This window comes from Crotalus tigris, unplaced genomic scaffold (genome assembly GCF_016545835.1).
Source record: "Crotalus tigris isolate CLP2741 ecotype Arizona unplaced genomic scaffold, ASM1654583v1 scf7180000024340.7048381, whole genome shotgun sequence".
NCBI lineage: Eukaryota > Metazoa > Chordata > Lepidosauria > Squamata > Viperidae > Crotalus > Crotalus tigris.
This window is the reverse complement of record NW_024100510.1, coordinates 6,343,681-6,415,769: the sequence shown is the minus strand read 5'-3', so window position 1 is coordinate 6,415,769 and position 72,089 is coordinate 6,343,681. Positions and strand designations below refer to the sequence as shown.

The 72,089-nt window shown below is 38.8% G+C and overlaps 2 protein-coding genes and 1 long non-coding RNA gene across 5 annotated transcripts; 2 read left to right on the top strand and 1 right to left on the bottom strand.

The window, feature by feature from the left end:
• Positions 1-19,270: 19,270 nt before the first annotated feature.
• LOC120300378 lies at positions 19,271-39,536 on the bottom strand. Of its 2 annotated transcripts, none has more exons than XR_005554648.1 (4): positions 39,468-39,536; positions 38,414-38,463; positions 31,428-31,584; positions 19,271-20,094 (listed from the first exon to the last, which is right to left on the bottom strand). It is a non-coding gene; the product is annotated as an uncharacterized LOC120300378 (long non-coding RNA). The 2 variants fall into 2 exon arrangements; XR_005554649.1 differs by having other exon boundaries at positions 31,483-31,584.
• RHAG (Rh associated glycoprotein) lies at positions 39,526-61,553 on the top strand. 2 transcript variants are annotated; one of them, XM_039326316.1, is made up of 11 exons: positions 39,616-39,753; positions 40,106-40,245; positions 45,592-45,775; positions 49,936-50,086; positions 54,180-54,327; positions 55,717-55,883; positions 57,155-57,292; positions 58,140-58,258; positions 59,173-59,246; positions 59,604-59,677; positions 61,346-61,553. In XM_039326316.1, the coding sequence occupies exons 3-11, from the start codon at positions 45,612-45,614 to the stop codon at positions 61,424-61,426; spliced, it is 1,116 nt and encodes a 371-aa protein (XP_039182250.1). In that variant the 5' UTR covers positions 39,616-39,753; positions 40,106-40,245; positions 45,592-45,611; the 3' UTR covers positions 61,427-61,553. The 2 variants fall into 2 exon arrangements, with proteins under 2 accessions (XP_039182249.1, XP_039182250.1); XM_039326315.1 differs by lacking the exon at positions 40,106-40,245 and having other exon boundaries at positions 39,526-39,753.
• Positions 61,554-66,554: 5,001 nt separating this feature from the next.
• Positions 66,555-70,438, top strand: LOC120300395 (cytochrome P450 2K6-like). The gene is made up of 3 exons (XM_039326344.1): positions 66,555-67,039; positions 67,920-68,061; positions 70,092-70,438. The coding sequence occupies exons 1-3, from the start codon at positions 66,815-66,817 to the stop codon at positions 70,277-70,279; spliced, it is 555 nt and encodes a 184-aa protein (XP_039182278.1). The 5' UTR covers positions 66,555-66,814; the 3' UTR covers positions 70,280-70,438.
• Positions 70,439-72,089: the final 1,651 nt, after the last annotated feature.

Here is a 72,089-nt window from a genome sequence, read left to right as displayed (position 1 = left end):
TAACTATACCATGTGATTGAATCTTCCTGTGAATCTTTAAAAATGAGAAATACAGTGCAGAACATGCCACCTATATGATGTTCTCAGCAAATCATCTTAACTTTCTGAGCAGAAGACTCTTTTTCCCCATGACATGGATACAATTTTGTGTCTGTGCACATGCAAGTTTTTTACCTGTTCCAATTATGTGGAAATAATCTGTTTACAGGTTTATGACAGGTATTGTTTACAGCAAATGGCAAATGGTGCTGCGTTAAAAAAATGTCCTGCATTCACTGCTCTGTTCTTTGATTCTATGAATTAGATGAAGAGCTCATTGGTGCTCAGGTGGACTTTAAAGTTGTTTCTATATTAGTCCTCTATGGTTGTTTACAATTCCCATCATAAGGTATTGAGAAATTACATGCATGTATTTCACAGACGTAATAGACATTTCCTTTCTTGACTTGTAAGTCTTCTGCTTTTTGTGTATTATGAGAAACTGGGTAGTTCTGTTTGATTAAGCATAGTGAAATATAGTATATTCTGATTTTTCTTTCTTTCTTCCCATATAACATTTCCATACTACTGACTTCCATAATTTATTCAATCTCAGCTGTTTGTTTGACTTATATCACATCTTTAGTTCAGGAGTGTGACAATAACCACTGAAATAGGGTGAGCTGAGAAAAAAGTGACTGGTCCAAAGGTGATCAATGAGCTTTTATCACCAACCAAAGTGGAGTAGAATTGGTTATTAATCACCTATATTGTTGAATCTATCTGTTTGTGTCTTGGGCAAACAACTGCATCCTGGAAGATGGGGCAGGATGGGGGAGAGGAACAGAAAAAAAAAATCTTTAGATGTTGGCCTGCATAGTTAAAGAACCATGCCCCTATTTATAAATTTAAATGTTGGCAGCTTAAAATCATTAAAACAATTACTGCAAATTCTTTTACTCCTTTCCCCATCTTTTTATTTTATAACAAGATTAACAGAATAACAGAGTTGGAAGGGACTTGAAGGTCTTCTACTCTAACTTCCTGCTCAAGCAGGAGACCCTATGCCATTCCAGACAACTGACTGTCCAGTCTCTTCTTAAAAACCTCCAGTGATGGAGCACTCATAACTTTTGGAGGCAAGCAGTTCAACTGATTAATTTTTCTCACTGTCAGGAAATTTCTCCTTAGTTCTTGGTTGGCTCTCTCTTTGATTAGTTTCCATCCATTACCTCTTGTCCTGCCTTTGGGAGTTTTACTGAATAGTTTGTCCCCTCTTCTTTGTGGCAGCCCCTTAGATATTGGAAGACTGCTATCGTGTCATCGCTAGTCCTTCTCTTTGTTAGACTAGACATTCCCAATTCCTGCAACTGTTCTTCATATATTTTAGCTTCCAGCCCACTAATCATCTTTGTTGCTCTTCTCTGCACTCTTTCTAGGGTCTCAACATCTATTTGTATCATGGTAATTAAAACTGGATGCAGTATTCCAAGTGTGGTCTCACCAGTGCAGTGTAAAGCGGCACTGACATCTCACATAAACTTGATTACAAAAGATAAAGATTACAAAAAGTAAACAAATACTGAAATAAGAAAAACAATACATTAAAAAAAACTCTGAATGACTAAACAATACTTTGTACTTTTTCAATTTCTCAAAATAATTCAGGATTGCAATACTTCCATTTTGTTTCCTTCTTCATCAAAAGGGGAACATCGCAGCTGGGCTGTCCTTTTTCACAACAGTAGACATAATTACAGTTAATCCTGGAGCATTTGATACTGGGTCCATGATTGTTAAATAGACTCAGTAGAGATTTGTATTATATTAGAAAGAACATTAAAAATTTTGGTTACCATTAGATTTACCATTAGATGGCAGTAGCACTTCTCACTTCAATGATCAAAACAGTCAAACTCAAATACAATGCATTGGCAACATGTCTGATTGTACACGCTGATTGTTTCTCAAACTTGGCAACTTTAAGATATGTAGACTTCACATCCCCAAATTCTCCAACCAGCTATCTGGAGAAGGTCGAGAAACACTGCCTTAAACAGAGAAGCTCAACTGATGGAACTGAGCCAGGTCAGTTCCTGATCAAACTTACCTATCTAAAACTTGCCTAATTTAAAAATGAGATAAAGTATTTGAGAGAGTGAAGACATGGGAGAAAGCAAAACTGCACCTTCAGAGTTTGGTTTGTCCCTATGTGTTATGCTTGCATGAGTAAAGAGCTGGTGTGAGACTATAGTATCTCTCTCTCTCCATCCTTCCCTCCCCCCCCCCTCAGAAGTTTTTCAGACTTAACAGATTCAGATAAGCATGGTCTAAAACCAAAAGAATTCTTATTGAGTATGAGCACTACAGATTAGTAAGACTATTCATTGGCTTGAGTTTTTAAAGTGTACGTTTTTTCAAATCCACAAAATATCTTCGATAACCAGGAAATTCCAAAGTTGTAGCTAAGTTGGGAAGTCAAAGCAATATTGCAGAAGACAATCACAAACTATTCTCTACATCAGGGGTGTCAAACTGCCGGCCTGCAGGCCGCTGCATCATGCGGAAGCCACGCGCACCCCAGCTCTGGTAATGCAAAAAAAGTCGTGATAAATCACGACATGTCATGTGACGCAGTGAGTTTGACACCTGTGCTCTTCATGATCAAGAAGACTACATGGATTTGCCTATAAAGTCACCCAGAATTTTAAAGAACCCTTTTCCACTGTGATATCATCAACAAAACTATGTTGGCTTCCATAATACCAGAATTATGATTTGGCCAAGTAAAAACAAGGAAAATATGGAGGAAGGAAAAAAAATGTCAGAAGAATGGCATCAAGCAGTTTCCTACTAGAATGAGTAGGAAAAGGATTATTTGTCCCATAACGAAGAATCTCATTTGCTCATTTCAACTTGGCTTTGAGAATTAGTTGTGGAACAAATATGGTGAAGCCCACACCAGTCAACCGAAATAAATTTAAATCAGATTTTCTATATATGGACATAAAAGATAGGTTTAGATGATAGGTTAATTATTAACTCACAACTGGGATTTTGCATTCTGGAATAGCCAGTGCTTTTTTTGTAAAAAAAAAAAAAAAAAGATGCCAGAACTCACACACGTTATACAACAGCGGTTCTCAACCTATGGGTCGTGACCCCATTTGGGGTCGATCGACCATTTCACGGGGGTCGCCAAGCAAGGCTGTCTGCCATTTTTTTCCCCTTTTCCGGCAGGTGCCTTACCTCCCTTGGGCTGAGCCAGCTGGTGGCCCAGCCAGTGGTCGGCCTGCTCCATCTCTGCCGCTTGCCAGCTACGCCTCGGCCGGCGCAGGGGGCGGCACCATGCATGCGAGGCGCTTCCAGGCAGGGAAAGTCCTCGACTTACGACCGGTTGGGTAGTCCTCTACTTACGACCGGTTTAGTCCTCTACTTACGACCGGTTTAGTCCTCAACTTATGACCAGTTGGGGGTTGCGGCATTAAAAAGGTTGAGAATCACTGTTATACAACCTGCTTTGCCTATTCTATTAGGTTCCATCCAAAAAGGTGCCGGAACTCCGTTCTTTTGTTCTATGACAAAAAAAAAAATAGCTAAAAACTGGGAATAGCCAAACATAACAGTTACAGTTATAGTTAATCAGGATTATCAGCTTTATTATCACTGGGAGAAAGTGGATAAATTTCAAATCAAAATAATTTGTGGCTAACTTTCTTTTATTTCTAAACTACACAGGCATAGCAAGTGATCTCCCAGAAAAGCTACAAAAAGAAATTATTTTATTGACAGATTTACTAACTTTAGGAGGAAGGTAGAACCAACAACCAACAATGTGCTGAAAATGGTAAGATAATATAAAAGTTGTTAGTAGATATTGCTAAAGGTGTCTCCTTGAAACCTGTTTTTTTCCCATAATTCTCAAGGTCATAATGTTTGGGATATTTGGACAATGTACGCTCCAGTCTTATAGCATCTAGGGCATTATCCCCAACTCCAGAATAGAGTCAAGTTACTGTTCTTGCTTTTCCTCTTGGCCTCCAAGGGTACTACTTTGATCAGAAAATTAGGACTTTCTAAAGCTTTGAAACAGATGTGCAAAAAAATACTGGACTACAATAAGAAAATGGATCAAAGAAATAATAGACCAACCCGTAGACTGGAAACCAGAGATTTTTTTGTTGGGTATTTTAAACAGAAAATATAGTAAAGAAATATGATACTTAATTTTACATAAAATAATGGCGGCAAGAATAGCATATGCACAGTGCTGGAAAAATGAGAATATACCATCAGAGGAAGAAGTGATAAGAAAAATCCTGGACTATGCTGAGATGGACAAATTAACAAAAGAGATAAAAGAAAAGGAAGACACAGAGTACTATATAACATGGAACAAGTGGTATTACTGGTTGGGGACTAGAAATAATAGAGGAGAATAAATATGGAAAGGTCAAAAGTGAAAATATGTGTATAATAATGTATACTAATAATAATATGAATTATTCTTAGTAAGAAGTAGAATATGAAGGAAGAAAAATGTAAATAAGAAACAACGGGGCAATAAGGACAAATATTCTAAAAAAGAATAAGGGGGGAAATGTAAATAATAGAAGATTACCGTTATGTAATTGCTGTTAAAAAAAAAGGTAGAGGAGTATATACTGTGTGTGTATGTGTGTTATGTTTTGCTTTGTTTTGTTTTTTTGGTTAAAAAAAAAGAAAAGAAACAGATGTGCAGCAGGGTTGGAGGCTAGAAAGTGCCAAGGACTTGAAGAATAACCAATTGGAAGAAATGTTGTACCAGTTCTTCAGCACAAAGAAATGTTTTGAAAAGCAGGAAGTGGTACAGAGCTATAAACCACTCTCAAATTACATTCTGGCAGGATTTTGAATTATTTGGAATGTTATGATGTCAATGCTAGAACTGAAGATTTGTTTTTAGCTTGGCATTCTTCTTTTAAAAATCTGATTTATATCCATTATACTCTAGGGGCTCATTGCAGCTTCTAGTTTTTTTGTGAACTTTTCTAAGCTGTTGAATTGAAGTGTTCTCCACCCATCTTTGAATCTGCAAAAAATTATAGAGCTATAAAATTTGCTACTCCTTCATTGCCTCTGTTTCGAGTCTTTACCAAAATAGTGCTATCTTAATTATGTATGTGCAATTTATAATAAGCAAACCAACTAATTGATTCCTGATGCCCTTCCTCTTTAATATGTGACCAATTGATCATAGCATCTCAGTAGGAATGAGGTGGATCTGTCAGTAGGACTCTACTCACCATCTTCCTGGCCCTCTTCTTTTATGCCTCATTTGGTTATAACCCAACTTGATTAAGTAATATTTTTAAGAAACATATTGGTCACACTGACAAGCAGTACTTTTATCTAGAATGTACTTTCTTTTCTTCATGTATGTAATAAATGCTGACATACAGGTGCTTGAGTGTTCTGATAGATAGATAGATAGATAGATAGATAGATAGATAGATAGATAGATAGAGAATTAGTCATATCATGTCATGCTATTTCACTATTATGCCATTTAAATGTTGCACTATTAAATATCCTTGCAAATAGATTCACATGCCAGTGTACAGCTCTTTAGCTGGAGATCATAATAGAATGGGAGCAGAGAAGGCTGTCTAATGGTCAGAGCAGGTTTGAGGGTCCACACCCTGTGGCTGTTGTGGATGCTGTTGGACAAATGAAGAATATAGAATTTTAACACTTTTTTAGTTAAAGACAACTTAAGCTATCTAACTCGTGGGCTGGGAATAAGATAGAGGCAACATTATGGAGATGTGGCAGAAAAAGAAGATCCAAAACATATTTGTACTGTGGTTAGGTAAACATGGGAAAAGACCCATTTGATCATCCTCCAGATGCATGGATTTCAACTCTGGAATTCCCCAGCCAACATGGCCATTTCTAAGAATTCTAAATATTTAAATTCACAAATCTGGAGAGAAATCTGATGCAAACTGGTTCAGAAGATAAAATGAGATTAAACAAGTAGAATGTTTATTAAAAATAAACCATTTGTTTAAAAATGCATTTAGAGCCAGTTTGGTCTAATAGTTAAGGCATCAGTCTGGAAACCAAGAGACTGGGAGTTCTAGTGCTGTTTTACCATGAAAGCTGGCTAGGTGACCTAGGGCCAATCACTTTTTCTCAAGCCACAATGACAGGCTCAGGTAACAAGCCAGTTGGTCAATTTATGTCACAACCAATACAACTCTCTTGATTTGAAAAAAAAAATGGATTATGCAGGTATGGAAAAATGCTAGAAAGAAATAAAATTCATCTAAAAATGTATCATAAGTAACTTGTCCAAAAAGCCACCTAAAGGTCAGTGCTTATTTCAAGTTTCATACAGGAATCTCTTCCACTGAAAAAAATTGGGAACTTATTAAATGTATTGTGTCTATTGGAACAGATGAAGCAATATACAATATATCTGAAATACAGACAGTGTGTGTGTGTAATTGATGGAAATGTGCATGTGGTTATCATACCTGAAACCATAATTTAATATGCAACCCTATATGTAAATTAAGTGCTATCAATATAGTATCCTTCAATAACAGTTGATACTTGAGCTTTTTCTTTAAAAATAAGCTTGTGACTTAGAATCTTGGAAAGGGAAAATGAGGACATAAATTTAGTCCTCCTGCCAAATTTCTGATTGATGGCATATTATTTATTTAACTTTAGGATTAGAGTTTTAATTAAAGTTTTGAATTTCACTGTAAGTTCTATCATGACTTAGCTAGTGTTAATCCTGCATTTTTTTCTTAATTTAAAAAAATGTGGTGGGAAATCTTCCAATCATGCTAAAAAAGAAGCTATAAAAATGTGACTAGACCAAAATCTAGTCACAGAGAAAAGTAAGTAGTGGACAGTAAGTAAATATAAAGACTGTATTTTTTTTTCCAATCCAGAGTATATTCCACATATTTTATCCCATTACAGGCCACTGTTGGAATGTTCTCTAGGGAGATATTGTATATTACTAAATTGTAATTCTCCTTGCATCAAAAACACTCTTTGGTGTTTTTATTCTTTACACAATACATAGATTATTAGAAATATCTTAGTTAAAAAGCCTCTCTGAGGGAGCTCTTTGATTGTCCAGTCACAATTACTATTCTGACATGTTGATCTTTCTGTGTAGAAATTGCTAGCAGGGGCATTACCAAATACCTGCATTAGTATTAACCTACATTTTCACTGACCAGCCTTTCAGGCAGAGTTGAAATCTCTAAGATATCTGGGTTTGATCTCTTAGCATGGCAGGAAGGGTTTCTTATTACCCTAGCCTTGCTTGCTCATTTTATTGGTAGCTGTAAAAAGCTGTAAAAAGGGATAAGTAGTAATATTGTTCTGTACTTTTGATTATATGCATTTTGGTTTCCTGCAGGAAATCCTGTATGACTTAATTTCTGAGACAATGACACCTTTGTATAAAATGAAATATTATATGTACAGAATACAATACTATTGTCATTTAGGACTTTTGTATCACTGTGTGGTTCTTATTACAGGCAACAATACTTTTATGTAGCATTTGTTTTAGAAGTAATTCCTAGTTCTTTACTGTTAGGAATAAAATTTTAGAATAAAAAGTAAAGTGACACGTACTCTGTAAAATTTCTAAACCGCAGACAGAAGGATTTCTACACAAAATTTCTACACATAGACTGCAAGATTACTACACAATTTCTACATGTACACGTATCTTGAAAGAGTTCTGCACGTAGGCTATAGGATTTCCACATTGAACTATAGGATTTCATGATAAAGTACATATAAGGGAATAGGTAAAACAAAATAGTAAGGGGCAGGGATAATGTATTTTGTTTAGGCGATCCTGATAAGATTGTAACCTCAGAGGAGGGGCCAAGGCGTCGGGATAGAATGTATATAATGTGTGTTTTTGCTGTGACCAGGTGTGGCTCAAATATTCATTTGGAGTCCACCACGCTTTGCAAACCGTTGTAACCAATAAATCTCTGTTTAATTTCAACTTGCTGTTTGGTGTTATTCAGAGGGCCAGAGTTTCTACCAACAGTTTTGGTGCCCAACATGGGGCTCGAGACCGGGATCGTTTGTCTGCACCAGATCCAGAAGGTGATGTGGAAGGCATGCCCTGTTGATTTCGACAGTCTATCTCATCTTGCTGGTAACGGAGCAGCAGCGCTTTCCTCGGCGAACCCACAAAGTTGATGTTGGACAGAGATAAGAATTGAACCGGTGTGTGTGTGTTGCTGGCTTCCGGGAACTGGGCAACTCCGTGCACGGACCTAGGTAAGTGTTCTGGGGTGGCCAGTATACACTGCCTAGGCAGTCGGTGGGAAGACTGGGTAGGCTTGTGTGAATTTGAGACAGTGTGTGTGTGTGACGTCCCAAGTATCCACTTAGCGAAAGTGGACCTCTGATATGCGAGTGCATATCTAGGGGGATCAGGGGGAAGTGAATTAAGGAATTTATGTGAAGTCTCAATTAGAATACACAGGACGTAAACCAGTATGGGCAACACAGGGAGTACTCCAGGAAAGAAGTGTTTGAAAAAAAATAAGAAGGAACCCCAAATTAAATATAGATAAAGAAAGTCCATTAGGGATTTTATTGAGTAATTGGGGAAAACCTCCATATAATGAAATAATTAGTAAATTAGACATAACCAAGGAAGATATGGTTAATTTGTGTTGTTTTGTCTGGTGGGAAGATGAAAAAGTAGAGTGGCCTAGATTAGGAACAAATGACTATTTTGCTTGTCAGAATTTATATGAGTATGTGTCAAGGAAAACATGTAAATCATTAGTCAATGAGTTAGACTATGCTTTAATTTGGAACCCAGGTAAATGGGTCACCTTGACTATGAGTGGCCCTAGCCCTCATAAAGTAACCTCAATATATTTACAAGAAGAAGAGAAGAATGAAATAGAGGAAGAAAATGATGAAAAATCCATGAAATATTTACCCTCACTTTATAATCCTAATCTACCACAACCAACAAATGTACAAATACCTATTCCACCACCCCTACCAGCTCCTGTAACACGAGCCCAGGGAGCTGTGAGAGGTGGACCCTATAAGGTATTAGTAAAAGAATTGGAACAATTGAAGAAAGATATAAAGAATTTTCCCTTTAAGGATAAACCACTACAGGCTTTTCCTTTAAGAGAAGTACCCAATGGAGTAGATGGCCAAAGACAGGGTCGTATCAGTTTTGTACATGAGCCTTTAAAGGCATCTGAATTACGTGCCTTCAAGAAAGAAATGAAAAGCATGATAGAAGATCCAATAGGGGTAGCAGAGCAACTGGATCTGTTATTAGGAGCAAACATATACACATGGGATGAATTAGGAGTGATACAAAGCACGTTATTTACAGCAGAAGAGAGACAGTTAATTCAAAGAGCAGCAAGAGACATTTGGACAAGGGAAAATAATCCCCAAGCACAGGGGGCAATTTTGGCAGATGTAAAGTTTCCTGTAGTAAGACCAAATTGGGATAATAATAATGCTGCAGATAGACAAAACATGAAAGATACGAGAGTATTATTAATAAGAGGAATAAAAGAAGCTGTCCCAAAAGCACAGAACATGAGTAAAGCTTTAATGATAGAACAAGAAAAAGAAGAATCTCCAGCTACATTCCTTCAAAGACTGAAAGACGGAATGAGGAAATATTCTGGAACTGATCCAGATGACCCAGCAAATACTCTTCTGGTAAAAATACAATTTGTGGTAAAATCTTGGCCAGATATAAGTAAAAAGCTACAAAAGTTGGAGGGATGGACAGGGAAAAGTATAGATGACTTGTTGAAGGCAGCACAAAAGGTATATGTGCAAAGGTATATGTAGAGAAATTTAGGCAACAGAATAAAATGATGGTTGCCAGAATAAACCAAGTAATAAAACAAAAGGAAAAGAATATAGAAGGAAAATGGATATTACCTGATGGATAGCAGGTGTTGAATAAAGCCATAACACGTGAAGTAATCCAAACACTCCATGAGGGTTTTAGAAGACGTGTTTCTGAAAGGTATGGCTACAGGAGAGTTTTCACTGTTGTGAAACCAATAACAGCCGGATGTCTCATTTTGCAAGAAAGTTAATAGGCAAGCTCTAAGAGCAAAGGAAATTGGGAGAGGAAAGGAGCTCATTGGCTTTTGAACAGTTCCTTAAAATTATAATAATAGTTATTTGTTTGCCAGGAGAAAGTATGAAATGAAATATCTGTATGTGAAAGTGTTTATACAAGCAGTTTGAATGGAAGTGAATGTGTGGATATGCTGATCCTGTGTGTGTGTGTGTGTGTGTGTGTGTGTGTGTGTGTGTGTTTCTCCCCCATCCCAGACTGTGAAAGAAACAGTAAACTGAAGATTTTTTGTTGTTGTTACTGTAAAGGTGAAATGGAAAATGCATGTGAAGAGAAAACTATTTTGTTAGTGATGAAATTGTTGCATAATTTCTTCTTCTTTTCCTGTCTCTTTCCCCCCACCCCCAGCCGGCTGTGTTGCTTTAAGAGCGAGAAAGACAGAAAAGAAAAGGGGGGGCCCTGATCTTTTTAACTTTTTTTTCTGCTTAGAATTCTAGTTTGAGGAAGGTGAGCTGGATGTGAAATTTAATACCCATTCTTGCAGTAAGAAATAAGGTTATTTTTTTTAAATAAATGAAATATGAGAAGAACTGGAATACACCTATATAACCATTAACTAATAGAAATGACTTTGAATTGATTTGTTTAGATTTATAAATGATTTAACCTATTTAATGGAAATTTGTTTTCATCTGAATGGAATCTGATTAAATTGGAATTTGACTAACTTTATATTAAAATCAAAGAGTTGATACTAGAGTTTGATACAAAACTATTTCAGTAACTCAGAATATTTTACTAAGCTTGTTTATTTATTTATTTTGTGGAGTTGCTTTTTGTTGTTGTTTTATTTATTTTTTTTAGTTTTTATCTCTGTGCAGGACACACTGATAAAATAATAATAATACCTAAGAGAATTGAAGGAATTATAATTCAACCCTTGTTTAAAATGAAGGAGTTGAGAAAAAAAAATTTTTGGATTATAAATGAGCTGTGTTGTTTTGAATAAAGATTTGTATGCAAACAAACTCAAGCAGAGTTTGGTGAGCGCTCCTTTGTTGGCTCTTTACTAAGTAATCTGTTTGTAAATACATACGGACAAAGGAATGCTAGGGGAGGGATAATTGATACTTTTCTATGGTTAATATATGGTTGGTTATACAATAAGTATGATATGTAGACAAATATATATAATGTTCTATAACATCTAATGGTGAGGTTATTTCAATGCATTCAAGTTGATTTTAAATTACCTCAAGTGGGAAATTCCACAATATGAAACTCAAATGACTTGGATAAAATGTTTACCTTTAGTATTGTTGCGAATAAGAACGCAACCACGGAAAGATTTAGGATTGTCTCCGTATGAATTATTGTATGGTGTATCATTTATGCCTGGAAACATTTGCATGGATTCTTTAGTAACAAGAGATAAAGTAATAAGGCATTATGTACATAAACTGTCGCAGTATCTTGATCATTGCAGGAAACAAGGCTTGCTGATCCAAACACCCCCTTTGAAATTTCCTGTCCATAAGTTTGAAGTAGGACAGTGGATCTTGATCCGAACGTGGAAGGAGGAGAAACTGCAACCTAAGTGGGAAGAACCATTCCATGTGTTGCTGACCTCTGAAACTGCAGTTCGGACGAAAGAAAAAGGGTGGACATTATACACGAGTGAAGGGACCAGTAGCTGAATCAAAAGGACAGTGGACCTGTGTTCCGGGTGATGACTCGTTTAAATTGATACTTTGTAAAATTCCTGTTTAAATGTGTTGGTACTGTGACTGTAAATGCCATGTTGATTGTTGTTGTTTCCATTGTATTGACTGTGTAAGATGTACTGGATGTGAAGAACATTTTGGACCATACGATATAGTACTCATTGAAAAGAAATTGAAACCTTTTGAGGAATATACTGAGACATTGACTGGAGTGGTAAGATATACTCTAAAAGATACTCCTTCAATCCAATTAGTCCAGGAAGAACAACGAGAAGCCTTCATAAAATATCACAGTTTAGAAAAAGATTAATATAAAATATAATTAATATAAAATGTGAATATTTGTCCCTGGCTGTATACCTCTCCCTCTCTAGAGAGCGATATAGAAGAGCATCAGAAACAGAAGGATGTGAAGCCTGCATCACTAATGCCACCCAAGGGAACGTAGTAATTAAAACCTTGGTATACCATACTCAAGCACCTAAGGGGTGTATATTTAAAACTACATGCCAATTAAATAGAACACAATATTCAGTGTGTGAGGGAAAAGATAAAAAGATACAGTGCTATGATCCATCAATACCAACATATTTGAATTTTAGTATATATGTGGGTTTAGCTAAAGTAGGAGCAAGACAGAGCCCTGAAGGTGAAGGAAGATTAATATACGTCAATTCTACAAAAATATTAGAAAAGGGGACAGAAAAAGCTTTGATACAATTTGATGCATGCACAGTAATAAGTTTATCTTATCTCGCCACAAAGTGTGGAGACTCTAGTTGGATCTCAGCCTATAAACAAAATCATAAATATATGTTCCACTAATTTGAACTTTGCAAATGGAAACCCCAATCAATGGTTACTTTGTGGGGGATCTATTAAATGTTCAGGGTGGAGTTGTGTGTGTGATTACACTGGAGGAGGTTATCCAGGATGTAATGGTATTACCAAATTTAAAAGAATATATGGTACTAATATGATGGAGTTGGAAATCACTAAAAACCATCCTGATATAGTAAGTTATGGATTTGGGATAGATGGAACAGGAACAGATCCATCAACTTATATTACTATAAAGAAAGAAAAGATATATGCAGGAGAAGAAAAAACCATTGGATCAGTTTATAATACTTTAAGACAATTGGAAAAGAAAATAGATATCAGTGAAAAAGCAAGTAACTTGTTTATGGATATGGCCGAAGAGATAGCCAAAACCTTGACCATTAAAAATTGCTTTGTATGTGGAGGAACTAATATGGGACAACAATGGCCTTGGGAAGCATTAGAAGCAGACCCAGTGATATTCAACAACATGACTAAACAAGGAAATATCACAGGGCGATCTGGAAATGACCAACAGATTATATGGACCCTAAGTACTAATTTAGTAGGGAAAAACTGTTTCAAACGAAGTGGAATAAAAAAGGTTGGAGATTTGATATGTTTAGGATACTGGAATGATAAATATGAGCAATGGACAAGTGTAGGGAATCAAAGTAAACCAGAAAAGTTTAACTTCACTGGATGGGGGACATATTTAAATAAAACAGATGACAGTACATGGATAGCCCCAAATAATATGTATTGGATTTGTAGTAACCAAGCCTATGAAAGTTTACCTAGTAATTGGGGTGGATCATGTGTTTTAGGATGGATCAAACCATCTTTCTTTTTATTACCCCTAAGAACTAAACAGACTTTGGGGATTCCTGTTTATGATCATTTAAATCGCTATAAAAGATCTATTGACTCAGATATACCATGTAATGTTGAAACAATGAGAGGAAATGAATGGACACCAGAAAAGATTGTATGTGTTTATGGGCCTGCTACATGGGCCGAAGATGGATCATGGGGATATAGAACCCCCATTTATATGTTAAACAGAATAATAATATTGCAAGCTGTATTAGAACTAGCTGGAAGAAAAATAGATACTGCTTTAAATATTTTAGCAAAAACTACTGATAAGCTTAGAGTGGCTGTGTATCAAAATAGATTAGCATTAGATTATATATTAGCTAAAGAAGGAGGTGTATGTGGAAAGTTCAACTTAACAAATTGTTGCCTACAAATAGATGAAACAGGTGCAGTGGTGAAGCAATTAACCACTGAAATGAGACAACTTGTACATGTTCCAGTCCAAACTTGGAATGGTCTTTTAGATGAAGGGGGATTTTTGGGAAGAATCTTTCGCAATTGGAAACAAGCATTATTCATGGTGGGCATAATACTATTAGGAATAATGTGTTTGCCCTGCCTAATTCCTATGATTAAAAATTTAGTCCATACAACTGTAACAAGTATAATGAATGGCATTAAACAGGAGGAAAAGATACAGGCACTGTTAGCCTTTAAGGAAATCACAGACATAATAGAGAATAAACACAAAGAAGAAATTGAAATGAATTTAAGAAGATTCTAAATTTTATTAAGTATGAAAAGAAAAAGGGTGGATCTGTTAGGAATAAAATTTTAGAATAAAAAGTAAAGTTAAGTGACACGTACTCTGTAAAATTTCTAAACCGCAGACAGAAGGATTTCTACACAAAATTTCTACACATAGACTGCAAGATTACCACACAATTTTTACATGTACACGTATCTTGAAAGAGTTCTGCACGTAGGCTATAGGATTTCCACATTGAACTATAGGATTTCATGATAAAGTACATATAAGGGAATAGGTAAAACAAAATAGTAAGGGGCAGGGATAATGTATTTTGTTTAGGCGATCCTGATAAGATTGTAATCTCAGAGGAGGGGCCAAGGCATCGGGATAGAATGTATATAATGTGTGTTTTTGCTGTGACCAGGTGTGGCTCAAATATTCATTTGGAGTCCACCACGCTTTGCAAACCGTTGTAACCAATAAATCTCTGTTTAATTTCAACTTGCTGTTTGGTGTTATTCAGAGGGCCAGAGTTTCTACCAACATTACCAAGGAAAGAAAATAGAAGATCTTCTTGCTGGGTGTGTACAGAACAGCAAACAGCAAACTCTTTATAAAATTGAAACAAGGGATCTCAGATATAAATCTAGCTTTTGCAGTTTCTAGAGGATAAGTAGCACCATATTAATATATTGTGGCAAAAGCTATAATCTGAAAAACTAACATTTTTATGTTAACGTGAGTTTTGGTGGACTGAAGAGTATGCTAGCACATGGGTCACCTGATTCCAAAATATGATTCAGCTTTTCAAATATCACATAGAATTTATTTTAGCCCATAGAAATATAGTACTGTTGAATGTTGGCAGCTTATTAAAGCATTCTACTCCCTCTGAAATAGTTTCTGATTTTTTTTTATTATTGATTGTGTGTACATGTGGGTGTTAATAAATCAAGAATGGAACAGTGAACTGAGTGACTTCTAAGAATTCTATAAAAGGAAGACAGCCGGATTAAATTATGAGGAAACAAGACAATGCACCCAATCAGCATTCAATTTGGCAAATAATAACCCTGTCATGCAGAGGAAGTTGACTTAAAGCCACAGGGGAAATTTTGATTTATTTTGTGGCATATTTGTACAGAGCCTAAATATGACTTTATCTTCTTATCATTTTATCATTACTTGCAGAAGCGCTCCTGAATAATACAATTTACTTGAGAGAATTAATCTCACTCTGGGTGAAGTCACAATGCCAGATTTTAACCTGATGACACATCAGTAATATGTAGAATATCTCCCACTCATTGTTGAATACAGACTTTTAAAGATGACAAACAAAGTGTACCCTCTCATACACCTACAACACTTATATAACATGAACTGTAATGCCTTTGGATATGGTTACTGATTAAGCATGCCTGTGATCTGGTAATGTTGCTTGGTTACCCTGGGCTGCCCATAGACCAGGATGTCCACAGAAGCTGGAAAGTCCATTAGAATAATAAAGGAAGCATCACAATGCAATTTCTGTTTCTTAGGTCTGTGTATGCAACTTCTCAATCCATATACAAAAGGCGTGTTAAAGTTGCAATGCTCATTTTGCTGTTTCTTCCCCTTACAGTATCTCCTTGTGGATGCCAATGCCTATATGTGTTGCAGTTCTTGCAGCCTCAATAAAGTAAGTTTTTCCTGAAATTTCAGTCACACAGAAAAACTTGCTCTGATTCAAGTGTCTTTTGTTCGATCAATTAAAAGAACTACATTACTAATCAAGGATGTAAGGGTAACATTTTATTAGCTATATTTAAAATCAAACCATATTGTTTCTCAAACATTAAAGAGGGAAAAAACCCATAGATGAAGATGGATAGGTTCAGTTGAAATTATTTTAAGTTACAATCTAAAACTAATATTTTTAATTCAACTAACATTAAATTGAAATAAAATATCAATATGTCACTTTATTCTTTATTTAAATTAATTTGTCTAGCTTTTGAATAATGTTCAAAGATGTTTACCCTTACAATAGTAAGAAATTGAGTAAAATGGTGGCTGACAGAGACTCTTCTCTGTTCAATGTTTAAATATCAGTATTTCTCAACCTTGACAATTTTAAGGCATGTGGACTTCAACTCCCAGAATTCCACAGCCAGCATTGCTGACTGTGGAATTCTGGGAGTTGAAGTCCACATTCCTTAAAATTGTCAAGGTTAAGCAACACTGGTTTATATAGACTATAAAGCCTCAGAAGATGACAGCACCTAACTGATTTGTGCTGATCTCAGAAGCATGGGTATATCTAGGAATGCTTTCTTCCAGGATTTTTTTTTATTCCCAGCCAATTGCACTGGAACTCCCAGATGGTTTCCATATGCAAGCATTTAGTAAGGCTAGAAACTAAGAGATTGTGAATTCTAGTCCCACCTTAAGGACAAAGCCAGCTGGGTGACCTTGGGCCATCCACTCTCTATCAGCCCTAGGAAGAAGGCAAAGGCAAACCACTTCTGAAAAACCTCACCCAGAAAATTGCAGGAACTTGTCTAGAGGGTCACCAGGAGTCAACACTGACTTGAAGGCACAAACAAACAAACAAACAAACAAACTTGCTTAAGTTCTAGATCAACAAAATTGAGAACGTGCTGCCAATGAAATCTTTATTTTTTATGGAATATTTATTTAGAAAATTTATATAGCCACCTACTCATTCACACTGCCTCTAGGCGGCTTACAAACAATAAAAATAAAGTATACTTCCCCCCTCCCTGGGGACAACAGACAGTCAAATAAGCCATGTAATGGGTCTACATTCCATTCTGAGTTCCCCAGGCCAACTGCAAATCAAATCTTCAGGGCCTTACAACAGAGTGTCAAAGTGGTGGCCAGTCTAATTTATTCCAAAAGGAGGGAGCCACCATGGAGAAGGCCCTTCTTCTGGGTCTGGCCAGATGTACCTCCTTATGGGATGGGACCTGCAACATTCCTTGCCTCCTTGCTCTAGTAGGTCGGATGGATGTGACCAGCAAGAGACGGTCCCTCAGATAACCTGGTTCCAAGCCATGAAGGGGTTTAAAGGTGACAACCAACATCTTGAATTGCACCCAGAAGCAAATCGGCAACCAATGCAGCTTCTGTCAGACAGGTGACACATGTGTACAGCATGGTCTACACAAAACCATACGGGCCACTGCATTTTGAACCAATAATAGTGATTTGATCCACAAATAGTGATTTATTTTAAAATATTGTTACAAAGAATATGGCTAGATAATACGTGCGAACGTATTTTGTGAAAGAAATATCTCAAGTATGGCATAAAATCCAGCAATGAATGAAACTAACTAGCATATTTTGTTCCCCTGTTTGTTTATCCTCCCCAAATATGGCTTTTGGAAAAAAACACACATTTAAAAACTTACTAGGAGTGGTTACATTTAAAGAGTATATATTATTGGTAGCTGTTTTTTAAAAAACTACATTGGTTATATACAAAACTCTAAATTAGGCAAAACTGTGAACAGTAGCAAAATATGGGCTTTCAACATATATTGAAAAACAAAAATAAAATTTGATGGAACAAAATGATGCATAGGATTGTGCACAGAACATATTGAGACATCTTCACATTCTTCAACCTAAATAATAACACTGCAATCTTGTCTTCATTATTTAATATATGCTTTTCAGTACATAAAATGAAAATTCAAAATGAAAGCAGATGTTAGAAAGAATATGTAATCCTAAAGGCATTGTTGTTCGAATACTATCAGAAAACTAAACCAGCTCTGTCCTCATTGAGAAAGGAGGCAGTTTGGATTCCTAGCTGCAATTTTCATTGAAACAACCTATCATTTCAAAGTACATTTCTTTTTATAAACTTTAGCTGTGACCAACAGAGCTGGGAAGGAATTTCTGTGTTCAGAGTTGCTTTCATCAGGGTGCCCCCCCCTTTGGCCTTCTGTAGAAAGATAAGAAAGACTGACAGCTCTTTAGTTCCCTCACATGAATGTTTATGTGCAAACACAAGGTTTGTGTTCTTTAAACCCATCACAACTGTTTTTGGTGCCAGAATCATTTGGGTCAAATTTATAGGAAGAGCAGGCCTATCACTGAGAGTTTTCTGTTACAGACTTTGAGTCAGGATTTTAAAGTTCTACTCCAATTCTGGGGCTTGCACATGTCCAAACTACATTCCTGGTCACAAGAAATGACTACAACTGATGTGTAATATAGAAGTCTCAAGACTCTTGTCAGTCCCTCCAGTGCAGTGGTTCTCAACCTTTTTAATGCTGTGACCCCAACTGGTCGTACGTCGAGGACTACCCAACCAGTCGTAAATTGAGGACTACCCAACCGGTCGTAAGTCGAGGACTTTCCCTGCCCGAGAGTGCCACGCATGCGTGGTGTCGCCCCCTGCGCCGGCCGAGGCGTAGCTGGCAAGGGGCAGCGACGGCGCAGGGCGACCACCAGCTGAGCCACCAGCTGGCCCAGCCCAAGGCAGGTAAGGCATCCTCCGGGCCCCACGTGCACCAGCAACCCTCCCTGCATTCGCCGGCCTCCCACCTCCCACCCCTGGCCCTCTTTTACTTACTTTTAGTAGTTGCTCAGCAGGGAGGGAAGCTTTTCTTGCAGCACCATTTGCAGACTGGGGCTTTTGGCGGTCTTAGCAGTGCAGAGACAGCCTGGACAATTCCTATTGGCTTTTGAAAGCCAATAGAATTAGACTCTATTCAAGAGAGTCTATTCTATTGGCTTTCAAAAGCCAATAGATTCTATTGGCTTTTGAACAAAAGCCAATAGAATAAGAATAAGAGGGAGTAGCACAGCTAAAGAAAAGGGGGAAAAATGGCGGACAGCCTTGTTTGGCGACCCCCGTGAAATGGTTGTTCGACCCCAAATGGGGTCGCGACCCACAGGTTGAGAACCGCTGCTCCATTATTATGCAGCATGTACACTAGGAAGACAGTATCTTCTCATGTTAATCTCTCTCTCTCTCTCTCTCTCTCTCTCTCTCTCTCTCTCTCTCTCTCTCTCTCTCTCTCTCTCTCAATATGCAATTGATTTAATTAAACGTTTCTTAGGTCCAGGAAACCTAATTTATTTATTTATTTATTTTCTTGTTTGCTTGTTTGTTTACATATTTGCAGAGTTTCTATGTGCTCATAACTTCACATATCTAGGCACTTAATAAAGCAAAATCTAAAAAAGCCACCATCATTATAGCTCATAAAAGTTCCCTGCCCATTTGATAAGAAGTATAGATGCTAGTTTCCAGTTGGAAAAACACATATTACCTCCTTTCCAAAGGGGGCTTAAAGTCAGGGTAAGCTGGACTGTGGAGCGAACCATTCCAGAAAGTCAGGGCACTACCAGAGAGTTCTTCTAGCCCCAACTCCCTTCACCTCATTAACCAAAGGAACTTGAAGAGCCCCTCTCAAGTAGGCCAGCCAGATTAAAAGGGAAGAAATGGTTCATAGGTGTCTTGGGCCCCTTCATGAAAAAGTGGGGGAAGATTTCATAAATAACCTTAAACTTGAACTAAATTTGAATGTTTCATGGCCTTTCACAAACTCTGAGCTTCTGCATTCTTCCTATAGGATATTTCCATTTCTGCCCTTACTCCCAGTCTGGTATTTCTTTCCTGTTTTCTAATATGTTCCATCTTCATTGGCATATAGGTTAAATTCAAATTTCATAAAAGGAAAACTCTCCCATTATCATAAGACAAGTTTCAGATAGTTTCCAAGTCACAGTTCTTGCCTGAATTTTTTGCACATTGCTTCGGGTAGGAACATCTATAAGAAGCTTTCAATCATTTTTTTTTCTTTCAGAATTCCATCTAGGGCCAGTCTGAAAGTGTAGCAATTTAGTTTTCATCTTGGCTCCTGGAAAAAAGAAGATGCAGAAAATGAAAATACACCTGCCAAAATCCCATTCAGTCTAGCTATTCTGGGTTATTCTCCCCACATGTCAAAATAGGTGAAGTCTGTCTTAGAAACAATGCCTTCTCTATTTCTGTGAAGTGTAGGAAGAATGTTCTTATCAGAGCAGAGCAGTTCTCTAACAGTTGTTCAGTCTATGCAGTAGGAGTAGTACTGGCATAATCATCACAGACTTGTTGCAAATATTCTCCTTTGCAGTATATATCAGATGTATGTATTTAATGTTCGTTTGAGAGGCAGGGCAATCTTATGGACAGTTCTGAAAGTTCATCAGAACAATCTGTTTTCAAACTCTAAGTATCCACTGAATGCTTTCAAGAATTAGGTGAACTGGACAGGATTATTTTTAGCTAGCTGTTATCTATTTCCCTGAACATAGCTCCCCTGTTTCCTCTCAAGAATGAGAAATGTTATGTCCTGAGCCTGTGAAAGCAGGCTCGGGGCATTGCAACGGTCCAGGGCAGGTGCAAGCTGCCCGGGACCAGACTGGCTGTCGCCAGAGCTCGCGCGCATGCGCGGGTGTGAGCGTGCCAAATGTAACAGTTTGGCCCGGGAATCGCCTATAAAAGGGGCAGGGAGATTTGGGCATTGTCGGCGTCTTGTAACCAGTATGCTGAACAGAAATAAAGAGGTTCCTGAGAACTACAACTGCTTCTCGTGTCATTGCCATTTCGCGAAGGACTTAACACTGGCGACGAAGGTGGGATTGCCTTAGATCGACTGAAGACAGGTGTAAGCTTATCCTAGAGTCCTGAGCAGTAGGAACGGCGTTAACTCAGCAGCTGCCCGCCAATCCAGCGAACATCGGGGGTAAGCTGGCTGATAGACCCTTCCTTTTCTACAAAAATGGCAAAAGTTGGAAGACTTTCAGAATTCGATGTCTCGCATCTGGAAAGATAGGAGTCCTACGTAGCCAGGGTGGAAAACTATCTTAAAGTCAATCAAGTAAGAGAAGATAGTTTAAAAGCCGCCACCCTGCTGTGCGTTTGCGGTCAAGACGCATTCGAAATCGCTGAAAACATAGCAGTACCTGTACCTCTAGAATCTGTTAACTACACAGATCTCAAAAAACTACTAAAGGAACACTTCCAGCCCAAGTTGTCCGTCATCGCTTGGTGCCACACCTTCGAACAGAGGGATCAGCGACCCAGAGAATCAGCCAAAGAATACATTGCTGCGCTGAGAAAAGCCGCTAAACACTGCGAGTTCAAGGACCTAGAAGAATGGCTGAGAGACAGATTTGTATGCGAACTGAGGCATAGAGAATTGCAGCAGAGACTTTTCGCTAAAGAAGACTTATCATTCCAAGATGCCTTGAGAGAGGTTACTGCAGAAGAGGCAGTGGGCAGAGCCATCAAGAACATGAGGCTGATCAGAAGCACTCCAGAAGCTGTGTCCGTGCACCAGGAAGGAGTCCAAAGGAACCCAGAGGAGGATCCTGACGATGAAGTAGACCGTCTCTACCCCACGAAAGAAGGGAAACAGAAGGAAAGCTCTTCAGCTCTCCCCAAGTGCCTCAGTTGTGGAGGTCGCCACAAGAGGACCGACTGTAGATTCAGCTCCGCTATCTGTAGGGCATGCAGAAAACAGGGACACATTGCAGCTGTGTGTCTGGGCCATCAGAAGGTGCAACCTCGGGAAGAATTGCGCCTGAAAGGTACCAGGGTCCTCAGCCAAAACAGGGTGGGTTTCTGTGCTTCGCGAAGAAGCATTTATAGGACAGGCACACACAAGCCCATTAAGAAAAAGCTGTCACTTAAAGTGAAGCTACAAGGGGTTCCATTGGCTATGGAACTGGATACGGGATCTGCACTTTCAATCATTTCCATGCACACGTTTAGGAAGATTTGTTCTAGCAGCGGATTTCAGGCCAAGCTGAGGCCTTCCGACATTGTGTTAACAGACTTTCAAAACTCCAGAGTGTGTGTTAAGGGGGAGGCCACCCTTAACGTACAGTATAAGGATTTTGAAGGTCCACTAGATGTAATAGTAGTAGGGGGTGAGCGAACGAGTCTCATAGGACTCGATTGGTTTGAGGCCTTGGGAATACACGTCACAGGGCTCAATAGCTTGCAAACAGTAGACCTACAAGAAGTCTGCAAAGAATTTGCAGATGTTTTCAGCCCACAGCTGGGCACGTACAAAGGACCCCCTGTGTCACTGAAATTAGACCCCACTGTCAACCCTATTAGAATTAAAGCAAGAAGGGTTCCTTTTGCCTTGAAAGGTAAAATTGACACTGAATTGGACAAATTGATTCAGCAAGGAGTTTTAGAACCTGTCGACTCTAGTCCTTGGGAGACCCCCATTGTCATGCCTCTTAAGGCAAATGGGGACATTCGCATCTGTGCAGATTACAAATGCACTCTGAATAAGGCATTGCTGCAACATGCCTATCCTGTTCCCGTGGTCAGTCATATTCTGGCCTCCCTCAAGGGGGGGCGTGTTTTTGCAAAGCTTGACCTAGCTCAGGCATATCAACAGTTGCCTGTTGATGCTGCTCTGCTGTAGCTCAAACCATTGTGACCCACAGGGGGGCATTCAAGGTAAAGAGGTTACAATTTGGAGTAAATGTTGCTCCTGGAATTTTCCAAAGCATAATGGAAAACATACTACGGGGTATACCAGGGGTTTGCCTCTATTTTGATGATGTCTTAATTGCTGGAGACTCTACACACAACTTAGCTGAGAGATTAAGGGCTGTCCTGCTGAGGTTGAGGAAAACGAGCCTCAAACTTAAGAAGGACAAATGTAAAATTGGGGTGCCTTCTACAGATTTTCTGGGATAAAATTGATGCTACTGGGATTCACCCTGCTGAATCCAAATTGAAAGCTATTATGCATGCTCCTAGGCCAAAGTCCAAGGCCGAACTACAGGCCTTTCAGGGCCTTCTGAACTTTTACAACTCCTTCCTTCCAAACAAGGCTAGTGTAGCCGAGCCTCTTCATAGGCTCCTGGACAAACAGGCAGTGTGGCAGTGGTCACAAAAACACGAAGCAAGTTTCAATGAGGTTAAGGCCTTACTCACTTCTAACAGTGTGCTTGCACATTTCAATGAATCCCTTCCTGTGTGCATCGCTTGTGATGCTTCTCCTTATGGGGTGGGAGCCGTACTAAGCCACCTCAGACCAGATGGAACTCAGGTTCCTGTTGCATATTACTCCAGGACCTTGTCTTCTGCAGAGCGAAATTATGCTCAAATTGACAGGGAGGCTTTAGCTGTTGTTGCTGGAATCAAAAAGTTCCATGATTTCCTATATGGCAGGCATTTCACGGTCTTCACTGACCATAAGCCTTTGTTGGGGCTGTTTACCACACATAAACAAACTCCCCAAATCATCTCCCCCAGAATGCTGAGATGGTCTATCTTTCTGTCTGCCTATGATTTTTCCTTATTTCACAAACCGGGGAAAGAAATGGGCCACGCTGACAGCCTCAGTAGATTACCCCTGCCAGTAATAGAGGCTAACCCTGCATCAACAATCAATATCCTCTCCATTCAGGCCTTGCCTGAGTCTCCTTTAAATGCCAGGGATGTGGCTGTTGAATCAGTCACAGATCTCACACTTTCTCGTGTCCTATCTTGGGTTTTATCTGGATGGCCAGAGAGCTGTCCAGGCACTGAGTTTCAGAGTTTCTGGTCCAAAAGGAGCGAGTTATCCACTTTCCAGGGTTGTCTGCTTTGGGGGAGCAGAGTTGTCATTCCTGCCTCAATGAGGACTAGGGTCTTAGGTTCCCTCCACGAGGGTCATCCTGGCATTGTACGTATGAAGGCGCTTGCACACAGCCATTTGTGGTGGCCTGGGTTAGACAGAGACATTGAGGCTAAGGTACACGCATGCCACCTTTGTCAGCACTCACGCCCTGAAATGCCCCAAGCTCCTGTACATAGATGGGAGGAAACACAGTCTCCATGGTATAGGGTGCACATTGACTACGCTGGGCCCTTTCAGGGTCAATTCTTCTTGGTCCTGGTTGACAGCCATTCAAAATGGCTTGAGATTGTACCTGTCTCTTCCACCACCACTGCAAAGACTATTCAAGTACTGAGGGGGATTTTTTGCTGCACACGGGCTTCCTGATGTCCTCGTATCTGACAATGGCCCTCAATTCACTTCTTCCAAATTCCAAGCTTTCTTACAGGCCAACATGATTCGTCATGCCACCTCTGCGCCTTTCCACCCGTCCACCAACGGTATGGCTGAACACATGGTTCGCATCACCAAGGACGCTTTGAAGAAAATTACCTATGGAGACTGGCATCACAGGTTGGCTGACTTCCTCCTTTCTTATCGCACTACACCTTCCACTTCTACCGGGAGGAGCCCAGCTGAACTTCATTGGGGGCGCAAACTGACTACCAAGCTTGACCGGTTGCACCCGGACAGACTACCTTCCACAATCACACACCCCAGGGCACCTAGACAACTGCTTGTGGGTGCCTCGGTTTGGACCCGTAACTACGGGCCTGGTCATTCATGGGTCCCTGCCACTGTGTCCAGGGTCACAGGTCCTTTGTCCTACGAGGTTTCCCTGGATGACGGTCGTGTCCTGCGACGACATATCGACCAGCTCCGCACCAGACGGGACCTTCCCATTGAGACTCCTGGTTCTTTTCCAGGGGGGGAGGGGGACCCCTTTGGGCAAAGGGAAGAGTGCGGGCTGCTGCCTATCATTAATGAGGGAACTACTGACAGCCCATTCCGAGATTCCGCAAGTGCTCCACACAGGAATTCATGGAGCCCAACTAGAACTCAGGCACCAGTGCCTACTCCAGCCAGGGAGTCATCCCAGGGGCATAATCACTACTCACCCGAATCACTCAGTACTCCAGTCAGGGAGGATACCCAGGAGCGTCCAAACAACCCACACCCTGCAAGAGAGCTGGCACACATTCCGTCTGTTGGCCCAACACTGCCCATGTCCCTAGAAGGGGGCAAGCACACAGGGAGGTGGTCGAGGAACCGAATCCCGACTACAACACCTCTGGCATCACTCAGGGGACAACTGAGTTTTGGGACAGTACTAAAAACCCCAGCAAGCCCGGGGACAGAACGGGAACATTGGGAAAGACAACCTCTTGACAGGTCTAGGACAGACCTGGGAGGTTCTACAGAGTTGCCCAACAGTGACAGTCACTTAAGAGGGCCAGAGAGCCTGCATCCAGGCAGGACAACCAGGTCAAACAGAGAAAGAAGCCCTGGCCTGACGAGCCCGGTGGGCAAGCAAGCAGGCCAGGCATTGGAGCAGAGTCCTTGGGGATCACCAGGGCCTAGCAAGGGGGACAAGCATACATCACCCCTCAGTCAAGGGATACTTGGAAGGTACCCAGAAGTCAGGAGGTCACAGAGAGCTAAAAGATCTCCTAAGTATTTAGAAGATTTTGTAACCCTACTGGCAAAACAGAGTTAACAGAGAGTATTCCTGTACACATAGGAAAATAGAACACTGGGGAACAATAGAAGCAAAAGGAATAACGGGTACAAAGCTAGTATGGATTCCACACTCGTATTGGGTTGTATATTATTATTTGTATGATCATAGTCTTAGCCGGGGGGGAAGGGGTGTTATGTCCTGAGCCTGTGAAAGCAGGCTCGGGGCATTGCAACGGTCCAGGGCAGGTGCAAGCTGCCCGGGACCAGACTAGCTGTCGCCAGCACTCGCGCGCATGCGCAGGTGCGAGTGCACCAAATGTAACAGTTTGGCCCGGGAATCGCCTATAAAAGGGGCAGGGAGATTTGGGCGTTGTCGGCATCTTGTAACCAGTATGCTGAACAGAAATAAAGAGGTTCCTGAGAACTACAACTGCTTCTCGTGTCATTGCCATTTCGCGAAGGACTTAACAAGAAATGCCTAAATAACTGTTTTCACTTTCTTGATATGGACCTTTGACTGCTACTGTCATACATTTATCTTCCAAAAGGAAAGGGTTCCTTCTCTAGATTAGAACTGAATATGGCCTACAGAAATCTGGGCATTTAATTTAATTATGACAATTTACACCAGAAATGTATGCATATCATGAATGCATTTCTGCTACTTTTCTATTTATGATGCCCAACAGTCAAATAACACCAGGTTAAAAGCTGGTAGCAAGGAAAAAAATAGCAATGGAAAAAAAAGTTGTTTCTGTCTGAATTCAAACCAGCAAAATTTTGCTAGTTGAGTGCCTGAGACCCTCCTATGGTAATGGGCTGCAGCAGGGATTAGGAGCCAAAGCTGGAAGAAAGCAAGAAAGGAACTTTAATTGTAATCCTGATTGTTGTGTTTTTATTTAACTGCACTTTAATGCTTTAACTTGGTAAACACCATTATGTTTTTGAAAAATTATATCTAAGACAGAAAAGTAAAAAGCTGCTTTGACAATATGTAACCACCAGTGTGAAGAAGAGAGTGTAATCAAGCCATATGCATAACCAACTCAGTTAAACATCTGACAGGTGATGTGAACTGGTTTAATTTGGGTAATTAATGGTTCAGCAGTTCAGTGCATTTCTTTTGAATTTAACTGTTGAAAATAACCGCAGCTATGGAGGGCAATGACCAAGGTTTGAAAGGAAGGGGTTGTCCCTACTTAGTGACACTTGCCAATTGGAGCAGAGGCATTAACTAACATTTACTGGTTGTCATCTCTTCTCCCATCACAAAGTGGAAAACAATTAGTTTTGAGGCAAAGCAAGAAAGCCTCATGTTGCATTTGCTGCAGACTGGGGAAGCATTGAGTGTGTCTTGCATTCCTGTTATCTTGATAGGGTGAGGAGCTTGTGCTTATGCTAGGGTAAGCAAGAAATGCTGACCAGTCTGCTGTGAGGACAGAACATGGAAACATGAAAACTGGAGTCAAAAGAAACTAAAATAGATTTGGAATTTAGAGCTAGTTTGATGAAGTGATGGACCAGGAGTGGGAAGGTTTAGTTCTACTTAATCATGGAAGCCAATGAGAGTCTCTGGGCCAATCACCTCTCTCAGCCCTAGGAAAGAGGCAAGGCCAACCAATTTCAAAAATGTTGAGAACCACATGAATTTGTCTATATATTCACAAGAAATCAAGACTGATCTGAAGGGGCAAGCGGTGGTGATGGGGGGGGGGAGAGCTTTGGGATTATTGCACAAATAGCAGCAGAAATGCCCTTGACTTGGTATGTTATTCCACTTCTACTAGCCTGTGGCTGAACTGGCAGACAAAAGAAGTGTTGTTAACTATCTGAAGGATTACAATATGAATTCAGTTATTATATGCCACTCCCATAGCAGTTAGAAGCTTTGCAGTTTTATTGATCCTATTAAAAGAGAAAAGCTGAAGCTGGGAGGCCCATGTAACTGGCAAGTCATTAAGTGTGTGCCTCTTCAGATGAAGGAAACAGGTGAATCCAGAGAGTTAATTCTGCATTAATTCATTTCATAAGAATAATTTTATCTCTTCCAAAGCAGTGGAAACCTGGTTCATCAGTCAAAAATGAGACTTTTTTTCATCCATCTACACTAGAGACTTGTTTATTACTATTAGCTCTAGCAGAGATCATCTATTGCAGTGGTTCTCAACCTGTGGGTCGGGACACCATTTGGGGTTGAACGACCATTTCACGGGGGTCCCCAAACAACGCAGTCCACCATTTTTTTCCCCTTTTCCTTAGCTGTGCTACTCCCTTTTATTCTATTGGCTTTTGAAAGCCAATAGAATAGACTCTCTTGAATAGAGTTTAATTCTATTGGCTTTCAAAAGCCAATAGGAATTGTCCAGGGTGTCTCTGCCCTGCTGAGCCTGCCAAAAGTCCCATTCTGCAAATGGTGCTGCACCAGTTAAGTAGTCCTCGACTTACGACTGGTTGAGTAGCCTCGACTTACGACCGGTTGGGGGTCGCGGCATTAAAAAGGTTGAGAACCACTGATCTATCAGAATGGGGCTTAGTGGTTGGCTGTGTGAAATTGAAAGTCCATGGAGCAGAACCCCTCTACATACACACCCTGCATTAGAATTCAGTCATCCCATTTTGAGGTTAATGTTATTATTTCCTACTCTCCTACCAATTAATGGTGCTGGTATAAATCTTTACTCTGGGAAGGTGGAGGAGTACTAAAGGTCAGTTGGCAAGAGAACCTTCAACAATATGTCTATGAGAAATGACAGGTTTTGCAAACATGTCCTTTCATTTCCTGAGGCTTTAATTCATCACTACCAAGTATTGCAAATAACTATCTAGATATGGATATCAGTGGGAAAACCAATGTGTTATAATGCAAATTCTGTTCCTTTTGACAGGGTATTGCAACACTGCATGCAAGTATGAAAGTGCTGGAGTTTGCATAACATTAAGTTGAACCTTTTGTCCTTTTGATGAAACATCCAGATTCAGTACATGTTTCTGTGGCTAGGTAATTAATATGATTAATAATGTAAACAATGGATGGTTTGCTAACAGTGGATAGTTTGCTAATTACCATCTGTGATCCATCTTTCTTTTATCTGAAAGAAATAAGTATTGCAAAGCATTTCATGATTCAACAGGCAAAGAATTTTGGATATAACATAATGTTTGAACAATGGGAAAACATGTGGACAAAAGGTTTAAAATTTATATTAAATTATAATCTAAAATAAAATTTTTATAAAATGATGTACCGTTAAAATCTAACACTGGACAAATTGTCAAGAATGTATAAAGAAACTTAAAAGGAATATTGGAAATGTAATGGTAAAGAAGAAACTTTACCATTTATGGTGGACATGTACAAAGCAAAGAAATATTGGAGTAGGATTCACATCTTAATACAGAAGATTCTTAAAGTGAATATAAAGCTAAAACCACAGATTTCTCTTTTAGGCTTAATGGATAAATAACTTGAAAAAAATTGGAACTTTGATGTTATATATGTTGACATCAGTAAGAATACTTTATGCACAGAAATGGAAGAATACTTTGGTTCCCACAATGGACGAATGGTTGCAAAACCTGATGGAGTTAGCAGAGATGGCTAACTTGACTGCTTTGATTAAAGAAAGGAATACAAGTTAAAACAAGGAAAAAACACCAGAAGCTTAAGAAGAAGAGCAGAGACCCTGTAGGCTTGGAACAGAATCCAAATACAGGTAGTCCTTGAGTTATGGCAGTTCACCTAGTGACTGTTCAAAGTTATGACCCCCCCCCAAAGTACTTATGACACAGTCCCAAAGTTACGAATGTTACAGCAATACGGCAGTTGTTCACCCTTACAACTAACTGCAGAGACACTGCAACATTCCCCTGCCGATTCCTCCCCCTACAGCAGCGGTTCTCAACCTGTGGGTTGGGACCCCATTTGGGGTCGAACGACCATTTCACGGGGGTCGCCAAATAACGCAGTCCACCATTTTTTCCCCTTTTCCTTAGCTGTGCTACTCCCTTTTATTCTATTGGCTTTCAAAAGCCAATAGGAATTGTCCAGGCTGTCTCTGCCCTGCTGAGCCTGCCAAAAGTCCCAGTCTGCAAACGGTGCTCCAAGTTGTCTGCAGCGAAGGCGAGCTGTCTGGAAGTTTCCACCCCTCCCTGCTGAGCAACTACTAAAAATGTAAGTAAAAGAGGGCCAGGGGTGGGAGGTGGGAGGCCAGCAGGTGCAGGGAGGGTTGCTGGCACGTGTGGGGCCCAGCGGGTGCCTTACCTCTCTTGGGCTGGGCCAGCTGGTGGCCCAGCCAGTGGTTGCCCTGCGTCATCGCTGCCCTTTGCCAGCTTCGCCTCGGCCGGCACAGGGGGCGGCACCACACATGCGTGGCGCTCCCGGGCAGGGAAAGTCCTCGACTTACGATCGGTTGGGGGTCACGGCATTAAAAAGGTTGAGAACCACTGCCCTACAGGGACCTGATAGACACTGGTCCTTGCTTACTTACCTTTCAAAGATCCAGGGTTCCAGAACAGGCTGACCGCTCCTTCTCTCTCCTCAGGCAAGCTGTCTCCTCTCCAGCCTCTCTGCCATGGGGGTTAGTGCAGCAGTGCAGATTCTTTGCTTGCTTCAGGAGCTCCAAAAGTGGAGCAGTGTGAGCAGAGGCAGAGAGGATGAGCGCACCCTGCTCAGCTTGGTTGACTCACCGAGGCTATTTACGCAGGACACCTGATCATCTTTTGGAGTGCTGGGAAGCCTCTGTGAGTCTGAAGGAGTGTGAGATCGTGCCCCCAAAGACTTCTGTTCTCCACGTCTGAAGCTTTTGTAAAGGGACAGAAGGTTTTGGGGCAGCGATCGCGCATTGCTTGAAGCCTTCTGTCCCTTTGAAAAAATGTTTTGGTGTGGAGAACAGAGGTCCGAGGGAGCACAATCTCCTGAAGGACCAGACAAAGAAACCACAGCAGAGAGGCTGGATAGGAGACAGCTCACTTGATCAAGATCTTTGAAAGGTAAATGAATCTCCACAGGCCCAGTGCCTGTAGAGACCCAGTGGGGCAGGATCGGGGGGGGGGGGGAAGGGAAGCATGAGATATCTCAGTGAGGCCTTGGATAGTTGAAAGCATTAGCCCCCCCCCATGGTCTTCCCCACCCTGAGGTACCTCATGTGCACTTCAGGAGCTGCACATTCGACTAGTAAATGCATGGGGTAAAGCAGGGAGGGATCAGTTAAGGAATCCTCAAGATACGAATGTAATTGGCAGGCTCTATTACATCCATATCTTGAGATTACTTATACTAGTTCTTAGCTGCATCATCAGATAATGCAAAATCACAAAGTAGCATTGCATGCTTTAGCAGAAAAGAAACTGTTTTGTTACAAAATGTACACCAGGAATTACACTTTATACAATAAATTCTAATTGGTAAAGCACACTTATAAAACAACCCATGTTTTAATCTCTAGTTAAACAATTTATTAGAGTCCTTTTAAAATTACAATTCCTAGACTGCATATAATTTCAAGCCAGAAATCTGCTATAATAAAACTAAAATTTATTCTACTGCTTCCTTTTGTGGGAAAAAGAGATGGGCATCCTTAATACAGACATTTTATAAGCCTCTGTCATGTATACAGCTACTTCTTTGTGTAGGGAAACATTTACATTTTGGAATAGCCTCCCAGCTGAAACTGAGGGATCCCTATCCTTTTGGGCTTCTGGAAGGCAAAGAATGTTTGACTCTTTCCCCATATGTTGGGCTCAGATGAGGATTGAGTCAAGAGTCTGATTGGTCTGGTGCCTGGTGGGAAGGTTGATGTAGTTTTTATTCTTGTTTTTATCAGTTGTTGTGAGCTATCTAGGTTCATTGTACAGTATTACTTTGGCAGTCAAATAAGTTCTTTACATAAATAAATACCAACCTGGTGTTCTTCAGAGGTGTTAGACTAAAGTTCCGAGTGTTCTGAGCCATATTACCTGGAAATTCCATGTGCTGAAGTATTTGAATTCATCTGGAGGGCAACAGGTCAAGGAACACTAGCTTAAAGTTACATGTGAGGACTTTCTGTGGCAGACTTCCTGTTCCAAAATGAAAGATGAGAGGGATTTCATCTGGATGGCCTGGAAAATTTACTAAATGGGGCATAATAACCATATCACAAAGATCCCTATAGAATTCACACTTCAACAAGACATGCCCAGGGATGCTTTTCAGAGCAGTTATAGTAAACCTATGTTCTAGCAAAGCAGATGGGGGAACTATTTAGTTTGAGAGAAGGTTCAATAATCATTAGACAATTTGGCAAATTATTATGTTTTTTGACTACAGGCTTAGATTCAGGGCATATTCTCACTGCACCCTTAAGCTGCTAATGTCCTTTGCTCATGACAGCTCAACTGTGAGGTGGCTTAAAAAATCTTGTATGGACTGAAATACTTTGCGACCAGACAGAATCTCCAGGAACTTATTTATTTTGTTATGCATAACTCTCTAGTTAAGAAGCATCCTAGCCCATGGACAGCAAACAATTTGAGAGAGGCCATACGTCATTGGTTCATCCAGTAGGGTCTGCTTCCAGATCAAATTAAATTTAGCAAGAATATTGAGGAAGCTATTGCAATCTCCACTATAGTTAGACCAACCTCCAGTGGCAAGGCAGCTTTAGAGATATACTCCAGAATCTGAAATACTATTTTCAGGAACTAAGGTATTGCTGTTTCTGAAAACATAGTTGGGGTATGGTTTTGAGCTCCATATAAAACTGAGCCTATGACTCAGGTTCTAATAGTTTGATGGAAGTGGACACAAAACTTTCCTTTGACAATAAAATACAAGCAGCACTTGTACAATAAAATACAAGAAGACAATAAAATACAAGCAGCACTTCTCTCTCAAAGTATGATTAAGAGTGCATCTCAGATTCAGCTGAATCCCAAACAGTTATGGATGACTTTGAATTGATTTGGTGTTAGCATGAATCAAAGTGAGATTCTTTGAACAAGATTAACTATCAGTTTTCCTGAAACTGCAGTAGTGGTTCATTGAATTTATGTAAACAAAGGTGAAGGAAAGGAGATTTCTAGATATATAGACAGAACTATTGTAGGTTAGTTCACTTTTTTATTAGTTTTGTTTGTTAAATGTTTGCCTGAGTCTGTGAGGATCTGTAATAATAATAATAATAATAATAATAATAATAATAATAATAATACCCCCAGTGAGGCACTACGTTGACATGGTTGTGGGGCTTGTGTACTCTGAGGAAGATGAGAGCTATGCCAGAGGTTCAACCATACTGGACAGGTCTCATCAGAGGAGTCAGACAAAGAGTATCTCTCCCATAAAAAATATGGTGAGACGTAAATTGCAGAATGCCATACCGGCTCGGACGTCGCCTGGGTTAACAAGGTCCGCGCTAGATATTGGAGTTCCTGGATATCTGGTGAAAAATGGGTTACAGGACTCAGGACTGTTGGCTGAGCAACCAGGGCCAGCAGCTGCAGAACTACTGGAAGAAAAGGTGTTTACCCGTCGCAGATACACAGTGATGGAAAACAAAGAAATAATGATCTGTTACTACAGATCAAGTCCAACAAGAAGAGGATATCTAAAACGAATGCACCAGTTCTGGAAAGAACAACATCCAGAATCAGAAATAACAGAACAGAGACTAGCAGATCAACGCCGATTTATAACACGAAATAAAGTATTCACAGAAACAGAATTGGACGAACTACAAAGGTTTACCCAGGGCAAAGAAATCAAAGCCTTACCAGAAGTAATTCAGAATGTAGAGGCAAACCAGGGGGAGTTGGCAGTGAAGGAATCCAGCAGAGATATACAACTGTTCTCATTTGGAAACCAGGCACCTCTTCCTCAGGAAGAACAAAACCCTCTAACTAAAGAAATAAAAGAATTGAAACAAAGAATAACTGAGCATCTAGAACAGCACAAAAACAACAGAATAAGGCTACCTGCATTGAAGCTTGTTCAAAGAAACAGCTAGCACAAGCATTAAAAGATGCAAATACTGCAATATCAAGTATAAGCACCAATTCACTGCAAGAAACAAACCAACTAATGTACAGCACAGCTGCAGTTATAACAGAATACCTGGGATGCAAAATCAACAAAAAAGAAAAACAAACAAACAGTGCACCAGAAAAATGGAAGGTTAGACTAGAAAATAAGATCAGCAAGTTAAGATCACATGCAAGCAAGCTAGAACAGATGGAAAGAAAAGAAGCTGAAGAACAAGAAGACCAAAGAATACCTAATCAAGAAATACCACTTAGAAACAAGGAAGATCAAGGAAGCACTGGAAATAATAAAGCAACAAATAACAGCTATAGCCAGGAAAATCAGTAGATATGAAGCTCGAATTGCAAACTATAGGCAGAACCTCCAATTTCAATCCAATCAGAAACGTTTCTACCAATCCATCAATGGAGAAACTGCAAGGAATCAGTCAGTACCTGACAAGGAAGAAACAGTGCAGTTCTGGAAGCAGATATGGGATAACCCAAAGAAATACAACAAGGATGCAGCTTGGTTAAAAGAGGTGGATGCAAATAAAACAGAAGTTGAAATGAAAGAACTAGTAATAACAACAAAAATGGTAGGAAAAAAGAGCAAAGAAAATCAAAAATTGGTCAGCACCAGGTGAAGATGAACTGCATGGGTTTTGGTTGAAACATCTAACTGTTATACACCCACTCATTGCCAAGCAGTTCAACAATATACTACAAGGAGGAGAAATTGAAAAGTGGCTAACAACTGGGAAAACCTACCTAATAATGAAAAATCCAGCAAAAGGGGCAACACCAGGTAACTACAGGCCAATTACCTGCTTACCAGCAACTTTCAAATTACTAACTGGTGTGGTAGCTGATGCAGTACAACAGCATCTAGTTGAAAACAATCTCTTTCCACCTGAGCAGAAAGGAAACCGCCCCAATAGCAGAGGAACAAAAGATCAACTCCTAATAGACAAAATGATCTTGGAAAACTGCAAGAGAAGGAAGACCAACCTGAATGTGGCATGGATTGACTACAAAAAGGCATTTGACTCTCTGCCACATGATTGGATAATCAAGTGCCTAGAAATAACAGGAGTAAAGTAGAAACATCAGAAAATTTGTGCAAAAATCGATGGCACAATGGAAGACACAGTTGCAGATCAATGGTGAGAGCTGGGAGAGGTTAATATCAAGAGAGGAATATTTCAAGGAGATTCATTATCACCATTACTATTTGTTATTGCACTGTTTCCTCTGTCAACAATACTGAATAACTCAGGACATGGCTATCAAACATCAAAAACATCTGCCAGACTATCCCACCTCCTTTATATGGATGATCTGAAGCTGTATGGAAAAACATCATCTGAAATAGAATCGCTGCTCAACACTGTCCGTATATATAGCCAAGATATTGTAATGGAGTTTGGCTTGGACAAATGTGCCACACTTACTATCAAACAAGGAAAAATAGTGAAAACTGAAGGAATCAAGATGCCCCACGAAAATAACATTAAGAGTCTGGATGAGGAAGAATACTACAAATACTTGGGTATCCTTCAAGCTGACAACATCAAGCACACTGAAGTCAAGAAAAAGATTAGAGGTGAATACATCAAGAGAGTGAAGAAGATCTTAAAGTCCAAACTCAATGGAGGAAATACCATAAAGGCAATCAAAACCTGGGAAATCCCAGTCATTAGGTACACAGCTGGAATAGTGGACTGGACTCAAGCAGATTAGTCAATTGCAAAAGGCGGCCTTATTAGGAACTGCTTCCATCCTGCGAGGATACCTGTAATACCATCAAACATCCACATCTGCCTAACCCAGGTCTTGGGTAAGGACTCGATAGGTAGACAAAATGCCAAATCCAGTCTGAACATCTGGCTGACTGTGCGATGATTGATAATAATAATAATAATAATAATAATAATAATAATAATAATAATAATAATAATAATAATAATAATGTTGGAAGGGATCTTGGAGGTCATCGAGTCCAACCCCCTGCTCAGGCAGGAAACCCTACACCATTTCGGACAAATGGCTGTCCAGACATGTAGCATGGCTACTTAGCTAAAAATACTGGATGTACAAATTCTACTTTCTATGCCAAAGTATGCTTCACATCTGTTTTCCAATACAATTCCATTGTAATTCTATGAAGAAATAAATTAGGAAAACAGTCTTACTCTCCTTTTCATTACTCATCAGTCTGTAACCTCTTTGCCTTTTTTTTTAAAAAAAACATATAAGTTTCTTACTTATGATGTGGATCATTTGACAAAGGACTCCCTTCACAAAGCAACCACTTTGCTAAGCTTTGAAATAACAGAATAGAATAACAGAATAACAGAGTTAGAAGGGAACTTGGAGGTCTCCTAGTCCAACCTCTGCACAAGCAGGGGATCATCTACCATTTTGGACATTCTGTCCAACCTTTTCTTAAAAACCTCCAGTGATGGAGTATCCACAATGTTGTGGGCAGCAACAATGATATTGGCAGCAGCAAAAGTGTCCTTTTCAGTGGAAGACTGCAAAATACAGCTGCAACATTGCTGACCTCTCTTTATGACAACATAAAGAGAATATTTTCTGTTAATTCTGATTTTATTCCCTATTCCTCATTCCCAATGCTTTATTCCACATTTGAAAACCATTAAGGGATAGAGTAAATATGTACCATGAAAATGTTTTATATTATTTCATAAATATCAATTCTAAATACTAAAAGCTTCTCCATTCACTTTAAAGGAACTGATTTTCCAGACTCTTCTTGCAACATTCATGAATCATTAAAGAACAGGAAAGCTGGCCCTTCAAATTATGTTCTAGGTCAAAGGGAGTTGGCCCTGAGACTTTACTGCTGTCACATTGCCAACAACTACGCAACTTATGTTTGGGGTATCTAGAGACTTATATGTAGGCAATTTAGACCTTAACTTGGTTTGTGTGTGTGTTTATATGTGGGAGGTTCAAAAATGACTAACAATTGGGCAACCTGTTTAGAATTTTAAAATATTTGAAACCCTACTCTACTCAAAGATTCTCAATGGCCCTACAACATTAGGCAAAATCCTTTTATCATCCTAGTTCTGCTCGAAAATTTGTTGTTCCTCTTGATTTTACTAATAAGATGTAGGAACCAGGAATGGATTCTTGTGGACAAGACTGTGAAAGCCTTTCATTGTGATAATTCAACAAATTCCTATGTTTTCAGAATCATTCAGACTATTTCATAGATGTTTAAGAAAGGTTATCTAATGAAGTAAGTAACTATCTTGTATTAAGAGTAGTAGATATGGAACTCATGCAACATACTCTTTTACATAAAACAGATCTGTAATTCTAGTGTTTACCATTATATTTTGAAAATCCTTTTTATTTTCCCTGCAAATGAAAGAAATTCAACATTCAGTGCACTTTGGGTCCCATCAATTAAGAAATAACATCTAGCAGGATCCAGGAAACGTGTTTTCTCTGTCATAGGACTTTTCCTTTGGAATTATATCCTCCCAGAGATCCACATGGCTCCTATCCTGATGGCATTCGGGAAGCTATTGAAGACCTGTTCTAGGTCTTGGGAAGGTTGATAATTGAGCCTTTGTTGATTTTTCAATTTGTTTTGTTTATATATCTGTTTGTGGGTATCTCATGAATTATTTTTATTTTATAGTTTTGTTCTTTTTAATTGTAAGTCAGTAGCCTCCATATCGATTAAATAAATAACTAGTTTTTAGTTCAAATTTGGTAATTCTACCAGTGTTTGGGTCTCAACCTAATATGATAAGAGGTGAACATCAGATTCAGCTAAATTACTAATCATTCTGGTTGAGCTTGGATAGATTAGCTTGTAGCCTGAAACAATGAGGTTCTTTTGAAAACACAAATACTATGAGTCTTTCTGAAGTTACATTAATGATTTGGGACACTATAGGAGAAGTTCTCTATATATATTACAGGACTATTCTAAAGTTAGTTTGCTTTTTATTCAATATGACTGTGAAGAGTAGAATTGTTTTTTAAAAGTGGTCCTTTAGTTGTAGAGTTCTGTGAAAGTATAGAACTGATTGTTTAAGCTGGGAAATGGGAATATTTAAATCCTTTCTTTTTCTGCCAATGTTTGTTCCTCATCTGAATTCTACTCCTATATAAAAAAATAGAGAACACAGTCCTACACTGCTTTCCATTAAAAATAATAAAGGTGCCGGAACTCACACACGTCATACAACCCGCTTTGCCTACCCTACAAGGTTCCATCCAAAAAAGGTGCTGGAACTCCGTTCTGGGTGTTCTATGACAAAAAAAGCCCTGATTAATCATAATATCTATTCTTTAGAAAACATGCACCTTTATTTCTTAAAGTCAGTGGTGGGATTCAGCCAGTTCGCACCATTTTGGCAGAACTGGTAGCTAATTTTTTTGTTGCCCAGGCCCAGAATGGACTTCTGGAAGCGGCATCCACACAGAGAACCAGTTGTTCACATATTTGAATCCCACCATTGCTTAAAGTGTATGTCATTTCCAAAGTAACTTCTTTTATTTGCTAACACTCTGAAATTATACAAGTATCCTAGCTTGGACCAACTTTCTATGCAGTGTGTCATTTTCATAATAATCAATCCTCCTCTGTTCAAATAAAGAGGTTTTTATTTGAGACCCCCTCCACCCTTCCCATATAAATACTTGGTTAGTACCATGTACCAAGGTTAGTACCCTAACCCTAACCCTAACCCATTAATCTGAACCTTGATTGCTTAACATAAGTCAATTCTATGAAAAAAATAAAAGTTGTCAGTATTTGTTTTAAAGTAAAAGAATTTGAAATGCCTACAATAAATAAAATCTCACTATTTTAAATTATTCATAAGACTACTTGACTTACAGTTGCTGTCCATGTTTGAACTAGGCTGCTGATTTCAACTGAATTCAGATCTGTCAAATGAAACAGCCGACAAAATAATGTGAGTTAAAGCAGGATGCTATTCAAATTGAACAAATTCATGGAGTCTTTGCTCAGCCATACTATAAATGTTTATTCATTTTAAAACATTCCACAAAATAACAGAATAACAGAGTTGAAAGGGACCTTAGAGGTCTTCTAGTCCAACCCCCTGCTCAAGCAGGAAACCCTATACCATTCCAGATAAATGGCTGTCCAGTATCTTCTTAAAAGTCTTTAGTGATGGAGCACCCACAAGTTCTGGAGGCAATTTGTTCCACTAATTAATTTTTCTCACTGTCAAGAGTTCTAAGTTAGTTGTCTCCTTGATTAGTTTCCATCCATTGATTCTTTTTCTGCCTTCATATGCTTTGTGGAATAGCTTGACCCCCTCCACTTTGTGGCAGTCCCTTAGATTTTAGAATATTGCTATCTTGTCACCCCCAGTCCTTCTTTTCATTAAACTAGACATACCTAATTCCTGCAACCATTCTTCATATGTTTTAGTCTCAAAATATTTTAAAAGAACTTGTTCAAATGTTATTTCCATTTAATAAGTCTTATTTTATATTTATGTGTATATTTCTGTACACTTGCATATTAGAAAATAAAAAAGGAAGCTTACACTTTTTAAAAAGTGTTATCTGTCAAATGTAGTACTTCTTATTTTTGTCTTATCTTTGAAAACATACGGTTGTGGATACAATGTGTAGCTTTAACACTATTGAAAGACTTTTTGGCCTTTGCACTTAGACACAAATTGATGCATTAATTTAATTTGTTGTATATTTTAAACAAGAAAGTATGAAAAAGTAGTCAAACATGATATGATATTAGAACAATACAAGTAGGAGTCATTTGGTTTCTTTGATCATTTCCTTGCATTATATAGATATAAATTTTTCTATTCTGGGAAAGTTTTGAAGGAATGGATATAAATCTTAAAGACGAATAAGAGAAAGTTTTCTAAGCAGGAACCATAAGTAAAGATAAGTACCTCCTTCAGTAGGCTTGACTTTAACGAGCAGGAGGTTATGCTATGTCATTATGATGCAACACAGCTTAAAGCAAACAGCAAGTTGTTGGAGTTGTCCTTATCATTCTTTGCCAAACTCCTGCAAGGATGCCCAGTTCAAATTCTTTCTCCACCAATATGCGGATCAGATTCCCTGTTCTTGCCATTTTTTTACAAGTGATCATTATCATTTTATTTGGAATATTTGTGAGATATCAGCCAACAGACAGATGGAGCCAGCCATCAACTAATATGGGCTTATATCCAAGTAAGTGATGCCATTGGTTAATAAACTATAGCAATCTGGTGAAAGTTAGCTGCTTTGGGGGTTGTTCTAACACCGTGCATAACTTAATTGGGAGATTCTTGCATTCTCATTTACTGTGTACTTTGTATATCATATACTGGAGGCACAGGTCTCATTCAAATGATAAATTTTCCTTCTGAAACAAGCACACCATTCTGAATAAGCGGCATAGTGCAAAAAAAATGCTTAATGCAAATATGAAATACTCTAATGGGGAAAATTTGGGGACAGATGTGACAGGTCTGCTAATTTTGTTAACTAACTAGCCATTTGATATATTCTTTCTGAATATGTCTTAATTTCCCATTTCTAGGAAGTTCACAGAGTTTTATGAATGGGTATGTCTTTGAATTTCTCTGGCATTTCATAAACTGCCTTGGATTCTTATCTTCTACCTACTCAGAGACATCTGCTGACTTGCAGATTAAAACAGCAATGATATCTTACCATGGAGTAAGTGTCCCATGGGTTTCTGGCACACTGGAACAGGGGAATTCTTTATTTCTGAAACTGTAAGATCCACAAATGAATTATGACAAATTATATTGAAGGAGCTTCATGCTACTCTAGTCTGACACCATTTCTGTGCATTTATGTATGCCATTAGACATTAAATATGGTAGGATAAATATTTACCTACATTTTACTATTTTGGACTAATGTTCTAGGATGCTTTGCATATGTTTATAAGATATTACTACTCAGATTTATTATTGTTGTTGTCTTTGTGAATGGGGATTCATCTTGTGAAGAAAGGCAAGCCTACTTATTGTTAGTATAATTCTCTTTTGAATGGAAGGAATAGCACTTAAGCCATGTGTAGGCAAATTGCCCTTTGAGTCAAGCCATATGGCTATGAATAGTTTGCAACTGTCTTCTTCTAAGACTATTTTCAGTTTCCTAGTCTTGCCCATAGTCTTAGGTTGTCCTAGTTATTTCCCATTCAAATATGAAGAAAGTCTGACTCTGCTTAATTTTTCAGGTCTTTGTGCCTAAGGCAAGACTAGAACTCATGGTCTCCTGGTTTTTAACCTGAGATGCCTTGAATCAGTACCCCAAACTGGCTCCCAAATGTATACCTCCCAAATTCACCAATTTTTAAATTGTTGTTTCAAAAGTGCTTCTCATGGAAGGTTTATTCTTGCATTAATACATGCATGACTCTTCCAAGAACCAAATGACCTCAGATCCAGACATATTTTGTTGAATGTCATAATTGTTGCTTAAGTCTTTAATCTACAAACAGTCCTGTAATTTCCTGAAATATTGTTACACATATATAACATAATCAGATAAAGTTTTCTGATAAAGAAAACTCTCCATATGTTTTTGGTATTGAGGTGTATTCTGCTTCCATTCATGTTTTTTTTAAATTGAAGCCCCTGCATCTATCCCCCTCTCTTTCTCTTTAAATATAATAAATGTTGATTCCTTTTCTATGGTGTCTATACTATATACAGTAGCCTCTCTTTTTTGTATATGTATCTGTCAGGCATAAACTATTATCTAAATATTTTGCAATGCTGATAATGATGATGACCAATTACCATTGTATGAAATTGCATACATTAGTGAGAATTTGGTATGAGCCTACAAGTGTTACAAATATGCAGTGAGGCACTGGAAGAAATGAGAAATGGAGAACACCTACCTGCCTTGAAAAAATATTAGGCCTCAAATTGTTAAACATCATGGTTAAAAAAAGGATTTTTTTTTTTAAAAAATGAAAGTGTCCAGTACTTTAAAACAAATTTTCTTCATTCAAATCTTTTAGCTGGATTTTCAACATATTTTCTTGAAAGGAAGTCCTACTGGTTTTATTTTCTTATTATCCCTCATCCCTCTCTTCAATTAGTTGCAAAAACAAATGTGATACAGCGGCTGCAATGAAATTCATGCAAGGCTAGAAAGGACAAAGTTAAGTTAAACAGTTAAATGAAGAGTGGAGGAAATGTTCCCCTCAAAGACAATAGGTAAAAGTGGAGAAGTAGATGATATTAGCTGATTTTGGAAGGTATTGCGTTGACTTGACTGGGGAAAGAAGAGGTGGATGAGTTGAGGATTTGATATTGCCCTGGACTTATTGCTGCACAGCTTCATTCCTGCCTGAGCTGCTGAACCTCATCATAGGACTGGCATTGAAGTGCCCATTGTTCTGTTTCAGAAGAAGAGGCATCGAGACGAAGCAACAAGTTCCAACAGTTCTCCTTTATTGCAAACACCAACAGAACCAATTTTAAAATGGTGCAGCCCCCTTTTATAGCCCCCCTGCACAATACCTTGCTGGCCAATCATTTCAAAGGATCTTTTCCTGCCGTGTGCTTGCGCGCAAGGCTGGGAGCAGCCTTTCTGGTCCTGGGCATCCATATGGTCTGCTCGGGCCAATCGTTGCAGCCAGCACCTGCCAACCCTATTGATTTTGAGAGACATCTTGTGGGTGAATTCAGATGTGGCTTGTGAGTTCATGGCCACCGTGAACTTACAAACCTTGTCTTTGGGGATCATGGGCCAGTGGTGGGATTCAGCCAGTTTGCACCACTTCGGCAGAACTGGTAGCTAATTTTTTTGTTGTCCAGGCCCAAAATGGACTTCCGGAAGTGGCATTCACACAGAGAACCAGTTGTTCACATATTTGAATCCCACCACTATCATGGGCTCAGTTAATGATGGGATCAACATATTTCAAAGTAACTGAAATGTGACAGGAGACATATTCCTCAGTCCCTTGTCATAATCAGATCACTCTCTGGTTCACCTATCAGCCAATGCCAATGACCTCTATAAGAAGAATAGATCCATTTGATTGGTCCACCCCAGGTGCCTAGTGGATTCTCTAGCTTTCAAAGATTATTTGGGGATTATTTCAAGTTCTGCTCATTGTGCCAAGGAAACTCATTGGTTTACCAAAGAGATTTATCATATGAAACTGCAGAAGAGATTATAAAGCTGCAAACTAAGTGATATTGTTGAAGATAAATGTGACTGAACATGGGAAAGAGCTCAAATTTTAGTCTACATTATAGCAAGAATAGCAGTGGAGTGAGGTTCCTTTCCCCTTATTGTGTTTAGTAAAGCTGATTTGGCAAAAAAAAAAAAAAAAAAAAAAAATCAGGCCAAAAATTGGCTGCTGGGCCGCTGCAATAAATTCATACAAAATCAAAACGATGAAAGTGCTTATATTCATTTAGAGTTGGTAGTTACCTGCAGTAGAGTTGGAATAGGCCCTATTTAGTGAGCTTATCTGGAATTATATAATAATAATAATAGTAGTAAAGTTGGAAGGGACCTTGGAGGTCATCTAGTCCAACCCCCTCCTCAGGCAGGAAACCCTACACCATTTTGGACAAATGGCTGTTCAGTCTCTTCTTAAAATCTTCCAGTGTTGGAGCATTTACTGCTTCTGGAGGCAGGCTGTTCCACTGATTAATTGTTCTCACTGTCAGGAAGTTTCTCCTTAGTTCTAGGTTGCTTCTCTCCTTGATTAGTTTCCACCCATTGCTTCTTGTCCTGCCTTCAGGTGCTTTGGAAAATAGCTTGATTCCCTCTTCTTTATGGCAGCCCCTGAGATGTGCTTTGATCCTATGGTTCCTGAAGAGAGTTCAGTATCCTGGTTGATATGCCACGTCTAAATTAAATTAAATTAAATTAAATTAAATTAAATTTAAATTAAATTAAACCTGGTTAGTGAAAACCTCCAAAAATTTACTTGAAGCTGAGTTCAAGTAGTGCTTAATGTGTTCTTGTTCAAGATGATTGTGCCACCAGAAAATGCTGCATTCCCTCCTCAAGAAGCTATTGTTCAGACCTATTTTTCTGGATAACCAGTGGCTAGTTTTGATTCTTCTTTTCTAAAGAAGATTTGTTGAGAACTTGGTGAGGTTGCAAACTGCAGAAAGCGCTGGATGAAATGGATTGTGTATGAGGGTGAAGGTTCATTCTCCGAGCTTGTGGGCTGGTTTCTGAATGTTTCACTATAAGGCTAGGTCACATCTTCAGCAAAGGTTAGAGGATTATGAATTGTGTACACCCTTTCGGTAGAGGCTATGTTCTAGCATGGGATGGAAAATACACGGGTCACTCTTGTACTTGATTTTGGTGGGGCCATGATATTCCTTTTTGTATTCAGGGGCTTCTTGTATTCACATGGCCCTGTGTGCTCTACATAAGACTGCCTTTGAAGATGATTCAGCTAGTCCACTGAGTTATGCACACATTCATTTTTGTAATATTACAGGAGTTGCATTGGTTGATGATTAGCTTTGGGTACAATTCAAACTGCTGATTATCATTTTTAAAGGCCTACGTGGCCTAATATCTCTGAGAGCACCTCAGAGATGAGTTGAAGCTGTTTATCTAGTGAGAATGTTTGCTGAGGGTCCCAGCACTGAAGGAATGTCTGAACTGCTGTATTCCTATGGAGTTTTTGAGCCTGAAGAGTGGTCCTTCAGAGGAGCATTTGGGGATAACATGAAAAGACACAGTACCCCTGAGATGCTCTGAGCTAGATGTTGTTACATCTTACATCTTACATCTCATTTCTTACTGCTATAATTCTGCTCTTTCTCTCTGTCTCTCTGTGTATGTTTGTATGTGTACAGAGTCATTTAGAGTCTTTGAATTGGAATAGCATATAAATCAGGGTAATATAATGCAATCTGCTGGCTCCAGTTATGATTTAACTACTCTTAGGTAAGTCAAATAGCAGGAGGGGGACACAGAATGAAGAGAAAGGAAGATAGCTCAGGGGAGGTTGCAGATATTTAGCTCAGAAATATATGAAGTATCTTCATTCTATATAGGAAGCCAGAAGGGAGTGTGGGAAAGAAGGCAGGAATGTTTGAAATCAACACAGCAGAAAGTTTTGGTAGTAGGAAGACTACTTGTGATAAGAAAAAGGCACTGGAGAGAAGGCAGATTTTGTGCAAAGAACTGCTGAGCATTAGTTGATAGCTTGGCCAATATGGAGCATGAGAAGCTGGAAGTTTTGTTTATGAAGGAATCCTCAGTGCTTTTGATGGGGTGAATGATGGACTGGAGGGTCAAGTGGAGGAGAAGCTGAAAGAAGAAGTGTGAAGACTAGTAAGAAGGATTCTGATAGGAGAGGTATTACCCAAGATTTTATGTCAAGGCAATTATAATGAGCTTATTTGTCAAGGGAGCAGTTACAGTTGGATTATTTAAACATGTATTGGCCTTTAAAAATATTCTGTACCTCTAAGGAGGCTGTTCATTCAATAGCCCAATGTGGTTTAAAGTTGTTTCTGTGACTCTTCATTGCTTGTTTGCTGTTTCTTAATAATGTAAATAAAACTCTACCATCCCATGCCTGAAGGTGGGATTTTTTTCTTACTCAATAACTTTAAAATGCAGAGAAATTGCTTTTATTGGGCTAAAGTTTCTGCCAGCTAAGGCTACCTACCCTCTTTCATGATAATTTGTTCCATTCTATTTCCCCCTCATTTGCTCCTGAAGCTATCTGTACTTCATAGCCAATGAATGTAACTTTTTCTTACTCATTAATAAATGAATGAAGGCACTTTGTGAATATTTGTGCTACATAAGCAACATTCCTTCCTTCCCTCCCTCTTTCTCTCCCTCCCTCCCTCCCTCCCTCCCTCCCTCCCTCCCTCCCTCCCTCCTTTCTTTCTTTCTTTCTTTCTTTCTTTCTTTCTTCATGTGATGATGTTATCAGAAATAATTGTCTCTTTTAAAACTTGGAAAACTTGGAATGAAATTGCCAGGAGAAATTTATTTATTGATGCTGCCTATCATAAAACTTTTCTCTTATTTTTTTTCTAGTCTTTCAGGATGTTCATGTGATGATATTTATTGGGTTTGGTTTTCTGATGACATTCCTGAAAAAATATGGTTTCAGCAGTGTTGGCATCAACTTGCTCATTGCTGCCTTGGGCCTTCAGTGGGGCATCCTCTTACAAGGATTTTGGCACATGGAATCAAATCATGTCTATAATATCATTGAAAGGTAAGGAGAATACCCTGGGAAGCACAAGTGACTTGAATATTAAGATTGGTTACCAAGAGTTCCCTACAAGTGAATTTCTACTAGAATTTCCAGAAGTGTTGTGCTAAAGATAGCACTGTGGTGTAAACCATAGTGAGCTAGTGACGGTGAATGCTATAAGAGTGGCAAGTACTGTTTCCCCCAGAAAATAAGACCTATCCTGAAAAAAAGCCCTAGCTTGATTTTTATATGTGTGCCTAATATAAAACCTATCCCCAAAATAAGGCCTAGTTAAGACCCTGCCCACTCCATCCCACCGTCTGGTTGTACGAGGTGGGATGAGGCACATGTGTAAAAAGCAAGCTATGGAGGGGGTGAGGGGTGGAGCTGCTCCACGTGCCCCGCACATGCTTAACTCAGGGCCCCCACAGCTAGGCCTCCCACTCCCCGACACCTGCCTTGCTTTGCAGCGGTGGCACCAACACCAGCAGCTTCATCCAGCAGGAGCCTGCATGGCTGCTGGCCCACTTCTTCTGGTTGCTGGTGGCCATTTGAAAGTGGCATCCTGCCGTGAGCAGCAGCTCTGTCTCAATGTGCCAAGTGGTGCCCTGCTGTGAGCGGAGGTACCAACGTGACGCACCATGTGGTATCCTTCTGCAAGCAGTGGCACTGGTGCAAAGGCGGGCGGTGGCATGACGGGTCTGGGCATGGAAGGCCTGGCTGCAGTGGTCCTGAGGTAAGCAGGTAAGACATCCCCTGAAAATAAGACCTAATGCCTCTTTTGGAGGAAAAAAAATATAAGACTGGGTTTTATTTTCAAGGAAACACAGTATATTTGCCTTAAAAAACAGTGTGTCCCATACCAACTTTTTCAGATGTTCAGACCTTCTAAAATGTTTAGTCTCATTTCCTCCATCTGTGATAAAACCTGTGATACCTCAAGAAATCTAGGAACCCTAGTTAAGGAATACATTATCTAAAGCAGTGGTTCTCAACCTTTTTAATGCCGTGACCCCCAACCGGTCGTAAGTCGAGGACTACTCAACTGGTGCAGCACCGTTTGCAGAATGGGACTTTTGGCGGGCTCAGCAGGGCAGAGACAGCCTGGACAATTCCTATTGGCTTTGAAAGCCAACAGAATTAGACTCTATTCAAGAGAGTCTATTCTATTGGCTTTCAAAAACCAATAGAATAAAAGGGAGTAGCATAGCTAAGGAAAAGGGGAAAAAATGGCAGACTGCGTTGTTTGGCGACCCCCGTGAAATGGTCGTTCGACCCCAAATGGGGTCCCGACCCACAGGTTGAGAACCACTGATCTAAAGAAACATTCCTTCTACTTCTTGGCTTTTAGCAAGGTAGGAACCTCTGACTCCACAGACATTACAGAATTATATCTTTTAAGAGTCATAGCAAGGGTTACTACAAGTTATACTTCTATAATATCAGGAAGGCCTTAAAATTCACCACCCCTAATTAAAATTTTAAGCAAGTAAACAAACAAACAAACAAACAAATAAATAAAAAAAATAAAAACAACACTAGTTTTTTGTAGCACATTTTAAGTCTTTCATTGGTTTGGCTATGGTACAATTGTTTCATTGGACTTTATTTTTTTAGAAATTTCAGTGGTGAATGAAACTGTATTATAAAAGCTAGAATACATATATCCTGACTATGCCCTTGGGCAGAGAATTTCTATTGGCAATTTAGCAGCTGACACCTTATTGATTGCAGCTTATCTTTCCTCCTCCTTGAGCCATTGCCCACCCTTCCCTAGGTCCACAATTTCAACCTGTCACTTTTGTGGGATGGACAAATCGTTCTGTTCAGATCTGTAATCTGTGAAAAATGAATATTGCAAATCTCCCCTCCTGTACTTTTACTTTCCAGAAAACTAGTGAGAGTCCCTTCTGAAATGCTTCCCATGCCACTTTTGTTTCTGTGGGCTAAGACAACTCTTCCATGACGGTTGTCTAGTCTGCAGCTTTTTTTCCCTATCTCTCCAGGTCATTCCCATGAACCAGTACAAAGTCAGGGAAGCGGTTCAGTGATAAGGGTGGCTTTTGCGTCCCATAATGTTTTGGAAAGAACTAAAATGGTTTTCCTGCATTTCACATAAGCCTTCACAATAACGTTAAAAAGTAAATAGGTCTTCCAGCATTGGTTCATATATTAATTCTTGATAATGGTTTGAATAATTTTGTGCAATATGGTAAAAAGGAAATCAAATTTTTAAAAAGTATAAAATATATGAAAGAGTATGTTTCTTCAATCAGCAGTTAAAATTAATTTCACTTGGTGGCATCTATTATGTATTTTAACCCGATTGTCAGAACTTTCAGAAATGTTGGTCCTTTTTTATTTTTGCAGTCCAAATCTATCGCTGCTGAAAGGAGTGTAAATGGTATCTTTCCTCAAGGAAGTGCTATGTTCATTGAACTACAACAATGTCTTCAATGGTTTTGCTAAAAGAAAAGCAAATCTGTTGCTACGAAAAAATATTATCTGAAACTGAACATTCAGGGTGCAGTTCCCTCTAGCTAGTAACTTCATTGTTATGACTATACATACATTAGAAATGGACACTGATATACACCAATTTCTTATCTTTGACTATTTTGTGTACTTTTTAAAAGCAAGATATTACTTTCTAAATTTAGAAATACAGTGTTGTGATCATCAATGTACTACTGATATTATAACATCAGGTAAGAAAAAACTTGCCTAATTTTCTAAATTAATAACAGACAACCCTTTCTGCATGTCTAGATAAGGCAGTTTACACAAAACTTTTGAAGTTAATTGTTGGAAGGTGGTGCACACTATGCAGTATTCTGAAATAAATTTCAAGTGAATAAAAAGAGTTGCAGACATTTCAGGGCCCCACTTTTTTTTTTTAAAAAGACAATGAAATAGAGAAAATTCTGCAACAGATTATTTGCAATAATTAAAAAACTGTTTCAATAAGTTATTAGAGTCCTGCCATTACTTATTAAGGAAATGTACGGCATTTTTAAAATCTTTATTCACTGCTTTTCTTTCAAAATGTTCAGGAGCAGACTAGACACAATAACAGATTTTTCTTCTGGTGTTCCCCCTAACCTTTTACCATAATATCATTTGCAGTACAGTATTAGCACTTAGACTCATACACTGCTTCATAGCATTTTAGCCTTCTCTAAGCGGTTTACAGAGTCAATATTGCCCCCAACAATCTGGGTCCTCATTTTACTAACCTCAGAAGGATGGAAGGCTGAGTCAACCTTGAGCTGGTTGGGATTGAACCCCTGGCAGTGGGCAGAGTCAACCTGCATTCTAACCACTTTGCCACCATGATGTAAATTCTAAGGCAAAGAAGCATTTTATAAGAGAAATGCAGAGAGAGAATAAAAAAAGAAAAAAGGCAGTTTTATATTTCTTACAATAACTTGTTTGGCATCCAAACTCTCTTATGGTCAAATTACTCAGTATTTGTTAAGAAGGTATTATTTACACATCTTCTTATGGCCTGGCTTTAATACACCCATCAGATAATGAATAGGAGCAAGAGTGCTCATCCTAAGAATAAGATCGTATGTGCCTTACCCAGCAATGATACTGAATCAACAACTGTTTTTAACCTAGATTCAGACCAGGAACCTCCATCATCTAGTTCTTGAGAAAACTGGCATCTAAGGCCAGCATCAGAAAATAAAGCGGTATAGAGCCAGCTAGAGCCAGCAAGGCACAACTTAAGAGTATCCTGCTAATTGAAGTCACAGCATATATGTAGGATGCAACCTGGGTTTGGAAAAGTAACTAGGACAATACTATCCCATCAGGGTTTTATTGATTCCCTGTCTTAGAATACACAACTTCAAAACTTTGCTGAAAGTTGACTTCATCATTAAGTTTTAGCTCCTCTTTTCTTTCTCTCTACCTCTGTTTGAGTTTGCTTGTATGTCAATCAATATATTCAACCAATGAATAGCAAAGATATGAAATTTATCACTTCGAGAAAATACTAATGGATTTATGATGACTTTAATACAAATAAAAGCAGTAATTCATGAAGCCTTCAAATGAAGAACTTGAATAAATAACATTTATTTTGCATCTCTAGGTGTTTTGTTAATAGTCACTATCTGAATACATACTGTATATAACCCATATGTTTTTATTTTCTCTCATTAAATCAAAAGTATGATAAATGCAGACTTCAGCACAGCAGCTGTCCTGATCTCATTTGGAGCTGTCCTGGGGAAAACAAGTCCAGTTCAGATGCTGATTTTAACAATGTTTGAAATTTCTATATTTGTATGCAATGAACATCTTGTGGTGAATGTGCTAAAGGTAGGAATTTTCTGACTTCTATTTTATTATGACCTACATGTCATTTTGAAGCAGTAGGTGTGAATTTAAATGGACTCCAGAAGATGGTAGAGGACAGGAAGACCTGGAGGAACATTGTCCATGGGGTCGCGACGGGTCGGACACGACTTCGCAATTAACAACAACAACACATGTCATTTTATAAGATGATTCTGTCTTCTATAGATCACTTTGTATTTTTGGTATGTCGGGCTTTAAGACCTTCTCTGACAGTGACTACCTTCTTGTCTGCCATGCTTTGGAAGGACATTTTGATTTGAGTGCTGCATTATATTTCCATGAAAAGGAAATACTCAGTTCTGAGAAATTGTGTGGGGTTTTTGATTTTTTCCCTATGAGAAAACAAATCAGCTTTAGTGAAAAACAAATTCCACTGGGCGAAAATTAGTCAGGAAGATGAAAATTAAAAGTCCAATTGATCTATTCCACTCTGGATTAGGGATCATAGACAGTTTTTTTATATCCCGATCTATTTCCATATCATAATGGAATGCATTAAAATGAATCAAACAATTCTGCAGACTAAATTAAAGAAACAGATACCTTCTTTAGAAATCTGCCCTCTCCATGCCAAGAGTTTCCAGCAAGAGAAGGCATTTCCACCAAATCCAAGGAATGGATGACTCTAGAACTTGCTAAGCAATTTCTAATCAATTTTCCTTCAGGAACATATTTTTTCTCAAGTTCTTTTAGTGGTGAATAAATTGAATTGCTTTAATGCGATAAACCCAATCAAATATTTCAAACATTTCAGTTTAATTTCAATTAATCTCCTTCTGTTTTTTTTTTCCTATTCAATCATGTCTGATTCTTGGAGACTGCTTGGACAACTCCCTGTTGTTTTCTTGGCAAGGTTTTTCAGAAGTGGTTTGCCATTGCCTCCTTCCTAGAGCTGAGAGAAAGTGATTGGCCCAAGATCACCCAGCTAACTTTGTGCCCAAGTTGGGCCTAGAACTCATGGTCCCCCCCCCCATTTCTAACCTGGTGCCTTGACTACTATGCAAAATTGGCTCTTCCAAGTCTGATATTTTCTGGCTAATTTATGTTTATTCAAAATAGAAATAAAGGTCAGAGCTTAAATTATAACAATTAGCTTTAACAGTTTTTTAAACAGACTTGAACACTGGTCTATCTATCAAAATGAAATTCAGTGGTGAGAAAAGTAAGGTTTTACACTTAGGCAAGAAAAACCAAATGCATAGGTACAGATTAGATGGAATCTGACTCAATAGCAGAAACTGCAAGAGGGATCTTGGAGTCCTAGTGGACAATCTCTTAAAATCCAAGTAGAAACCAGCATGGTTGCACAAAGATCACTGATAAACTGAAGCACAAAAAGAATAAGTACAAAAAATGGAAAGAGAGACACATAACTAAGGCAGAATATCAGCAGATAGCTAGAATTTGCAAAGAAGAAGTCAAGAAAGCAAAGGCTCAGAATGAATAAAGACTTGCAACAAATGTCAGAGATAATAAAAAAGTTTCTTTCAATGTATAAATAAAAAGAAAAAAAGTCAAGGGAACAGTTGTCCGTTAAAGAGAGAAGATGGCAAGGAAGTAATGGGCAGTAGAGAGAAAGCTGTTTAACTCATTCTTTGCTTCATTCTTCATGCAAAAAGAAATTATAACCCAATCTACCAAAAATATAACTGTAAAAGACAGACTAGAAATAAAAATTAAAATAAGCAAGAAAATGGTAAGAGAACATCTGTCTGATCTTGATGCGTATAAATCACTGGGACCTGATGGATTACATCCCATAGTTCTGAAAGAGCTGGCAACTGTCATCACAGAACCATTGTATCGTATCTTTAAAAAATCCTGGAGCACCAGGGAACTATCAGAGGATTGGAAAAGAGCTGATGTGGTTCCCATCTTCAAAAAAGATGGGGGAAAAACTAGACCCAGGAAACTACAGACCAATCAACCTAACATCAATATCCAAGAAGAACTTGGAAAATGTAATCAAAAACAAATAAAGTTATAACTAGAAGTCAGCCCAGGTTTGTTAAAAACAGATCATGCCAAACCAACCTTATTTAGTTCTTTGACAAAGTGACTATATTAATAGACCAGCAAAATGTTATGAACATAGTATATGTAGACGTCAGTAAGGCATTCAACAAAGTAGACCACAATCTACTTCTTGGTAAACTAGAAAAAAGTGTGATAGATAGCATTACCACCTGATGGATTTGTAACTGGCTGATAAATTGTATTCAACAAGTAGTCCTTAATGGTACTACATGTACACGGAGGGAAGTAAGCAGTGGGATACCACAAGGTTCCGTTTTAGGCCCAGTACTTTTTAATATCTTCATAAATGATTTAGATGTGGGAATAGAAGGGAAACTTATCAAATTTGCAGATGATAATAAACTGGCAGGAATAGCCAACATCCTAGATCAGGCATATCAAACTGCCAGCCCATGGGCCAGCTGCGTCATGTCAAAACCGCACCCACTCCATTGCCAGCAATGGGAAAAAAGTCACAATACATCACGCGACATCATGTGACTCGCGAGTTTGATATGCCTGCCCTAGATGATAGGCTCAAGATCCAGATGGATCTCGACAGACTTGAACACTGGGCCCTATTTAACAAAATGAAATTCAATGGTGAGAAAAATAAAGTCTTACACTTGGGCAAGAAAAACCAAAAGTACATGTACAGAGTAAGTGAAACCTGGCTTAACAGCAGTAACTGAGAGAGGGATCTTGGAGTCTTAGTAGACAATCAGCTAAATATGAGACAACAGTATGTGGCAGCAGCCAAAAAAGCCAATGCAATTCTAACTTGCATTAACAGAGGGATTGAATCAAGATATTAGTAATGCTCTATAAAGACTTAGTAAGGTCACACCTAGAATACTACACCCAGGCAAGAAAAGCCACAGTATACGTACAGATTAAGTGAAACCTGGCTTAACAGCAGTAACTGTAAGAGAGATTGTGGAGTCGTGGTGGACGATCATTTAAATATGAGCGAGCAGTGTGCAGCAGTTGCCAAAAAAGCTAATGCAATCCTTGGTTGCGTAATCATAGGCTTAGACTCAAAATCACATGAAGTATTAATACCACTTTATAAAACCTTAGTAAGACCACACCTGGAATACTGCATCCAGTTTTGAGACTCTAGAAAGAATGCAGAGAAGAGCAACAAAGATGATTAGGGGCCAGGAGGGTAAAACATAATGAAGAATGGTTGCAGGAATTGGGTAGTGAAAAGAAGGACTAGGGGTGACATAATAGTAATGTTACAATATTTGAGGGGCTGATACAACAAGGAGGGGTTCAACCTATTTTCCAAACACCAGAAGGCAATCAAGAAACAATGGATGGAAATTAATCAAGGAAAGAAGCAACCTAAAGCTAAGGAGAAATTTCTTGACAGTGAGAACAATTGACCAATGGAACGGCTTGCCTTCAAAAGCCATGGATGCTCCATCACTGGAGGTTTTAAGAAGAGATTGGACAGCCATTTGTCCAGAATGTTACAGGGTCTCTCTTCTGCTAGAAGACCTTCAAGGTCTTTTCCGACTCTGTTATTCTGTTAATTTAAGGCAGTCCAGTAATTTCAGTGACCTGAAGATGGCACCAGTGCTCTATCATTAACATATTTAACTTGCCAAGACTGATAAAGAAAAAAATATATCCCAATTTAACTTACTAAAGAAGGACATTGTAAACTGTACAGATATCTTCTAATGTCCAGAATCAGCTTCTTAGCATTAAGCATAGGAAGACAAAAGAAAGCAAATTCTACACACCTTTTTACATAATTGCTTTGGTACAGTGACACCACTGCTTCAGACACTGACACACAGAAGCAAAGACATATCTATTTATTAAAATCCATATATGCATATATCCAGAGTCATTGACTGACTTGGGCGGCTATAGAAATGGAATAAATAAATACATAAATATGTGCTAGTGTGCACTGACTTATTTATTTCAATTAAAACATGCTGTTTGTTGTTTGTTTGGAAGGCTATGGTGGAATGGTGATTCACTCTAGTTAAGTGCTGAAGCTCATGCTAATATTTTGCAGGCCAGTGATACTGGGGCATCCATGACTATTCATGCTTTTGGAGCTTATTTTGGGTTGGCTGTAGCCAGAATCCTCTACCGGCCTGGTCTGAAAAATGGACATCCTAAAGAAGGTTCTGTTTACCATTCAGATCTATTTGCTATGATTGGTGAGTAAGCACTTCATTATTTGGTAAATTCCATGGCACTGTTTTTAACTAATTAACTAACTTGTTTTTAATAACATTTCTAATGTAATCATCTTGACATAATTGACAAATCACTAAATAAAGATGACTGTAATACAAACAATCAAATGTCAATCAAATGTCAAAAGCAGAATGTACAGCCCTTTGTGCTGAAATGTTGGCAGAATGAAGTGAAGAGGGAAGGAAAACCTCACATCCCTCCATAGGCCTCAGCTGCTATTTTTATGGAGTATTGCCTCATTGCAAGGAGGGTCATTCACTCCATGCATTTGCATGTATAGGTTATGTTTTTCTGAACTTTATGTGTTTTCTTCTAGTCAGGTTCTTCATTCTTCCCGTCAGCACTTAATAAGTGACCTCAAAGTAACTTTGACTCAGATTCATTATCGCCTGGATGTTGTGTTAAAGATTGAAAACATGACATATAATGAAAGCAGCAAAATTTCCCCCCAAAGCTGTAAAAGTGAAATATTATACAGACTGTTTATAATTACAGCAGGAACTCAAAGCTGATTTTCCTCTCCATCTATATTTGACCAATTTCAAGTGATATAGGTAGTCCTCAGCTTATGACTGAGACCCCATTTGAAGTGATAACGGTATCACCAGGGAGCTATTTATAAGCCAGATTCAAAGTTCCAATGCTTCCCCCTGCAATCACATGATTGAACTTCAGGTGTTCAGCAACCAAGCTATATTTATGGCCAGTGCTTTTTTTCTAAAAAAAAAAAAAAAAAGGTGCCAGAACTCACACATGTCATACAACCTGCCTTGCCTCCTTACAAGGTTCCATGCAAAAAAGGTGCCAGAACTCCATTCTGGGCGTTCTATGAGGAAAAAAAGCCCTGTTTATGGCCATTTGCAGCATCCTGCTGTCACATAACTGTGTTTTGCAATGGTTTTGCTAAAAACTGGCATTTACTTCCATTTTTTGGCAAAATTGCAACCATAGTGAACCATTGGGTTGCTTAACTGTGGCATTTGTTTTATGACCATGGCATTGGTCATAAAATGATTGTCACAAAAGAGGTCATAAAATTGGATTGCTCACACAACCAAGCTGTTTACAACTATCACAACTCACAATCATGATGGGCAGCTCTATTACATAAATTGAGGACTCCCTTTATATGAACCTGTCAAATTTGGTGTGGTGGATAGGGGCCAGACTAAAAGCCTGGAGTCTATGAGTTTTTGTCCTGTCTTAAGCACAAAGCTAGCTGATTGTGACTTTGGGCCAATTCTTGCCAGGAAGCAGGCAAAGGAAACAACTTCCAAAATTTTGTGATGAAAACTGGCACTAAGCCAGGCAGTTGCCAGAAGTCAAGACTGACACATTTCCTTTTCCAGGTACTCTTTTTCTTTGGCTCTTTTGGCCCAGTTTTAACTCGGCCATTGCAAAATCAGCAGAGGACCAACAGAGGGCAATCATGAACACATACTTCTCTTTAGCAGCATGCGCTGTCACCACATTTGCTTTCTCTATTTTGGTTGAACATCGAGGCAAACTGGACATGGTAAGCATTGTCTTGAACTCTAGTCTACTTGAACTAACCAATGTGCTTTACAGCAGTATAATAGAGTTTCTCAAAAGATTATTACATCTTATTAATCCAAGCCAGGCTGTTCCATGAATTTTAAAAAAGCACATAAGAACATATGTCTTCTACAAAAGTACTGTGTGGCACACTAGGCTCAAAAAGTAATTAGCTATATATTAAAGATTTGCTAATGTGTTGATAGAGATCTGGGCACTTTGAAAATCATTTGGAGGAAGTGCCTCAGATCCTGCATAAGCAGAGCATCTCTCTCCTGGACAGCCTGAAAAGAAATTCAGAGCTGGCTTGACTTTACTGCAACCATCACTCTTAGTAAAAGAACCTTTTGCTTTAACCAAATGAAGTCAAGGGTTTTTCTTTCCTAAGGGATCGTATTGGAGCAGGTCTGACAGTAGTGCTCCTGTACCTCAATAACAAGGATCATAAAAGTGGCTACCTTACAATTACATACATTTGATTGATTGATTGATTCTGTACCATCAAGGCACGGTTGATTGATTCTTAGCGACCATACAGATATTACAGGAATAAGAATATTTGATGTGTGATATCACACAGATACCACAGGCATAGAAATAGCCAAATCCCAATAAGCACTGGTTCCAAATCAACAGGATTGTTATCACAATGGTATCACTTGGATAATGAGATTTCCCAATAGGGAAAGTAGAGTTCTTGTTGATTCCACCGTTGTTTAGCAAGCATTTCTTGCCATAGAGAACGAGAAACAATGAATAGGGTGAAATTGTTTCCTTACCCAACAATTAAAAGTACCGTGACCCTATTTTTCATTATTTTAATTCTGTGTATATTTAACATATATGAACTCCCAAGTTTCATTTATAAGAGTTAAATCAGAAAACAAATTATATAAACTTGGTGAACCACTGCCAAGAAGAGAGCATGTGTTCATAGATTTTAAATTAATGGCTGGTCATATATCTTGTATAGATCAGCTCCAGGTTGCTTCTTTAATAAATGAAACCTGATCAGTAGAAACACAGATTTTTGGTTCTGGAAATCTGTGGATTGGTCTGGTTCTTATAAGGCAGTGTTCTTATGTATCTTATTTCAAGGGTTATGCGTGGAGGCCATCATGAGCTGCTGCACAATTCCTATGGTATACTCACATCATTTAAAGCAAATTGATATCCTGTGCTTCAATTGAAAATCCTTTCCCTTGGCATTAGAGATCTCCTCTCCCTTTTCATATTTTATATCTCCTACAGGTACACATTCAAAATGCCACCTTGGCAGGCGGTGTTGCTGTGGGTTCATGTGCTGACCTGAACATCTTGCCCGTTGGGGCTTTGTTAATTGGTAGCACAGCAGGAATCATCTCGGTTATTGGGTATAAGTACTTATCTGTGAGTATTTTTTGTAAAGAAAAGTAATTCTAATACAGCTTCCCCAGCTTAGCAATCTCCATATTCTATTCTTCCAATATTCTAAGCCGTCTTCATTAGAATTCTGGGAGCTGTAATCTACTACTAGGACACTTGTTAGGGAAGGCTTAGCTAATAGATACCATCATAGATATTTGCACATGGCTGCATAATAGTTGCACATAGGTATTAAGGAATCTCTTCTGCAATTGCCTTTCTCTCTCCTCCAAGTTCCCAGGGTCTGCCAGATTTCCATCATAGGAAGCAAGCTGTATCAGGGACAGAGACCCCCACACAGAGAAGGGCTACTTTCAAGACACACTTGATAGATGGCTTCTTCTGCAAGCATTTTCTGCACCTTTGGGTGGGATAGGCAAAAACTATATGGATAGGCTATCTTAAAAGTACTCAGTCCCTGAGTTACATTGGTATTATAGGGAATAATCTGCAGCTTGCATTTGCATTCAGAAATATACTAGTAACCAGTGCAACTAGTATCTTTGAATTGTAGATATATATGATATTATACTATGTTCTTTCAATCAGAAAGAAGCCTGTGGGAAACCCTGATTCATGTCTGTTTAAGTGAGACTGAGTGTTGGGTTCTGAGTCTCTTCTATCATTCCAGTGAAAGCCAGAATACTTGCATCCCATCTCATCTGTTTGTAGGACAACAGACTCAAATCAGTGTTTAAAGAAACTTCATTGCAATATACATGTATTTTATAAAGCATGGTAGTTTTCTCTAGAATGGAAAGTGAAAAAGAAAACAAGGAAGCTTTATTTTATTTTTAAAGGAATTGCAGAATAACCTTTTGTTCTCTCCTAGCCAATGCTAGCCAAGTTGAAAATTCAAGACACCTGCGGCGTCCATAATCTGCATGGTTTACCTGGGCTATTGGGAGGCATTGCAAGTATCATTGCAGCTGCTGTGCAAGTTAACAGCAAGTAAGTTTTCTTCACTGTATTTTACTGTCATTTAATTGACCAGACAGATTTATAGACTGTCTTTGAGAGATAAACTCTCACCAAGTACTATAGATTGCAAAAATATTTCATTTTGCAATAGGATCTTAAACAGTTTTTCTCTGCTGGTAAAACAATTCTTATAACAAGATAGATAGTGATGCCTTGGCAAAACCAAATGAAGACCAAGACTGAAAGTAATCAATCTCCCCAACAGCAAAAGAATAAATAAGTTTGATTAGTAATCTGTTTAGGGTCAGTCAGAGTAGTGGCATTTGACCATAGATCAAGCCCTAGGCCAGTGTTAGCAACTTTAAGCTGAGTGCACTTCAACTCCCAGAATTCCCTAACTATAATAGCTGGCTGGGGAATTCCTGAAGTTGAGGTCCACTCATCTTAAAGTTGCTAAGCATTGCCATAATACAGAATTCTGGGAGTTGAAGTCCACATGCCTTAAAATTGTCAAGGTTGAGAAACACTGCCATAATATCAGCACAGCAGTGTCTGTCTCTCCTTTAGGCAGGAAGAGAACTGCAACTATATGAGGTCCTGAGGAATAAAAAAATAATAGGAAGAGAAAAATTGAGAAGAAAAAGAAACTCACTTGTGGTTTGTGTTCCTTTCCCATTCATCAGCCTTGTTCATCCAGTATGTTCTTAGCTGAGTATAAAACATTTGAACAGGTTGCTTTGCAAAACACAATGGCAAAGCACATACTGCAAAGTGTTAAAGGAAATGCACCTTCAAAGTCTCTCCCACTTGCACAGTTGTTTATTGCTGGGCTCGGTAGAAATGGGTTTTGTGTGCACAAATACATTTTGGCAACCAGACATAGTTGTCAAAGAAGTCCGCATGAGGCTTCCAGATGACAAAAAGTTGGTTTGTTCTCTTTACAGTATATCTGTTGGGATGCAAGCTGCTGCTCTAGGCTGCTCCATTGCAATTGCTCTGGTAGGAGGAGCATTTACAGGTCAGTAAAATAAAGACATCTCCAAGAAATGGTGAACTTCCTGCAGATCACAACTTCTGTGGAAGGGATGGATGGATAAAAATGCAGCTTTATAGCATCTTAAAAAAACTGAATAAGAATTTGCAAAACTGTTCCTTAGATGTTTACTTAATGAAAAAACATACTGTTACAACTAGTGTGTAATTTCTTTTCTTTTCTTTTTTTTTAGAAAAAAACTGCTTTGGCAGTGGAGCATCATTTGCAGGAATAAAATATAGTTGCTCCTCTGTTTTAAGTATTCTATGCAATCTTTATGTCTCTTATTATAGAAAATGTTCTCACTGATAACCCACAATATGTTTCCTCCTCACGATACAGGATTAATTCTCAGCTTGCCTTTCCTGGGACAGCCACCTGATCAGAACTGCTATGATGACTCCGTATATTGGGATGTAAGACACATTTCAAACAATAGAGAAGAACTGGTTACTCTGTCTGGGCTACAGAAAATCTGGATGAGTTAATTTTGTTTAAATGCTTTTACTATCATGTCATGTTCATCCAGATTTTGGCAGCACAGGTGTGGTACTATAGATCTTCTTTAATGCTGTTCTTTCTCCCTCTTTCTTTTTCTCTCTGTTCCAGGATATGTTTTTCCCCAATCTCAGAGTCCTCTTATTATTTTCATTACTATTCTGTTCCACTCGTGCATTTCATAGTTGTTCTAACTATGTTTCCCTCTCTTTCCCATTGTCTTCTTTTTTCTGTTTTCTTTCAGAAACCCATTTGGCAATATACTTTTTCCATTTCTTACAGAACTATATTTCAAGCATGCACATCATCTTATTTATATACATACGCAGGCTTGAATAAATAAACATGCTGGCTTCCCTACAGCTACAATCTCTCATTTTTATATTTCAAATGTAGCATGAAGGTGGTGGTAGGGGTTAAATTTTCTTCTCTGTGGCATGTCAGGTCCTGTTTTCCCCCTTCTGTTACTACTACTACTCTTTCAGAAACATCGTATGAATCATATGAAGAGCAGGAAAGGTAGACTTGTTGTCTTTCAGGATTCTTGCTCTCATGGTTTTTTTTGTATTCCCTCATTCCTGATCTTGCTGAATTCAGCAACAAAGACACATGTGGCTTGATGAAGGCTTCTGGATCTCTCTTTCTCTCTCTCTCATCTTCCACCTCCCACCTATCATCTATCATCTATTAATCTATGTGGTTGTATAGCATAAAACTCTGCTCTAGAAATTGCCCAGGGGTAAAACAGACTTCTGTTACCAGTAGTATAATATTATCAGGTTTTGGGATGAGGTAAACTTTTGGCCTATGTTTTAATAAATATTTTAGAAATTGGGCTGTGTTTTTATACAGAGAAAACAGCTTAATTACACCGCTTGGAGGCTTAACATAACTATCTGCAGTTTAAATTGGAATATGTGTGTTTTAAATCACAACTTTTCAACAATGGGAGACCAAAGGAGATATGAACATGCAAAGAGGATCGGAGTTGTATAGTGTAATGGTTGTTTATCTCTTCTTGAGATGTTTTCCAAAATGGTTTAAGTTAAATTTTATTTCTGATGCCAACAATGTTCCTCTGGATGGATATAAAAGGGGATAAAGAATGGAAAAGCATTTATTTCATCAACTTGACAAATGATCAAACTATGTAGATCAGAAATGTGAGAGATAATTCTTTGTTATCATGAGTAATGGTGCAACAATGGCTACTTTGATATACTGACATATTAAACCAACAACCTGGTATAAAAAGAGGTACAGTCCTACTGGGACATTTCCTCAGCAAATTCCCATTCAGTTAATTTGGGTTTATAAGGTAGAACAATGCCAGTTCCCAATAGATTATGTCTAGAGATTTAGTAATCCTGAGAGAGAGCGAGAGAGAGAGAGCGAGAGAGAGAGAGAGTGAGAGAGAGAGAGAGAGAGAGAGAGAGAGAGAGAGAGAGAGAGAGAGAGAGAGAGAGAGAGAGAGAGAGAGAGAGAGAGAGACTGAAAAGCCTCAGTTAAATTCAATTGGGTTAAAATTGAGTCAGATAGTTAAAAATCCCCTACTTGAATAAATCTCTGTATGCTATTCCTTCTAGATTCCCATTGAAGAAGGAGCACCTCTGGAAAGCAATACAGATTATGAAGAGGATCCCAACAAACTCACTGTAGAAGCATAGAAAGAATTATATATCTGTATTTTTTCCATATGATGTTTTCAATATCTGATAAAATATCTATTACGTATGTTGTTTTTTCTTTCTATTTTTATTATCTTGCTGAAAAATAAAGCCAGAACAAACCCTTTATGGACTTTTTGTTGAATATAGGAAAAATATGCTTGTGATTTATGGGTTTGATAATCAGAAAGGATAGACTGTGGAAAGGAAGGGGTTATGATATAACCTTTAACTGCTGTAAAGATTAGAACTTATTTTTTTAACATCTTGTCTTTTTCTCTTCTATTTCTTTCCTTTCTTTATTCTACTTTCTTTTCTTTACTTTTTTCACTTTTTTCTTTAAATGTTATTTTATAAGATAAATTCTTCAATAAAAAATTATTAAAAGATAAGAAAAGAGAAAAAAAGCCAGAACAAATTGCGATCCTGTATTTTTTAAGGCAAACATTTTGAGAATTATTTTGCAGCTCACAGTGCATAACTTTCTTTATGTATACTGTATTGTACTAATGTATTCATAGCTGGAGTGTAAAGTCCAATGTACAGTATATTGCTAGGAAACTTTTTGCATCAACAGTCATTTCAAAACCTGACCTTTAATCCATAAAAATTTTCAGAAAGAGTTACAGTGGCATTGAATGACAAATACTTACAACGGGTCCTCATATTTACAACTGTCACAGTGTCTGTGGGGCCATGATTGTGATTTTCAACATTCTGTTCCAGCTACCCATGAGCAAAGTCAATTGCAAAGCCAAAAAGAAGTTGGAAATCACAGTCATCACAGGTTTTTGCTTATCAACCTGCACAATCCTCACTTAATGATGGCAATTGAGACTTCCAAAATTGCTGTTGTTAAGTGACCCAATCATGCGACACCACACTTCTGGGCCTAACTGCCATTATAAGTCAAGAATTACCAGTATGACAGAAGCTTCAGCAACACAGCTACATGGGAAGTGAGTGGAAGCAAAAAAAATCTTCTCCAAATGAAAGGACCCACTTCAGTCCACATCTTAACAAAGCAGAACTCTTGGAAATGGTTTCTTCCAACAGGAACTTTTATTAAGAGAAATTGATAGCAGGCATAATAGACAGGATCTGAGGGATTCCCTTACAATTTGATGATTTAAAGTGTCCCTAAGCAGCCCCCACCCTGCAGTTCTTCCAGGCGATTCAGGCAGGCAGATTTCTAGGTGTTAAATCCAGGAAAGATAACGTCAATCTGGCTCCGTTGGGCAGGAACATTCAACATCTCCTCACACAGATCCCGGAGACTGCATCTTTTCACCCCCCCCCCCTTTCCTCGCTGGCTGGTAAGAAGGAGAAGTTCAGAGGGGCATAGGATGAAAGGCAAATGGTTACATTGTGATGATTAGCAGACCCAAAGCAAATCAACAAAAAGTTACTTTGTAGTGAATAAAGGAAGTGAAAGTAATAAAAACCCCATGCATATCCCCCTCCCCCTTAGGAGTATGACACGATCCAGGAGAGAGTAAGAATTGGTTTTATATCAGAGAAGATAGATAGAAAGGAAATATAACTGGATTCTGACATCCTGCCCCACTTAAAAATAAGAGAGATCCACCTGTAGAGAAAACAAAACAGGTATAAAAGTTAATCTGGCTTGTTAGGATACTCTGTATGAAACTTCTTTAACAGCTTCGGGCTCTGACATGACATTTATGGACCCACTCATTTTGTGAGGAGGGGAGGTGTTTCCATGCTACTAGGTATTGAGTTGTCCCATGATATCTCCTAGAATCTAGGATTTCCTTTATCTTGAAGTGTTGTTCTCCTTCCATCATGATTGGAGGTGGTGGTGGTGGGGATTTTTGGCCATAAGGGTGACTGATGCTCTCTTTTCAGCAAACTGCAGTGAAAAATTGGATGTATTTGCCTGAGATTTTTAGGTAATTCTAATTTTACTATTACTGGGTTTATGATTCTTTTAATTGGAAAAGGTCCTATATATTTTGGTCCAAGTTTTTTACAGGGTTGTAGGGATTTTAGGTATTTTGTACACAAATATACCATTTCTCCTACAATGAATGGTGTGGGTTCAACTCTTTTTTATCTGCTTGTGCTTTGTATGCTTGCCTACTTTTATCTAAGGCTTTTCGATCTATTGTTTTGTAATTGTTCTATTCATTCTTTCAGTGATGGGATTGCCGGTTCGTTTGGGATTAGTTCTGGCATGGGGTTGAAACTTTGACCAGTGGCTATTTGAAAATGAGTGTAACCTGTGCTGGAGTAGACTGCATTATTGTAGGCAACTTCTGCAAAAGGGAGTAGGTCCGTCTAATTTGTTTGCTGGAAATTAATAAAGCATCTTAAGTATTGCTCAAGTACTGAGTTACAACGGTTCCCCTGAGGATGATGGCTAGATGAAAGTCCCTGAGTGTTTCCTAAGAGGGATAAAAATTCCTTCTAAAATGCTGATGTAAATTGCACTCCCCTATCAGATATGATGCATTGGGGTTCCCCATGCAATTGGTAAATGTGCTGCATGAAAAGTTTCACCAAGGCTTTTGTGGTGGGGATCTTTTGGCAAGGGATAAAGTGCAACAAATCCGTAACCATCCAGATGACAGTGTTTCCATTGCTTTCTGGTAGTTCCACCTATAAAATCCATGGCTATTTCCCTCCGGGGGTTGAGGGATTTGCCACTGTTTGTAACAGTCTGGGCGATTTCCCTTGCAACCTCTTTGCAGTTGCGCATGTTGGGCAGCTGGCCACATAACTTTCTATGTTCTTTTTCATGGATGACCACCAAAATTGCCTTTTAATTAAGTGTAATGTTTTTACAAATCCAAAATACCCTGCTGATTTTGTGTCATGGCAAAGCTGCATGAATGTGACTCTCTGGGTGGTTGGTATATATAACTTTTCCCCCACCCAAGGCAGTCCATCCTTGATTGTGCACATGTGTCTATTTTTCTGGAACCATTCATCTGTTTCCAAAGTTTTTTGGAATTCAATTCCGGTTTGGCTACCCAGCTGCGGTTTTAATTTAGTTTGGGCTCAGGTAGTTACTGGCGCTGCCAGCTGTGATTCCACCATAATTGGTTTAGAGTCGGTGCCTTGCGTGCTGTTATATTGAGGCATGCATCTGGTAGGAAGTTCTTTTGCCCCAGCAAGGGCTTGAGCGTAAAGTGGAATTGGTGAAAATGTTGGGACCAGTGGGCCTGCCTGGTGAGCTTCCTGGATGTTTTCAAGGCTTCCAGGTTTTTGTGGTCTTTCCACACCTGAAAAGAGATCTTATTCCCTTCAAGGAATTGGCGCCACATAAGTAATGACCAACATATCCCATATGCCTCTTTCTCCCACATGGGCCAGCGCTGTTCTGTTTCGGTGAGTTTCTTAGATATATACGTGCATAGTTGCAATACCCCTTCTTCATTTTCTTGTAATAGTACAGCCCCCCTGCCACATTACTTGCATCTGCCTGTATTACGAAGGGTTTATCCATGTCTGGAAGCCTCAGTATGGGTTCAGCAGAAAAGAGTTTTTTTAATCTCTTAAATGCCGCTTGGCATTTCATTGTCCATTTTAGTGGCTGGCTAGGTTTCACTGAGGATTCTCCCTTTGTTTTTAGTAAGTCCATGAGGGGCAGGGCTATCTGGGCAAATAAGGGAATGAACTGGCGGTAAAAGTTTGCGAAACCCAGGAAACTTTGCAGCTGCTTCCTTGTGCAAGGTGGTGCCATTCTAATACTGCTCTGACCTTCTCAGGGTCCATTTCAATGCCCTGTGGGGATATGCGATAACCCAGGTAGTCTATTCTTTCCTGATGGAATTCACATTTTGATAATTTGGCATATAGGTGGGCAGCACGCAGTTTCTTTAAAACCGCTCTGACTAGGTTGACATGCTCTTCTTTGGATTCGGTGAAGATAAGGATGTTGTCTAAATAAACCAGGACCCTTTTAAATAGGTGTGTCAGTGTGTACATGTGCCGACTTGAAGTTAGTTTTCAACTCTTGTTGACTACCAGGATGAAAGGCAAGATTCAAAAGTGAGTTGTCCTTGCCTGTTTCCCAGGGTTGAGAGAAAGAGATTGGCCCAAGGTCATCCAGCTGGTTTGTGCTTAAGGTGGGACTAATACTTGCAGTCTCCCAATTTCTAGTCTTATGCCTTAATTGTTAGACCAAAATGGCTCTGAATCCTTTCTTTTGAATTTACAGTGCACCAATTAGAAAAGAAAAATATATAACAGAGTTTGTAAGCAACTATATATTGTATATTCTTATAAATCATATGTAAATACATTATAGTATGAAAAATCATGTCTTCCAACCTGTGTTATTATGGGTAAATCTATTTAAAAATACATCTTATGAAGTGAACTGAGTGAGAATATATTTGGACAAGAAACAACTTTAAGACTGAAATTGAGAGAAATTCAAATTGAGAGAAACTCAAAACCCCTTATTCATAAAAAAATTCAAAAGAAGCTAGGGCTTTTATAAATGAAAGCAAGTGATCAAATGCCTTCTAAAGAAGAGGGGTGGGCCACAAAAGGGATCAGCATCAATACTCACTAGAATTAAAACAGAAGATTTGAAACTCATTCAATACCCATAACTCCCCAGTCCTCTCCTCTCTACTCTTGACATTCTCATACTTTCTCTAGGATTACCCATAACCCCCTCCTTTCATCATCATCATCATCATCACCATCATCATCTCTCTCTCTCTCTCTCTCTCTCTCTCTCTCTCCATTTCTCTCTTTTCACAGAGAATTCTACTTCCATCCTCCCTTCTTTGTCATTTTCCACAATCTTCCCGGCCTCCTTCTCCCTTATCTTGGCTTCCAAAGTAATGTTTTTTTCTGGAAGCAGATATTTCTGTGTCAAGTAACTTTCATTAGACATTCTGTGACAGAACTGCAGGGGAAAGATAGAGGGTCCTGAAGCATTATTTCAATATCTGCTGCTAGAAGGTTATGTTGCTGAACTACAATGATCCACAAGTATTCCAGTTCTGTTTTCCTTATTTATTAATTAATAGGGAGTGAGAGATACTGCCACTATCTTGTGGCATGCTGCAGGACTCAATATTCTCTCCCTTCCTTTTAAACAACTACATGAAGCCACCGGGTGAAATCATCTGTCACCATGAGTTGAGATATCTGCAGTACGCAGACAAAACTCAACTTTGCATTTCCACTCCTGGTAACCCTGTTGATGCTGTTGCTGCCCTCTTGCGGTGTGTAGAGGCTGTGGGGCCCTGGATGGGGAGCAACAGTTCAATTGAACCCTGTGGCAAGACTGAATGGCTTTGGGTGCATGGAGCCCCAAGAACCCGGATATCTTTAGTTCTGGATCAGGTGCCCACTGTATGCATCACAATTTAATATTTCCAAGAATTGCACTATACCAACACAATGAGATTATTTTACTGGAATTTACTATTTATTATCTCAGAAAAAGTCCAAGAAGAAATAACAAATGTTGTTGGATATGCTCAGCCAGGAACCGAACACCGAACAAAAATGCCATACACAGATGCTGTAGTCCATGAAGTTCAACAATATGCCGATGTCATTCCCTTAAACTTGCCACATGCAACTACAGTGGATGTTAACTTTAAGGGCTACTTCATTCCAAAGGTGATTGTATCTGTATTGTTCATTTCCTAATCTCAGTTGATTACATTCAGTTCATTTATTATAGTACAACAATAAACAATCTTCAAAAGCTTTCATAAATCACTTGCCACAGGCTCTATTAATTCTAGGAATATAGTAATCTGGCATATTTGATTTTATTCAAACTCTATGGAGACACAAGCTTGCATATAGATAGAGTAAAGTGTATATTGTGTGGTGGGGAGAGCTATAGTAATCTTTGGTAGCCAAAAAAGTAGAGTTTATATCATCATAATGATCAAATAGGAATGCAAATTATTCTTAAGAATAACTAAGCAATGATGTTTCTCATAGATCCTAATACATTATCAGAGAATATGTATTGTAAGTGAAGCCTTTTCATTCTGCCATCTGTATGTAACATAAGAGAACATACTATGTAAGGAATATCTGCAGGAATGAAGACTCTGAAGTCTTAATGTTTGGAAAGCATCCATATATTAAGAAGCTTTCTATTGCAGATACCTCATTCTCTATACATACAGGGGAACACAGGGAAAATGAGGGAGTATATGGATTAAAGAGGTTTAAAAGTCCTGCGTGTACCTTACTAAAACTAAGAACTATGGAACTCAGTGGCGTTTACTACTAAGGAAGCAAATGTAGATATTTGTGCTTGCAATCCAGCACAAATGCCTATAAAAATCCATTTTATTGTTGCAAGTAGAAACAAAGATCCAAGGAAGTTCAACAAATTAAGAGTTTCTCCATACAGATCAGATTAGGTGATTGGACAGAATAGTGCCTCTGGTATCACATTGAAAATTTCAGGATTATACAATAACTTGGTGCATGATGTACCAGCTTGATTTTTAAATTACCCATTGCTTTCTCTTTATAGGGCACCCATGTGGTTCCGTTGCTGACTTCTGTGCTACATGATGAATCGCAGTGGGAGAGACCTCATGAATTCTACCCTGAACATTTTCTCAACACTGAAAGAAAATTTGTAAAAAGAGATGTATTCATGCCTTTCTCTGCAGGTAGCCATTTAATTTTTTTTAAATAAAAATGAATAAAATTATATTTAGCTTTTCTCCCTGATTAAAATCTCCCAAATAGGCTAATAGTTTAAGAATTAATAGTGTAATTAATTAATACCATTTAGGTTTTATTCTGTTCCAAGTCCCTGCTACCTTAGAAATACTCTGTGAGAAATAGCAATAACAATAAGATAACTATAAGAACCAACTCACTGTGAGAAACAAACCAAAAAATGTACAATACAGCTGCAGTTATAACTGAATACCTGGGATGCAAAATCAACAGAGAAGAAAAAAAAAATCAAACAGTGCACCACAAAAATGGAAGATTAGACTGGAAAATAAGATCAGCAAGTTGAGATCAGATGCAAGCAAGGTAGAACCAATGAAAGAAAAGAAGCTGAAGAACAAGTAGACCAAAGAATACCTAATCAAGAAATACCACTTAGAAAGAAGGAAGATCAAGGAAGCACTGGAAATAATAAAGCAGCAAATAACAGCTATAGCTAAGAAGATCAGCAGATACAAAGCTCGAATTGCAAATTATGGGCAGAACCTCCAATTTCAATCCAATTAGAAATGAAACTGCACTGAATCGGTCAGTTCCAGTCATTAGATACACAGCTGTAATAGTGGACTGGACTTAAGCAGAACTAAAAACAATGGATAGGAAGACTAGAAAAATAATGATAACAAATCATGCCTTTCATTCATGCAGCGACATTGACAGACTCTACCTACCAAGATAAATAGGTGGGAGTGGAATGTTGCAAGTATATCAGATAGCTGAAGAAGAAAAAATGGCTTTGGAAGAATATTTGAAGGACAATGAAGAAGATGCACTGAAGTTGATATTCCAGGAAGGCTTACTGATTACTGGAGAGATCAAACTGGCCTACAAGAAAGACCAAATGAAGAACAGAATGGAGGCATGGGAAAATAAAGCACTTATATGGCCAGTACATTAAAAAAAATAGCAAGAAAGCAGATAATGACAAGACCTGGCAATGGCTAAGAGCAGAAAAGTTGAAGAAAGAGACCGAAGGACTAATTCTGGCTGCACAAGACCAAGCCTTAAGGACAAATGCATACAAAGTCAAAATTGAGAAGACAGCAACAGACTGTAAGTGCCACCTATGCAAAAAAGCTGAAGAAACAAGGGACCACCTGGTAAGCTGCTGCAAGAAGATCACCCAGAATGATTGCAAGCAGTGGCATGGGAAAGTAGAAACAATGTTGCATTGGAAGATCTGCAAGAAATATCATTTGCCTGCAAGCAAGAACTGGTGAGACCAAAAAATAGAGAAAGCCATAAAAAATGAAGAAGTTAAATTGCTCTGGGATTTTAAAATTCAAACAGACAGGCACCTGCCACATAACACCCCATACTTAACAACTGTCAATAAGAAAGACAAAAAAGTCTGAATAGTGGATATGGCAGTACCTGGAGACAGCAGAATAGAAGAGAAAGAACTGGAGAAGATAACAAAATGCAAAGACCTACAAATAAAAATAGAACGATTGTGGCAAAGGCAAGCAAAGATAGTACCAATAGTAATAAATGCCTTGGGTGCAATCCCAAAACAACTGGAGCATCACTTGAACACCATTGGCATTGACAAATTCGTTCGTCAGTCAATTGTAAAAGGCGGCTTTACTGGGAACAGCTTCCTTCCTGCGACAATATCTGTAACACCATCAAACATCCAGATCTGCCTATCCCAGGTCCTTGTTAAGGACTCGATAGGTAATCAAAAATACCAAACCCAGTCTGAACATCTGGCTGACTGTGCAATAATCAATAATATTAATAGTAGTGGTAGCAATAATAATATTTTTATCAATTTATTTATTGAAATGTTGATACACTTCTGAGATCCATTATAGGGGTGTCCTTAGTGGGAGCATTATTCTTCTGTATGATTAGTCAGTAAGGTCTCAATTTTATAGTGAACTCTCAAACCAATATAGCACGAGAAGGTGGAATAAAATGTTATTAACACAGCTAATAAATCTGTTTCTTGTTACAGGTCGGAGAGTATGTCCAGGTGAGACCCTTGCCAAAACAGAAATATTCATGTTCTTTACTAGTCCTCTGCAGAAATTCATTCTCCAACCAGCTCCTGGATTGTCAAAAGAAGACCTGGACATGACCCATGCAGTTGGGCTTATCACACCTCCCAATACTTACACATTATGTGCTCTACCATGTTCTTAAAATAGGAACATTCAGCAATTCATTAGTCTGAATTGCTCAGCTGCATCTGTCTCTCTGGGAGCCTTCTGGTGGCCTTCATTTATGCCTTCTCTGAAACATTAAAGGTACCACATAGATTCTGATGAGTCGCATCAAATCAGTAGTAGACAAAAGATACCTTAAAATGCACTCTTAGTTATTGTATCAATCGCTATAAAGAACAATCAACAAACTGGTCCAATGATTTTGACCAATAATTACATTAAACATGAAATTTCTTCTCTTTCTTTCCAGGTAGCATGGCTGCAGTATAAGAATATCATTTGTTAAGCAGGGGAAACAATAAATGTGAACTAACTAACCTCAATTCCACTTTTTGCTCATGACTTATTCATTGTTGCTGTATTTTCCCACTTCACCAAACATTAATCATGCGACTTAGAGAAAAAATTGTTCTCCACATACCAGACAATATTATTTTGGGTTTGATGCAAACCTGAAAACAGGTCTGTTCCCTGCTTCTCTTGCTAAGGCATCTGTGAAGGGAAATGATGGCGATCAAAGGGAACGTATTGAACAGAAGGACAACTGTGGAGCCACTTTCATTCATCCTGAAAGATGATAAGAACATCTCCAGATCAAATCAGTAGTTTGCACAGGAATATAGTTTCCACATGCTCCCTATTCATATGTGCACATTAACATGTATGTACACGTGTCCAAATGGATACAGGAATAAAGATATAGTATTCAAAGTGCAGGTTCATATATTGCATTTTAGAGAAGCAGGCAATAAGAATGTGAAATTGGGGGAAATGACTCAAAAATACTTGTGTCAAATAATATCTGAGAATCATGCCTTCCATTTAGAAATGGAAAGGGGAAATAATGGAGTCCATGAGTTTATCATTACCTTGCCCAGGATCTCAGTTCTTGAATTAACACTGCACACTGGGAAACATCAGAAGGTTTTTGCATTTGAAAGGAATATAATGGTCTTAAGCTATCTTAAAACTTTATTGGTTTGTTAGTCCAAAGGTTTCATGGATCTGATCCACTTCACCAAATCCATGGAATATAGTCCTGAGGATCTGTCATTCACAGCAAAGCCTGGCTCATAATCACTCATGCCCACCTTGCTTCTTTTTTGGATCTCTGCAATGCCCTACTCTACATGAAATTGCCCTTGAAGATCACCTAGAAATTTTAACATGACCAGAATGCTGAAGCACACACAGGCTTGTGAATCCCAAAGTTCTTCATTGTTACACTACTACTGCATAAGTTTCTTTCTGGGGCAATTCAAGCTGCCGATTATCAATTTTAAAGCCCTAGATGCACAGAACCGGGTTGTTTGAGGGATTGCCTCTTCATGGTGATGTTTACCTGTCTGGCTAGATTTTATAAAGTAGTCTCATTCTAGGACTGCTCTGTTAAATGTTGTCATCTGCTGAGACCTCATAACTGAGCCATAACTGAGATACAGATGGACCTTTCTTGCTTTCCAGAAGGCCTTGAAGACCTGGCTTTTCCCTGAGACATTGGGTCAGAATGGGAGCCAAACCCAACCACTTTTTCTTGAGGATAATCTTATGGATCCTATAATGTGTTAGAGTTTTATTTTTGTGGAGTATTCATATGTTGGGTTGTTTCATATAATATAATCAGACAGACAGATGATGATGATGATGATGATATTATCCATTCAATCATGTCTAACTCTTGGTGATTCTATGGGCCAGGCCTCTCCATGTCTTCCGATCTTGTACTATTTCTTTGAGTTGTTCTCTGCTCTGGCTGGTGTCAGTTTTGAAGTTGCCAGTCACCATGT

Excerpts from the sequence above, each read along its gene's own strand:
- RHAG (XM_039326315.1), top strand. The coding sequence starts at position 39,594 with ATGCCCAGTTCAAATTCTTTCTCCACCAATATGCGGATCAGATTCCCT. Across the intron at positions 54,328-55,716 it reads AGATCTATTTGCTATGATTG|GTACTCTTTTTCTTTGGCTC; the intron begins GTGAGTAAGCAC and ends TTCCTTTTCCAG. Across the intron at positions 58,259-59,172 it reads GCTGTGCAAGTTAACAGCAA|TATATCTGTTGGGATGCAAG; the intron begins GTAAGTTTTCTT and ends TTCTCTTTACAG.
- LOC120300395 (XM_039326344.1), top strand. The coding sequence starts at position 66,815 with ATGAGATTATTTTACTGGAATTTACTATTTATTATCTCAGAAAAAGTC. Across the intron at positions 67,040-67,919 it reads AGGGCTACTTCATTCCAAAG|GGCACCCATGTGGTTCCGTT; the intron begins GTGATTGTATCT and ends TTCTCTTTATAG. Across the intron at positions 68,062-70,091 it reads ATTCATGCCTTTCTCTGCAG|GTCGGAGAGTATGTCCAGGT; the intron begins GTAGCCATTTAA and ends TTCTTGTTACAG.